General features: G+C 36.3%; 3 protein-coding genes across 3 annotated transcripts; all 3 read left to right on the top strand.

The window, feature by feature from the left end:
- The first annotated feature begins 11,575 nt into the window (after window positions 1-11,575).
- On the top strand, window positions 11,576-26,893 carry LOC144432790 (uncharacterized). The gene is made up of 12 exons (XM_078121069.1): window positions 11,576-11,635; window positions 12,025-12,098; window positions 16,700-16,730; window positions 17,560-17,706; window positions 18,160-18,291; window positions 21,047-21,157; window positions 22,989-23,263; window positions 23,932-24,062; window positions 24,541-24,795; window positions 25,355-25,541; window positions 26,165-26,265; window positions 26,660-26,893. The coding sequence occupies exons 2-12, from the start codon at window positions 12,045-12,047 to the stop codon at window positions 26,673-26,675; spliced, it is 1,440 nt and encodes a 479-aa protein (XP_077977195.1). The 5' UTR covers window positions 11,576-11,635; window positions 12,025-12,044; the 3' UTR covers window positions 26,676-26,893.
- Window positions 26,894-35,777: 8,884 nt separating this feature from the next.
- LOC144433058 (2-Hydroxyacid oxidase 1-like) lies at window positions 35,778-49,900 on the top strand. The gene is made up of 10 exons (XM_078121370.1): window positions 35,778-35,869; window positions 37,857-37,992; window positions 40,580-40,764; window positions 43,014-43,160; window positions 43,781-43,932; window positions 45,426-45,730; window positions 46,392-46,571; window positions 47,224-47,382; window positions 48,523-48,592; window positions 49,800-49,900. Exons 3-10 carry the CDS (start codon window positions 40,667-40,669, stop codon window positions 49,898-49,900), a joined length of 1,212 nt encoding a protein of 403 aa, XP_077977496.1. The 5' UTR covers window positions 35,778-35,869; window positions 37,857-37,992; window positions 40,580-40,666.
- Window positions 49,901-60,471: 10,571 nt separating this feature from the next.
- Window positions 60,472-63,855, top strand: LOC144433057 (prostaglandin E2 receptor EP2 subtype-like). Its single transcript, XM_078121369.1, has 2 exons — window positions 60,472-61,266; window positions 63,703-63,855. Exons 1-2 carry the CDS (start codon window positions 60,472-60,474, stop codon window positions 63,853-63,855), a joined length of 948 nt encoding a protein of 315 aa, XP_077977495.1.
- The last annotated feature ends 8,234 nt before the right edge of the window (window positions 63,856-72,089 follow it).

Below are 72,089 nucleotides of genomic sequence, written 5' to 3'. Positions count from 1 at the left end.
CTAAACCCACTCAAAAACCCTGTAATTGCAGACAGAAAGACACCTGCCCTCTGAACGGCGAATGCCAAACGGAAAACATCGTATACCAAGCCACCGTCCACGGAAAACAAACTAAAGTATATATCGGTCTAACAGAGAACAACTTCAAACAGAGATACGCCAACCACAAACAGTCATTCAAACATGAAAAACACGAAAACAGCACAGAACTATCAAAACACATTTGGAAACTGAAAAGAAACAATGAGCCTTTTTCCGTATCCTGGTCCATCAACAAGAAAGCCCAAGCATACACCAATAAAACAAAACGATGCAACCTGTGTTTAACCGAAAAACTAACTATTATTAAAGCAGACAAAAGCTCCACACTAAACAAAAGAACTGAGTTGATATCCAAATGCCGACACGAGAATAAGTTTTATTTGTCCAACTTCAATAGAGCATCTATCACCTAAACTATTAAACCCGTTAACTAACGGAACATCAAAGCCCAACATGGAACAACCCGCCAACACTTACTTGTCCGCACCCAATAACCCACACAATAACAACCAACACCTCCACACATACAACACCTACCCACCGACACAGACAATAGTGATGGTATTTCTATTGTCTACACTCTATATATACAGCACACCCAGAGAGTAGGCCTCAGAGTGTCTGATGATCGCAATATGCGTGAAACTCCGAGTTACACCCAAGAAAGAGTTCCAGTACTACCAAAACTATTACGCTCTGCCACTGCGGTATAGAGCACTGTCTTATAGCAGATTGATACTCACCGAGTTATATATATATATATATATATATATATATATATATATATATATATATATATATATATATATATATATATATATATATATATATATATATATATTAAACGGTATGTTGAATAACTTTTGCATACTCCCAGTTAAACTATATAGGAATAGAGACTCAAGTACAAATATTTTTGATCATCGAACCATTCCTATATATGGCAAAATCACCAATGTGTCAATAAATTAGTGTAGGAGGGCACTGTTGTTACACAAGTAACAGGCACCTCAAAATGCTCCTATTGCTCCGGGATTTCTGTTCAAAGAACATTGTTAGTTTGTAGTTAAATGGTATTGGCAATATAGATAAAGGTGTACTTTGGGCTTTGACGGATTTGGAGAAGTTAATTTGACTTCTGCTTAGAGAACTTGGTACAATCATTTTTGAATTGTTGTGCACAACGTGTAGTAAAACAAGATGGCGACTGCTAACCCAAGCAAGTCAACTCATAAAGGAAGTACCACTTCAAGTGTCAACAACACAGACAAACATATAATACCCTCCAAGGATAGAAATGACCACATCCACTGTGGGAGCTATAACCTAATGGTATTGGATAGTCACTCTGAAATTAACTGTGACCTTTGTAATTTCTGGTTTCATTGCTCATGACAGCAAATATCAAAGCAAGTATTCGAATCTATATCCAAATGAGGGGAAGCAAGCACAGTATATTGGTATTCTAAAACATGTTTTTCAACTGCTGGAAATATACTTAAGATGGTGGCAAACCTTCAAATGAATCAAACTAAGCTGGAATCACAGGTCCAAGGAATCAATGATCGTTTGAATGGACGTGATAATAAACTACAGCAGAAACGTGAAGTAAGTTATATTAAAGATATACATGAAGAACTCACAGAATTAGGAAACCCTAGTATTCAAGAGACTACGAGCAAATCAAATGAGAAAATTACTATAGAAAAGACTGTGAAATAAATGAACGAAAGAAGAGTCAAAGAACCCAGCATTATTATTTTTAATATACCAGGACCCAAGACAAACTTGCGAGAAGAGAGAATGAAGGAGAACATGGAATGGTAAAAAAACTATGTAATGAAGTATGTGATTTAGATGTTAACCCCCAAGAAGACAGACTTGGAGAAAGGAAGGAAGAGTGCACGCCCATGTTTGTGTCTTTTAGTGACACTGAAACAAAAAATAGTTTTTTGAGAAATCTGCCTAACCTGCGAGGAGATGAACTACCATTTAGTGAGTTTACAGTTTCCCATGACATTTCACAGACAGAGAGAGAAGAGTACAAGAAACTCCACGCTGAAGCCAAATAAAAGGAAGAGGTTTCGCAGGGGAAGTAGATGTTCAGAGTGGGAGGACCTCCGTGGGCAAGAAAGATAGTGAGATAGAAGGAGTAAGAACAGTAAATCAAGAACTTTATACAATGTACTTACAGAAATACGGACAGCTTGCTAAACAAATGGGATGAATTCAAGCTGATAGTCCAAGTCCACAAGCCAAAGAGTATTGGTATAACAGAAGTGAGACCAAAACACTCAATATTTCTAATAAATGTAGCTGAAATGACTTTAGAAGATTATGATATTTTTCACTGTAATTTAAATGATAGAAATGGAAGAGGAATTATACTGTACATACGTAAATCTCTGCGATCAAGCTCATATGCCGTGAACATTTATTGTCAAGAATCGGTATGGGCAGAAGTACAACTGAACTTGAAGGATAAACTACTTGGATGGATGCATCTGTAGAAGTCCAAGCACAACTATGGAAAGCATTTGCAAAACTGAGACAACTAATAGTAGAAACTACAAAACATAGACATAGCCACCTGTTGATTATGGGAGATTTCAACTAATAGTAACCAGATATAAACTGGAGGGACTGGAGTACTAAATCTGACCACAAATAATGAAGAATTTAGATTTATAGCATGCCTAAGAGATGGTTATCTTCACCAGCATATTGCAAACCCTACAATGAACCGTATCAATAATGCACACAGCATGCTGGATCTAATTCTCACAAATGAGCAAGCCATGATTCAGGCATTAAACTACCATAGTCCTATTGGCAAAAGTGACCATTCAGTTATCCATTTTTAGTTTAAGTGCTTCACTGACATCACTACAAAATATGGAGGTACCACCAATTTGGAAACAAACAAGGACGAATATCAACCATCTACAAACTTTGAAAGGAAATAGGAAATTAGCCAGTAAATATAGACCAGTGAGTCTTACCAGCATTGTATGCAAACGTATGTAACAGATGATCACAGATCATATCACACAGCACTTCAAAAAACTTCCAAAATATATATAGAGCCTTTCAGAACAGTATAAATCCGTATACTGGAACTACATTAAATAGCACAACGTACTAGGTATCCTGCCCAGTTCAATCATGGACAGTGCCCTCTATGGCAGAAATGAAAAACTTTCAACATGATAAACAGTACTTATTATAAGAGGGCGCTCTTCATAGTGCAGGGCGTCTTTTGTAGTGGCTCCACAGTATTGACTTTCTTTTGTTAATTTTTGCGATCTGAAGCAGCATACAAGCATATATCGTTATGAGATGTGAAACTTGTAATACCAAAAAGGGAGTGAAAATGTGTCAGGGCGATTTAATGTGCTGTAGTAACTGCAACACGAAGCGTTCCGGAAAACCTACAACTCAAAGTGTTACTGCATTGGACAAGATGGCGGCTAACAGTACTGACAGTCCCGTATCTAGAGTCAGTGACGACGAGAGGCTTCAACACCTGTTACAGACGATCATCATACAGCTATCCAAAATACAAACTGACCTACAAGACGTCAAAGAACAACAAACCCAGTTGAATAATTGAATGGCTTTTTCAAAGTCAAATATGAAGAATGAAAAATCGTATAGACACTGTGGAACGTGATAACACACAACTAAGACAACAAAACGCACAACTGAGTCAACATATCAATACGGTAGAAGACGATCTGAACAATTTAAATCAATGCAACTGGAGAATAAACCTGGAAGTAAGTTGTGTCCCTGAGACAGAAGGTGAAGATGTGACCAGAACGGTATTCAGAATATTCAAGAAGATAAACACGAACATTAAACATGTTAAAGAAAGTGATGTCGACATTGCTCACCGCATTGGACCACAAGACAGGCATAACAACACTGCCGCATCAGCCATGTCAACACGAACAAGACCTAGACCGATCATAGTAAAATTTACAACCAGGAAGGCAAGGAACAGCGTGTGCGACAATAGGAAAAAAGTAAAAAATACAACTGCTATACATTTTGGTATGGATAGCCTATCAAAACTATACATCAACGAAAATCTACTACCAGCCATGCGCAAACTACTGTACAAGGTAAATATAAGAAGGAAAGATACTCGCTACAAGTACATGTGGACAAATAATGGGAAGATTTATGTTAAGAAGGACGACACGTCAAGAATACTTATCATTTCTAGAGAAGATGACTTATCAAGAATTGTTTAATATAGAACTGTGAAGGTACTATGAATTTCACACTCCGACTACCTCAGAACTTACCTCAAAGCTTTTCCTTATGGAACAGTAAGACCTTTTGTGGGTGCCTCATGTGCGTTGTATAAGTACAACAACAACAACAACAACAAGTAGTTACGTACCCAAACTATGAACAATAACAATGATACTTCTTTGCTTTTTAATGTAGACCACTCCTCCCTATCACCATACAATTTTGATGAGTGTTATGATTCTATATCAAATAGTTCTTTATGTGTATCCCATGTCAATATCAGGTCATTACATTAAAATATTGATAGTTTAAAACTAATGTGTGAAGACATTATTAAGTCTAAATTTGTTATTATTGGTATATCTGTGGTTTGGGATACCAGTAATTTGAATATTTGTAATATACATGTTTATACATTTGAATGTAAATCACTTGATGTGGGTAGGGGTGGTGGGGTAGGGGCATATATACACTCATCTCTCACATACAACTTACAAAATGTTGTCAATACTCACGCAGAGTCCCTCTGATTGGAAGTAAAAACATGAGTAACTAAAACAATAATGGGTACCATATACAGGAAGCCAAACGCTGATATTAATGAATTTCATAATAGTTTACTAAGTGTATTAAGTGATTGTAGGCTTGATAAAACCCGTTGTATTTTAATGGGTAATTTTAATTAATATAAACGCTATAAATAATTCACTTCAGGTTGAATCACTACTTGCATCTTTAGAATGTTTAGATTATATCAGCTGATATCTACACCAACCAGAGTGACAAGTACTTCTCAAACATTTATAGATCATATCTACACTAATATTTGTTCATACAAAATTCATGCAGGTACTCTGTTAAGTGATATTTCATACCACTACCCTATTTTGCCCGTTTTGAAGATTACCCAATCAAATTATCATACAAACATAAAATTACCTTTAAAAATTATAATCATTATGATTATTCTCACTATCATAATGACCTACTAAGTGCTCCATGGGATTCTATATATAACAGTACAGATGTGGATACTGCCTACGAGAGATTCCATTCTATATTCAGTGATATATGTAATAGGCATGCACCTCTTACCACTAAGATAGTCAATAATAAGAAGTAAACAAACCTTGGATCGCTATAGCAATCAAGACATCAATAAAGACTAAGCACAACTTTATTCCAAGATGATCAGCTCGAATTGTAATAGAAATATTGCCTCTAAATACAAACAGTAAAGAAATGTTTTGGTCTCTGTTATTAGGAAAGCAAAACAGCTATTGATATTGTAACAGCTTTCAATAGGTATTTTGTAAATATAGGACCAGATCTAGCTCGTAAAATTGGTTCCACAAAACCAAATTTTCAGCGAATACTTACCACAGCCCTCTAAAAATTCATTTTTTATGAGTCCCACACAACGGAACATGAAGTGAAAGCATTTATCACTAACCTAAATGCTAAAAAGACTAGTGGTCATGATGACTGTCCAGCTAGATTACTTATTGACGAAGCATCTGTTATAGCTAAACCACTTGCCTACATTGTTAATTTATCATTTATGTCTGGTGTTTTTCCCAAAGTATTTGAATTAGCCAAAGTATCCCCTATTTATAAGAAAGGCGCTACTGATGACCCTGGTAATTATAGACCTATCTCAATTCTGCCCCTTTTAAATAAAGTCATAGAGCAAATTGTCAACACTCGACTAACTAGTTTTTTGGAAAATCAGAATAGTCTTTATGAACACCAAAGTTGTAACATGGTGTAATACAAACAAACTCACAATTAACCATCCCAAAACAAATTACATTGTCTTTCGAACAAACAAAAGAAAAGTTGTTCTTTGTGGAAATCTACACATCAACAATAAGGAAATTAATGAACTTGATGAAACTTGCTTTATTGGTGTTACCTTAGACAGAAATCTTAACTGGTCCAAACATGCATACAAAGTGAACTCTATTGTGAGGAAAAAAGTTGGCATTATCGATCTTTCGACGGAGTCAGTTTATACCACAAAGTATTATCTTGTTAATTTACAAAACTTTCATACAACCACATGTTACTTATGGCCTTGAGGTCTGGGGCTCTACATACAGATCACATCTGACTTGTATCCTCACTTTCAAAAAATAGCAGCCAGACCTATAATCTACAGTGATCGTACAGTAGGCTCCAATCAACTATTTAATCAATTTCACCTAAATATATTTAACCAACACATACTTCAGATTTGCACTTTTAAGTACGACTTACTCAACAGTAACTTGCCACATCATTTCACACAATATTGTTCATTTCCCACTCACTATTATAATACACGTCACAAAATTATGGGCAATATTTGAATCCCAAGGATAAACACTGAAATAGGTAAATTTGTAATGTCATGCACAGGAGCTATACACTGGAACAACTTACCTCTTAATTTTAGGTCCAAATCATCAAGGAATGTTTATCATAACTCGTCACCTGATATACTGCACCTCATGTGAATACACTGCAACTCATGTTGATTTACAATATATATCTTTTCATAGATATTTAATTTTGTCACTGCCCTCTTTACATTTTATTTACAGTCTCTAAGGAAACAGACTTGATTAGAAAGTACCTATTCTTCTGGTCTCCTTTTACCTACCTCAAAACATGTATTTTTTTATTTTGTGAAATTTGATAAATAGGTACTAAAGGAAACTATGACCAGTGTTTTCAATGGCCACACACACAGTGTTTCATCAATATTGTAATTAGTCGATTATTAAAAAAACTCCTTTTTAGCCCTGATCCACCACTTACATTTTCCCAGACTTTGATTTATTGTTCAGTATAAATTTCTGAGCAAGATGCACTAAAAATAATTTATGTTACAATTAGTTCAAGGTTAGCCCAAAATTTCGCTAGATTGACTGGACTATAAAGGAGAATGAAGTAAACAGAATTTCAATACAATAGATTTGATCTTGAATATCCAAAATATATTTCATTATACACCAGACATATTTGAATTATTCATATTTATGGTATGTCGGTTTCTATTATTTCGTAAGATAATTATATGCTACAATATATACATATTTGCAGAATAGACAAGACTCGCTAACCTATTTTAATTTAATATTTGAAACGTAAAGAAAACGGTCATGTAAATCATGTACACAACCGAACTATAAGGTATACTTCCCCTTGTATACATTTAAGTATGAGATTCAAACTAATTAAGTTGTACATGTGTTGATGGTATAGGACTAAATAACGTCATTTTATTAAACGTATCCTTCGTTCCAATTGCCAAAGAACAACTAAGTTGACATATCAAAAGTTGTCATGGATACCCCAACGTTTCTGATCCAACTGGTTAATCAATATATCTGCCCATTACATCTGCATATATTAACCTTATTTAATGCTTTAGTTAAAATACTACAGTAACAACAGGAAATAAGGGAACAGTAGAATTTATGTCAGGGTATGGCCTTGAGGAGAAAATGGAATGGGGGTGCAAACAAAGTAGCGATGCGGAGTTTGGGGAGGAGATGCACAAAATCAGAGATCTGATTTCTGATATAAATACAGAAATAAATAACTCCTCCATACTAAAACTACCCTTTAAAGAAAGTGAAAATGAAATGCTTGTTGCCATCGATACCACAACGTTTGTGAACCAACTGGTAATTCGGTTCTTTTGTTGGCATGTAATAGAGCCATACGATGTGAGCATGATATAAACAACAATTGAAACAGTAGTGTCTTTGTTTTGGCACACACATTTGTCATCTCTTCCCTATGGTGTAACACCATACATCATTATAGTAGGGAGAAACAGTAGAGAAAACACCTGTACGTATGAATAGCAATAATGCATACACCGTAATACTATTGATAAGCGCGCCTGACGTACTGAAAGCAAAATTGATTTATTGAAGACATATGGTTTCCCCCCCCCCCCACCCAGATCAAAGGGAAAAGATCTGCTAGCTATGCAAACTTGCAAACCAAAATGCTATGTATTTATCGTCAGACAATACCCATTCCACATGATAAGTCATGAGTGAAATGGTAATCATGACAAAATTCTCATTGGTCTAGACGTGCTAAACTTTAGGAAAAAAATAATAATTCCCAACAGGCCTACACTATTTGGGTATTTCACTAAGTTTCATAACACGCAGTGTAGTATATAATCATTATATTTCCAGCTTCAAGCATTTTTATATGGGAGTCTCCGCACATTTCATTATGTGCTTTGTCACGTTTAAAAAGTACAACTAGTAAAGTTTCGTCCAAATTATACCAGTATATTGAAATTTGTTAAGAAATTGTTTAAGAATGGTAAAACAAAGTACACTTTGAAATGGATATGAAATGTAGGTATACATTGGCACCAGAACCTGAATATATGTTAAATTTCAATTGCGACTCCATCCAGTATGGGGACGATCTCACGATATGAAGTCAAGGGCAACATCACTAAATTTATCTTTAAACGATGAATAGTGTATACAGTGGTAAGTTCATTTGTGAATGGACTGATTTTAGAATCCATTTTGTGGTCTGTCCCCGGATCTGCCTCACTGTGTCTACATTTTAGATAGGGCCAAGAACGATGATGTACGCTTATGCTGAGCAACTCTAAAAAGGTAATGGTTTTGAGGAAACATCAGACATTTCTAGGATTTTGGATATCTTCCCCCAGCTAGGAAAAATGGTAGTTTTCGGCATGGAAGACTTTGTGTTGTGCAGGCGGTCGGATTCGGCTGCCATAATGGCTGCAGATGACAGCGATCAAAATTGAGTATACTATTCTCTTTCACGGCTGCTTAGAGTCAAGCTATCTGTGTATAATCAGTATTTTAGATGTGTTAGCTTGTTGTCTTGACCAATCAAATCTCTCGATTTGCACCATCAATATACTGATATAATAAGTATACATAGGCATACATGGGTTTTCAAGTTTTAACTGATGTAAATTAATTTTTGTGTTGAGTACTCGAATAAAGTTATCAATCATAAATATTAAAATCTTTGACAATGTGTTTATGTATTCTTTATTCACTGTATGTGTTCCATTTTAGGTTGATTCTCTGCCGTCCATCCGTCAATTATTCTACTTTCATATTCTCCTCTATAACTACATTGTAAATTGACATGACATTTGGTGTGTAGGTGGCATTTGATGAGCAGATATGTTTGTTCAATACACTTGATTGGACTATTGTTATGCAAATTAGGGGTAAAAGTAGAGTTTTTGATAATGCTTTTAAAATCTTCTACAAGACTACTGGGCTAATTGAGTTGAACTTTGTTGTGTAGGTGTCTTGGGATGAGCAGATATATAAGTTTGTTCAACACAAATTGACTGGGTCATTATTATGCAAATTAGAGGTCAAAATAGAGTTTTTGGTACTATTGATGACTATATAATGTAAAAGTACAATATTTTAGCAACTTTCTGTGTGAAATGTACACTATAGTGTGTGTGCGTCATCATATGAAACCACTAACCACTTTCCACTTTACTACTTTGCTAAACCCAAACTGCATATTGGAAAAGCTGAACAACAGAACCATTTCTACACATTAGAACAAAAGAACAAAAAAACAGCGAAGCTATTCTGACCAAGGTCGCTTGTTTTAAACTAAGATTATGTTACTGACGTTTCTGTAAATATTCATAAGAGGGACATTCCTTATTTCCTTTCCACCCACAAACTGAGGGATTGGGAGTTATAGAGCCCCAAAAAGACACATCGTATCTCAGACCACTTTAATTTAGCGACTTTAGTGGTCTGAGATTATATGAAGTTACTTCCTCTGTCAGTTGAGCTATTTTTGCAAAGTTCCTGATTAGTACGCACATGACAATTCTCAGAAATTGAACATTGTCGAATGTAATTTTAACAATACGAACTCAAGTTTCAATATGACATATTTTTCTTGATCCGCTTTAAGCTTTGAGGATGTGTGGCATAACAATTTGTTTTTGTGTGTGATGTGAGTTAAATCGTACTACATGAAATGAAGCAAACATACTTGAAGAGTGCGTTGTATTATATATTGTATACATGTACCACATCTGTGTTGCTTGTTCTATATTTTGTGATGGGGTCCAATCATAATTCCATGGTTCAGTGTTATGATTTTGGCAACTTGGTAACATTTTTCCAGCAAGACAAATTTCCCACAATGATGGCAATTAAAACAATGCACGTACATTGTAACATTTTCAGATACTGGTTCCACAATATTCAGGTATATAGTTAATGTTGTACCATTTTTATGAGGGACTTTTTTGGGCTATGTTGCGTAATTGGAATATTATGCGTTGATTGTTCTACACTTCTAGGTGTGCCTAACAACTCTATTAAGTTCAGTCATAAATTAAAAGTTTGTTGGCCCAAAGCAATAGTATATTTACATAATTAAACCACCCAACTTACAGATTGGACACTTCCTGTACTCCATACATGTCTATTGTGTAGCCATGGGAACATTTATTATGTAGTATCAAAAAGTATACACTTTGTATAGTCTACTAGATGACTCTAAAGCTAAAGCTCCAAGCCAAACTAGAACCCATATTTAGAATTCAGTGTGTATTCAACCACAGTATTCCAGGTCTCTTTATATTCTATGGATTTTACAGAGATTCTCCTTTATTCTAGCAGTATCCACTACCATGTATTCTATATGATACTGGCGGAGATGGAACACGTTATACTGTGTTAAATTACCCCAAAGTTTAGGCATTATAAACAAAATACCACCTACAGCAACATTTTGGAGCAAACAAATTCATGATATCAATTCGGTAAAGAAATATGTGAAATGTCAAATGAAGAAACAGAGATAAAACATTGAATAGTTATGTAGGCAGAAGCAATCATGCAACTGAAATATCATTACAGTGAGAAATAAGGGAATACGTGTTGCTATCGATACCACCAAATTTGTGAACAGACTGGCCATTCTGCTTGTCTGTATATAATTTTGTAACGTGCAATGTATTCATTCAATTTGAGTATAATACACACAGACATTAATGCAAAAGTCTTTGTTTAGGGTGTGTCAAATATGATTTATCGTTACGTGTTACTCTATTTTTACGTTCTATGCATTTTGTCGATCACGATTTTTTTTCCCGAGAGCCAGAGAACAGATGATGCCATTAACAATATGGTAGGTTTTATTTTTATTATGCTAAACAAAAATGAACTTTAATAAAAAGGCCTCCGTTGTATCTGACTAATTCATCGTCTGCTGCTTCTTGAGTGAGTGAACACCGAAGAGCGTACGCGTGCTACCGTTTTTAATTCTTCCATAACAGGTAGGTTGTTTGTAATATTTACCAAATCTCGAAATATTGAAACTGAGTACAATTTGTCAATCAGAGTGGTAAATCATACAAATGAGGATACAGATTTTCCAATAGATCTATCTGTATTTCAATTCCTGTATTCTTATACTTATAATACCTTTGAGATGACTAGATTTCTGTGCAACATGCATATTTTAAAGCACTTCGAGAAATAGAACTTTTCCCAGTAATGCAAACTGTCCTTTGAAAGAAGTAAATTAATATGAAGGTTTCACATTATCATGTTAAGAATTAATAACTATATGTATATGCACCTCAATCCAAAGAGTCTATGTCAAATTCTGATTATCGTTCATCCTCGTTAGAATATCATCAAGTCTGCATTGATTACATTTCAGACACCGACTCCGAAAGAGACATGTTTAAAGAGGTTGTTCTACTCTCTGTCGCCTTGGCGGTAGCTTCCTTAAAGGTATGACTACTACTTTTTTTTAACTGATTTATTGATTTGCAGCCACATCACATCACTTCTCTCCGGTGCGTCGTCGTCACACGCTTCGACTATGTCTTTCTCAGCATAATATTGTAGCAATGCACGTTTCCTTTCAGTATTGGTATTCGCCATCGCCACGATTAGGTTTCGAATTCTTCAACCCATTCTAGCCAACGCGTTCCGATTGAACCAACATCAGCTCTCACTCGAAATACTTCGAATGGTGGGAACGAAATAGATTGTGCAGCCATCGTAGATTTCTGTTGTCCTAACTTTTTATACATGTATATCGATGAACTCCTTTGTTTGGTTTCCCTCTATCCTCTTAGCCAGTGTAAAGTGTTTTACGTGGACGTGTATATATGTGTGTGAGTGGGTTGATAGAGGTAGACACAGGAGACAGTGTTTGTTATTTGAATGCTTACTACGGTATGATACTTTATTCACATATGTACAGATGGATATAAGGATCAGTTACACTTTGATGAGGAAGTGGTATGTGGATGTTTAAGTCATTAGGACCACTTGGTGGTTGAATGTTTAGTTGTGGATGCTACATACATGAACGTCAGAGAAAGTGATAACACGTGTAAATTTCTTGTGTAGTAAATATATTGGTTCCAAGAAAGAGGTGTAGGTATTGCCAAAGATTTTGACACAGTAGTTTCTGTGTGGAAGAATAAGCAAGGTGTACAGTAACAGAAGAATAGATTTCGGAATAAAGCGTCGGAGTAGTGAGATTAGTCCGACCTTTGGAGCAATAGATTTCACAACGTGTTGGCTGTGGGACTTCATCTCCAAGATACGTTGTCGAGGAGACGTTTATCAATTCACTTCCATCGATTCCCAAACTGCCCCCCCCCCCCCACGCTCACAGGTTTAAGGGGTGTTTTAAAGACTATGTAATTAGTTTTTTCAACATTGACCGTTAGGTTGTTCGCTCGACACCAGTCACAAACCTTCTGAAAATCTACATTTTATGTGGGTAAGGTTAATCTCGTTTCCTTCGATAAATGAATAAGTTTGTGTCATCTGCGAAAGACAGAAACTAGAAGGAGTTGGTAGAATTTGCTATGTCGCTGATGAATATTAAGAAAAGAATGGGGTCAAGAATCGATCTTTGTGGGACGCCACATTGAATGTGTTTATAAGGGGATGATATTTTTGTCAATGGTAACGGTTTGCTGATGGTTTTTGAACCAATGTAGTTGAATGCCTCATGCCATAATGCTCTAATTTATGAATTAAGATGTCGTTGTTTATGGTATCAAATACCTTTTTAAGGTCAATGAAAATTCCGAAAGTGATGAATCCATTGTCTATTTGTTCACTTATATCAGAGACCAGATCTGCAAGGGCCAATTTTGTGTTATGTTTTTTTGCGGAATCCACATGGCGTATCTAGAAGAATATATTTGGTTCAACATAATTGATAAACTGATTATTTACAACTGACGCTGTCATTTTAATGAATGTAGAAAGAATTGAAACGGTTCTATAGTTGCTAACGTTGTCAGCTGGACCTTTTTTTAATAAATTGGCTATTTTTAAAGAAACTGGTAATATCCCTTGGCTAAGTGATGAACAATTGACGATGTGTGCACGAGGACGAGCGATGATATGGGCAGCAGGTGTGAAAAGTCTCGGGTGAATTTTGTCGTAGCCAATAACTTTACGTCGGTCTAAAGCCTTTATATTTCATTTAAATATCTTGTTGAGAGACAAGGTGGAAGAAGAAAGTGTTGCGATAGTTACCGTCGAGATATTGTGTGAAATTGGTGACTGATGTAATATTTGATGCAAGGATTGGACCAATGAAAAAGTTGTTAAATTCGTTTGCTATATCGGAACTTTCTGTTAGGGACCATTGTTGAGCGTCGTTAGGATCAGTTTGCGTGGGCAGTTTGTTAGTCGATTTGTTCAGTACTTCGTTGATCGTTGATCATCTGATATATATATATATATATATATATATATATATATATATATATATATATATATATATATATATATATATATATATATATATATATATATATATATATATATATATATATATATATATATATATATATATATATATATATATATATGTACATAGAGTTTCATTCTTCTTTCGCCAAGTAGAGTTCCCAATCACCTTGGAGAGCATATCATGCATAAAATGAAAGAAGACGAGTATGATATTACATTATGAATTTACGCTATGGACCGTTTTACCAGGATGATCTTCAGGCGTAATATTGCAGTCGCTAACTTTCCATGCTGCTTTATGTCTCAGGCTATATATGTATATGTATATGTATATGTATATGTATACGTATGTATGTATGTATGTATGTATGTGTAACCAGATGATATAAACAAAAGTATTGGCAGCTTTACCATGAGGGCGCTATGACTCGCCCTAACTAAGGAACCCTGGGACTTGACCTTGGACAGTGGTCAGTTGTAACTTGTAGCTAGAACTTGTTGGAAGCACGCATGAAGCAAAGGAGACGCAAAGAATGGTAGGAGATAGAGAAGTTCGAGAAAAACGGAGAGAGAATTGAAGACGGAGAGAGAATTGAAGCTGAGGAGAAGGAGAAGAAAGGCACGTTGCTGAAGTACTGAGCTGAATTTAATTTTAGAGAGTAACTTGACCGTCTTACTCAACTATGCTGAAAGAAGACAAACAGCAAAATGTATGAAGTTGTAAGCTGATGAGGACCATTCGTTGGCGTGGGCGTGTACAGTGTTCAGTAACTCATTCATTTGCCCGTGTTTTGGACGTTTCTATTTATGCCTCAGTACTACGAAAGCAGTATTTGTAGACCCTGGTCTGTAGAAGAAGTGTGCCTGAGAGCCGAGGAGGAAGAAAAGAATGTCAGGAGAGAGAGAATTGGAACTGAGAAGAAAAGACGTGTTGCTGAAACTACTGAGCTGAATTATGAAGTTGAATGGTACAGAGAGCTACTCGTCTGCAAGTACATGTATTTCTAAGCGTGTGGAGTGCACAGTGTTCAGTAAAATACTTATTTTGCCTGTAAATCTAATGATGTCGTCACTGTCCATTGAATGATTTATTAGTTTGTATTTGATTCCTGACACAGCTGATCTGAACTATGAATTAATTATACTGTCACTGAATACATTAATTCCATTGTATAATTAATTAGTTTGTATTTGATTCCTGACACAGTTGATCTGAACTATGAATTAATTTTACTGTCATTGAATACATTAATTCCATTGAATAATTAATTAGTTTGTATTTGATTCCTGACACAGTTGATCTGAACTATGAATTAATTATACTGTCATTGAATACATTAATTCCATTGTATAATTAATTAGTTTGTATTTGATTCCTGACACAGTTGATCTGAACTATGAATTAATTATACTGTCATTGAATACATTAATTCCATTGAATAATTAATTAGTTTGTATTTGATTCCTGACACAGTTGATCTGAACTATGAATTAATTATATTGTCACTGAATATATTAATACCATTGAATAATTGATTAACTTTATTGACTTTTTGTATGTGATCCTTAAGATAATTTACCTGTCGTTGAATAAGCTTCCAAGTATAATACTTTCCTGATTTCTGAGTTGAATCGTACAAGTTACTGACTTTAAATTATTAGGATACATTGATACTTAACCTCTGATTTGAGTACCTTGATTGGTGAATGAATACTTTAGAACAATAATAGAATCTAGATTGAATTTATAGAGGGTTACGTGGCAATATCCCGAGTTTCCTACAACTACTAAGTATTTCATTGAAGCATTACATGTTGAATTGAGATTTTGAGAAGCCGGTATCCTAACTCGACGAAACTCAGAATTCATTGGAAGTTAAATGGATTAGACGTTAGAATTTATTGTATTTAACTGAAATATTTCAATATTGAACTATTTACATACTTGGCATAAACCACTAATCCTTCGAAGCATACTGTCCAGTTGAATTACGATTAATTGATGACACATATTGGATTATTTAGATGTTTGATTATGTCATTGTATGTATTGAGTATCGTTTGTATGTATTCGTATCGCTTGTGCAGTTTGTAAATATAGTTGTGAACATTGCAAACTCAGACTGTGTGTGGTTGTTGTTTCTTCATAACTGTACACTTAACACTTGCATCCCAAACAAAGCCAACGGCGACACCTCAGGCCCAAATATAAATTATTATATGCAACTGGTACTTGTTCATAGCTGGGCAACAGGAAATTGGTTACATATGTATGTATGTATGTATGTATGTATGTATGTATGTATGTATGTATGTATGTATGTATGTATTGTGCATTTCTTCTTGTTCAAGTCCCTTTCTCAACACATCAATAAGTAAATGGGTGGGGTTTTTTTTAATGCTTGAAGAAGTAAACTTAACGTCGCTGTTACCTAAGTCATAACAGGACAGGTTCTGATAATTAATACAACTATTGTAACTGTCCATCAACTGTATAATGTTTAATAATAAAGTGTAACTGTTTGCATACAGCTTAATGACTAGTTCGTTGTCATGTATTTGTGAATTTTAAACAAGTAATGTTTCTTCTTCTTTTACATGGTAAGGACTCTCCTATCAAAGAAAGGCAAGAAGTTGGTATGTTACGCAATATCTTTATAAATATAAACATCACTAAGTCTTTATAGTGAACAAAACATTGGATTGTTATATATACCACTAGGAAACCAGTCACTGGAGGTTATACAAGCAATGGGCACTTTGTTAATATATTTCCTCATGCTTTTTGTGAGTGACCAAATTTGATCAAAAAAGGAAATGTTTCATTCTAATCCAGCTGTTTGTAAATGTCAATTTATTTACTTCTAAAAATATCTAGGAGGAGATATTTCACTTTATAGGTCGTAAAAAAGAACATTCTATAAAATCCTCAATTGGAACATTGAAAAAATGAACTTTTTTGTCAGATATAGTAACTTACACGCATTTCCATAATATCCAAAAAAAAGTATTGATTCATCATTTGGTAAATGTAATTGTGTATGGTATGATAAAGCCAGCTACATATATTTTTTGGGTCCGTGCCCAAAACTCAGCCCCCCCCCCTCCCCCAATGAATTACGATTTCCACTCCACTTATTACTATACCAGACCTTTACAATGTCTTGTTTTCGATATTTTATACTTTTAATATATATTGTTAGTTGTCTCTCCAACAAAACAATACCTTTACAGCTAAGGCAGCTTTATTTATTAGGGATGAAAATTCTGCATGTGTTTTTGTGGGTTTTTTTTGTGTGTGTGTGTGTGTGTGTGTGTGTGTGTGTGTGTGTGTGTGTGTGTGTGTGTGTGTGTTTTGTTTGTTTATTTAGTTTTAAATCTGGTTAGTTTTAGTTTCAGCTTTGGTACATATTTCCTTACATGTCATGTAAGGTTTTTCATTTGAGTATTGTTATATGTTCCTTAGGATGTGAATTTCGATGTTTCACCGGCGAGTGTTTTCCTCAGGCTAGGGTGTGCGATGGTAACAATAACTGTCCTAATGGTGAAGATGAACACGATATAGTGTGCCTTAATATCCCACCTTTTTATGACTATCCGGAAGACGCTAATGGTAAGGAATAAACTGTCGGCATTACAAGTTGCTAGTAGTACAGTTGTTTTGTTAATTCTTGCTTTATTCTTTGTTCTGTGTTTTAACCAACACCATTTCAATGCTTCTTCTTCCACAAGAAGTGTAATCTAAAACTTATGCTGCAGTAGATATATTTAATTATTTCCCATGTTTTTATTCCATAAACCAGTGCTTGTTTTATTTCCAAACCCACATATCCCCTCAAATTGTGTTTTCACTTACGACAACTAATTCTAATATTGTAGTTAGAATGACATTTGTTTATTTCAAAAATAAACACTTCAAATATGGAAATAAATAACTGTTATTGCAATGTGACCGTGATTGAAACCCTTCACATTCGATGAAAACACATTTTCCATATAGTTTATATTTCACATACACAACAGATTTGTAATTGTTCATTTCATTTCTATTCTGTTTTCCTTTCAGAATGTGTATACACGTGTACCTACTTCAGCGGTGAAGTCGGCTGCATTGGGAACGCTCAAACGTGCAACCTATTCCCAGATTGTAAAGATTGGAGCGATGAATTAGACCCAGCACACGGATGTATTGACGTTGGTACGAGCACCCTCATTTATCAAGTCAAATTTATGCTACACTTTATTAGTATTTAACCATCTAACCACCCTATTCGTTCTGGAGTAAATACAATATGTCACTCCTGACTTTGTACACCCAGTATAAGTAATTAACATATATAATTATGTAATCACTATAAACATCTACGTGTAAGGCGACGTCCCTTTAAATATTAGCACTTAACATTTTAGAAATAGTATTGTAAAGAAAATCAACCAATGACGCTGTAGCTCAACTATTCAGTTTGTCAGAGTGTTTATAGGATGTTTAACCACATGCTAATCCAACCCTGGTTGTTACTTTGTAAATTTCAATGTTATTTCATTGTTGATATTTGCGGTAACTTAACCGCTGGGTGATTAACCATTTAAAATAAATGTTTATGTACCTAACTACTTCTGCCGCTATAATTGCCGTACATACCATCATTGCAATGTTGCTATAATGGTTTGGTCTTGTTATTTAGTATTAGATCCATCATTTTTGGATGTTTATCCACTTCCCTACCCATCCTCTAAGTATTGTTATCTTTGCAATATACACTATCATTTGACTTTTGGTGAGAGCGTCGCTATGCATTTTGAATGGTATCGGTACAAATATATTAGTATTTGGTTGTTGCTAAGGGCATGGTCATGTTTTTTCTGGCCAGTTGTGCCAATATTTCTTGAAAAAATATCTTCAGAGTAACATACCTAGAGACACTCCAACAACTTCCAGACCCATTCACTTTTACAGTTTTCGAGATATAACTTCTTGATAAAAACGTTCACATTTGTACATCTAATTTATACATCACAGAAGGGGTCATCATGTCCTGAATATTGTACTGTATCGACATATCCCTTAAAATATTCCCATGACAATTCAGCCAAATCTGTCCATTATGTATGGAATTAAAGATATTTGGATCGAAAAGACACATCTTTAGCTCCCAACAGACGTTCATTGGAACTATGTTGGATCACATGTGTTTGTGTCAGTGCATGCGTTCTATATATCGTTTATGCGTGTCCACACGTATCTCAAACATGCCATTTTGAAAAATGTCAGGTGCTATAGTCAACATACGCATACACATGATAACTATGAAATGGTGGCCCTTTTCACATTTTTCCCATTGACATCGCATGATGACACGAATGCCATCATGAGCTGTTTAACAATTTCAAAATGTAATTTATTTGTTTTAAAGGCAAAGGTTACAAGCAAATAGTGCTTTTTTTCAGCACCAATCTGCCTACTAATACCACAAAAGTTGCCTGCGTGATAACATCACAATGAAAAGTTGAGAACTACATTGCGAAAGATTGCCATCAGTCCTTTTCCGGTAATAAGCCCAAAACTTTAATGTATACGTCATTTGTAAATGGTCAAATTTAAACACTTTCTATTTTGGACACTACATGTTACTGACACTACACTGTGAATCACCACATCTCAACAGATTCCAGTTTCTATTATACACTAGGTATGACCACCTAAAGTTCTGTAACATACTGGTGACATTACTCTACATGCAATATTAATGCCCCTATACCAATGTTACGGGGCCAAATTTATGTGACATATGAAACTCATTTAAAGCTTACATTTACGTTAGCTTTTCAAAGCTTGGAAATATTACCTCAAAGGCTATGAATAACCTAAACATTGCCATAATAGAAGAAAAAACTGCAGATCTGCCAGGGGGGAAACCCCAAGGACTCCCTCATCCCAAGATAGAGGTCACTCATACATTCAACCAACAATAAGATGCACCAACATCCGTTTTACTGTGCTAGTGGTATTAACATTTTGTTTAATATTTTCATCCAATTCTAATTTGAGATGATATTGTCTTTTAAAGATGTGAAATGTTTGCCAAGATAGTCTAAAATTGCCTTAAACTCTAAATCTCCCCTACCAATGATACTACCAATAGACTGCTGACCTTTACTACGTGTATGATGATGCCATTTAACTTTTTAAGAACATATTTCCACCCTATGTAAGTTATAAAGAATAGTTTCTGATACTTGATGGTGTTGTCTTGTAAAGCATGGATTAAGTTATTGCTTGAAAGGGTCTGAATAGCCTAAATATTGGTTCCAGTCTCAAGCTCTTCCCCTCTTACTGTCAGGATGCTGTCAAACTATTTTTAAAAAGTATTTCAACCCTATGTAGTTGCTATTAACATGTTGGTGTTGTCTTGTAAAGCTTGGAAATTATTGTCTGAAAGGGTCTGAATAGTCTAAAATTGACTTTTCAGAGTTAACAAACCTCCTGGGCTTCTAGGGGGAGACCCCTACGACCCTCATAAGAGATGTAGATATTCCTTTCTCAAGCTTTCCCCCTACTTTTTCAGTCAAGATGCTATTAAACTCCTTTTAGAATATATTTAACCTCTGTTGTCAATAATTGTAATTATGATAGTGCTCTCCTGGGATCTTATAAAGTAGATGCAAGACAGTCAAGCAGTCCACATCGAGTCACGATATAAAACTGTCATGTGAACATTATATATGGGGGTCATCCTGTTTTAGAATTAAGTGAAAGGCGGGGGTCAGCCTGTTCTTGGTTTTACAGACAGGGGGGTCGGTGCCTTTTTGTCCAGAATCCAGCCCCCCCCCCCCCCCAGGCTGGAGAAACTGACCGGTCCCTTGTATATATATGTCATGATTGGGTAGTATATATTCTGACACTGCGTTCTGTCACCGGGAAATTTATTTTCCTTTATGTTTTTCATGAACAGCTGGTGATTGCAGGTGTGCCAATTGTGCAGGCTGCTACTGTATTTATGCAATTGATAAATACTCTTGCGAGTGTAGTGATGGTTATCATGGCGATGGCTTTCTTTGTGTTCGTAAGTATATCGTTTCTTATCGCAGACCAAGAACTTCTCATTATATGCAACAGGTACTTTCCGTTTGTATAATCAAAATTGGGACATTAAACGTCTTAACTGACATTCCAAATATTGTATAAGGACCAATGATACAGACTCTAGTTGTCGTAATTAGGATAATCCATATATGACATTTTATAGATTGATCTTTCTAACACTACAAAGCTACAAGCATGAATACCCATCGTAGTGTTGTGTTGTGTTGTGTTTGAGAGGAATGGAAACTAAATGTAGTATTTTGTGTTTGGAGACGTACGTTTGTTTGTTTGTTTGTTTGTTTGTTTGTTTGTTTGTTTGTTCGTTCGTTCGTTTGGTTCATTGTTTGCGCATATGCTATGACTCATGTTTTCAAAACTGCAAACCTAATGGAGTAGACACCCATTGTCGTGAATGGACAACGATCACACAATAAACTTAGTAGTTTCTGTTTTAATGTACGTTTACCGGTAATATAACTTATACCCCAGTGTCAGGTTTGATAGCTATAAGTGACAATACCAGGGTCAGTGAAATCAAAAAAAGTGCACAGTCAAGTTAGAGTGGCTATTTTTTATTCTATCTATGTTTCTCATGACAAAATTATGACAAGCCGTACTGACTGATAAGCATAATAAATCATGTTCTGTCTGTAGTGTTTTTTGTTTTGTTTTGGTGTTCCTGACTACTTTTAACCATTTATTTATAGTAAAAGGTTTAATATATTGTTTTCGTCTACTCTGATTTTTTGAAAGATAAATATATAAAATTGAAAAGGAAAACATGTTAATTATGTTTTTAAAATACGCTTTTGAAGTTTATGAAAATTATTTTAGGTTTTTTTTTTTGATTTTTGAAAGGTTTCTTTGGAACACTCAATTGCCATATCAGGTGCGAAAGAAGTAACTCGAAACACCGACGTACGGTCGTTGTAGGCCTAGGCCTACTTGCAAGCACGTTTTGAATTGACATAATGCGTGGGTGACAATATACCCTTAATATAATTAAGTTATGTCATGTCATGTATTTCAACATATCGAAAATTACATTTTTATGTTTTAACATATTCATACAATTGACATTTATGGCTTTTGAATGAGTATGTATGTATGTATGTATGTATGTATGTATGTGTATGTATGTGTGTATGTATGTATGTATGTATGTGTGTATACATGTATGTATGTACGTGCGTACGTGTGTACGTACGTACGTACGTATGTATGTACAAAATGTATGTATGTATGTATGTATATATGTATGTATGTATGAGTACGTGCGTACGTATGTACGTATGTATGTATGTATGTATGTATGTATGCATGTACGTACGTACGTGTGTACGTACGTACGTACAAGCAGGCAGGGAGGAAGGCAGGTAGGTAGGTAGGTATAGGTAAGTTGGTACGTAGTGCGTGAGCATGTACGTACATGGGTGGTTGGTTGGTTGGTTGGTTGGTTGGTTGGATCATGGATGAGTGGTTGGGTCATGGGTGAATGGATGGGTAGGTAGATAAGTAGGTGGTAGTCAGGTAATTAGGTAAGTAGAGAGAGTGGCAGATAGGTAGGTTGTATATCATGTATTCATCATTAATCTGTGTTGTAAATGTTTGCTTTTATATCGTCAGTGTTTGTTCACAATCTCGCTTTCCTATCTCAGTCTCTCTACATGTAATATCTGCTCAGTAATTCACTTTAAAATGAAAACAAATGCAAAGTAAACATATCATTGGGCAGTCTTTCCTATCTTACAATCCTAGCTTCATTATTACCAACCGTTCTTTGTATGATAAGCTGTTCCCTATCTTTCTAGCCCCACCAGCCACTCAAGCAACCATCACCACTCAGCCGAACGGTCAGCCAACCTCCATCCAGCCAAGCACATCTCAACCAGCGTCCAACGAGATTCACTGTGAGGCCGATGAAATGTTTGTAGCTGTTTCCATGGAATGGATGGCCACTGAGTTGCACATTGGAGAGACAGATGCAACTGAATTCCACCTTAATGATCCATCCTGTGAGGGAACTATGGGCGATGGTGTATTTGTGTTTAGAACCATGTTTTACAACTGTTTGACTACGTCCTTGGTAAGTGGTCATAGGCCAAGCACCGTTTTTTAAACATTCTAAAAGTGTCATTATCTGTATGTAACACAACAATGTGACATTACATTCTGAAATTCTGAAACAAGAGTTATAAAATAAAATGGATGGATGGATGGATGGATGGATGGATGGATGGAAGGATGGCTTGGTTACTGGGTGGATTGGTAGGTGGGTTGGTGCACTGATGGATGTATGTATGGATGGATGGATGGATGGATGGATGGATGGGTGGGTGGGTGGGTATGCAGAAATATGGATGGATGGATGGATGGATGGATGGATGTATATGACAAGAGCAGAAAAACCCCAAATATATTTGATATCGGTATATGTAATTATTTTCTTATCATGGGCCAAGCACCGTTTTAAACATTCTAAAATTGTCAATATCTGTAACCAAACAATATAACATTACATTCCGAATGTCAAATTACAGTCATATTCTGAAGAAAAAAAGACTTATAAAATAAAATGGATAGATGGATAGATAGATGGTTGGCTTGTTGGGTGAATGGATTCGTGGATGGGTGAGTGGGAGGATGGATGGATGGAGTGATGTATAGATGGTTGGATGGATGGATTTGACACGGGTAGAATAAACAGAAATATTTGATATAGTGATGTACATGTCATTATTTTCTTATATTAAGGAGTTACAAGATGGCAACGTCAGCTACAGTAACATGGTCTTCTCTGCAGGAAATAGAGAAATTATTGAAATGACATGTTTGTATCCAGTGGAATACGATGTTGCACCCATTCACATCGTTGCCAATCCATGGTAAGTGACAAATGTTTATAATATATATTCCCTATAACAATTTTTTTTAGCTTTAGATGCATGGCAACATATTCTAGTGTAAATAAAAGAAATGTTAGCCTTTGCCATCAGAAAATAGGTATATCGTTTTCCTGGAGTGGCATTCCCTTTAATAGCTCCTGTGTCTGACTCTACCTATGGTCATATGGTATTGGCCAATACAACTTTGAACTTGCAATTCAAATAGAGTATGTTCAGATACAATGGGCAATATGATTATCTATATGATAATTAGTCTAAAATATCCGATCAGCTAACGATAAGCTATATTAAATTAGTTGTAGTTCTAAACAATGTATCACGATTCTTCATGACTTTTTTTGACACATTTTTCTTTACAAAACATATTTGCTATAATGTGCCATTCAAGATATTCAAACTTGCAGAGTTACAATTGCCCCTTGGACTAAAAGAAGTCTGTTACTTGTTCATCTTTCAGTCATAGATTTGTTCACTTCTTGGGATTTGGCACATACACGGTTGAAGCAACACTCTACAGCGACGATAGTTTCACTGATACCTTAGACCCTGCTACTGAGTTCCCCATTGTAATATGTGAAGACACTTTCATATACTTTGGTATCGCTGTTAAAAGCAATGACTATAATCTGGAACTATTAGTGCAGAACTGTTTCATGTCGGACAATGCAGATCCTGGGCTTAGTTCAGTGTCATATGGTATTCTTACTGATGGGTAGGTCTAATGTCACTTCAATTAAATTATTTGTAATTATTTTTACCTCCAACCAACCAACCAACCAACCAACCAACCTACCTACCTACCTACCTACCTACCTACCTACCTAGCCAGCTAGCTAGCTAGCTATTTATCTATTTATTTATTTATTCATTCATTTAGTTATTTAGTTATTAATGCTTGATTACTTATGTGTGTTTGTAATTTGTATATTTATTTGTTTGTTTGTTTGTTTGTTTTTGTTTGTTTGTTAGTTGTTCATTTGAGTTAATTGTTTATTGCATGTAGCTATGATGCTATGGGCCTTCCATGTGTAGGGCGAATGACAAATTATACGTTTAGACCTTTAAGAAAAAGTCTTATGGTTTTTATATTAGTTTGCGACAGAAATGATGACGATTTCGTTGTTGTTGTTGTTGTTGTTGTTGTTGTTGTTGATGATGATGATGATGCTGATGGTGATGATGTTGATGAATTTGTTGTTGCTATTACATTGATACTACCCCCTTCTTGTAATACACAAATACTAAAATGTCTATATATGTTTGTTTTTTAGCTGCCTAAGTGATGGTGTGGCTGGTTATGAGCAAGCCTCTGGAAATGCGTTGGAGAAACTGTTTTGTGTGAATATCTGGGATATTCTTCAGGGAGTCTTTGTGTCCATTCCGGATGATATTGACCTGTACCTACATTGCTCTGTTAGAATATGCATAATAGATGATGTGGGAACTCCCTGTGACCTGGTATGTACTAAAATAACTACAGAAAAGAACCTAAACATTTCTTTCATATATATTCATGTATATATATATATATATATATATATATATATATATATATATATATATATATATATATATATATATATATATATATATATATATATATATATATATATTCAATATAGTCCAATTAATAATATTGGCAATTGACAATAGCTATATTAATATTCTCAACTGCCATTTAAAAGTGATAGATCACTAACAGATCAACTTTCTGTTCTGTGGTATAATATTACCTTGTAAGTCGTGCAAGTCACAGCAGATGTGTTTTGTTCACAGATTTGCGATTATCTGTTACAGCCGATTATCATTCTTTTATATAATATGTAAATACGTACTTATTGCCAGCAGACTTTATTTCGAATTTACGTACTTTTAAAGCTTTCGTCCTGATATTGTATTTACCAAGAATTTGCATATTTCAATACCATATCGATTGGTATGCGCAATTAAGTATACTTCATACATTAAACTATTACAAATATTTAAAGCCTGACAACCTATATTTAAGGGATAACTACAAAGAGTTACATAAACCAAGTCATTAAAGGGTTATAAATCTCTTCCCATTCACTCTTTTATAGGCATGTGTGAATGGACTCAAAAGAGAACTTGGTGAAATAACTACTGGATCTAGTCATTCCTTCATAACCCATGGTCCGTTTACTTCCCCTCAAGGGGAAAGGTGTGTTTGACAGCTTGTTCTTTTTTTACCACATAGAATATTATTATGCCCGATATTACCACTCTGTTGCTACTAATAAGCACGGCGGACAAATACAATCTTTCAACACTAAACAAGGAGTTTGTATTCTGGTCATTCTACATCACAACAACTACGTCATCAGTTGTGTGGTACTTGAAATATGAGTAAACGTCCTCAGTGGCAATTAGTTCACTTATACCTCTCTTAACTCAAGCTTTGACGTATATACCCATATTGTTCTGCGAATAAACCGTCATGATAAAGAGGTTTTGTAAATAATCATCTTCGACTTGTAACGACAGGTTCACACTGCCGCTATTATTTTCATAATATTATAATCATACCCAGAACATTTCATTTCTATTTTTTCTAGATGCACCAATAAGTGAACATTCAGAAGACCAGAACCAGAAAATCTACCCAGGCCACGTTCAAACGATTTGAAGACATTATCTGCGAATTATTAGTTGAATTATATTGGTGGTGGTTATTTATTAATTAATTAAACATCAATCTATAAAAATTGATTATGTAATTTATATTGTCATATTGTTAGTTTAATTAAGTCTATGATTTTGGTTTTCGGTATTAATAAAATTATCATCATTAAAAGCAAAATTAAGTTGTGATTACCCATTAATTTGAAGATCGTAAATGTTGTGTGATACTGTTTGACTTTCCATAAATACTTTCCTATAATGACATCTGCAACTGTTAGATCTGCAAATAAATAAATAAATGCATCAAATGAAATATATATACACTTAAAAGTAATTAATGAGATCTTAAATAAAAGCAGCAACAAAATGACTTCACCAAAACAAATTAGTGTAGATCACAAGATCATTTCAGGGAAACTAGATATCGCAGAAACATTCAACGACTTTTTCACCGACATTGGCCCAAAACTTGCCTCAAAAATCACCCCAACGGCAAATTTTAATCATTATCTAAATGATAATTATTATGACTCGCTCTTCTTGCACCCAGTTGTGTACAGTGATATTGTGGAAAAGATAAAACGCATGGATCCCAGAAAAGCTATGGGATATGACAACATTCATCCTAAACTAATAATTGATGCAGCCCATATCATTTCCCACCCACTAACACACATAATTAACTGCTCACTTTCCCAAGGTATATTCCCTGACGCCCTCAAATTTGCCAAAATCACCCCAATTTATAAGACAGGATCGACCCTTGATGTTAGCAATTACAGGCCCATCTCAATTTTACCAGCCCTTAGCAAACTATTTGAATTAATCGTTAAAGACCAATTAGTATCATTTCTAGATAAATTTGACATTCTTCTCAGTACTCAATACGGTTTCCGAAAAAAGTTTAATACGAAAATTGCCCTTGCTGACCTCATATCTGATATTACTGACAAAATGGACCAGGGCTTCGTCACCTTTGGCATTTTTATCGACCTCAAAAAAGCATTCGATACAATTGACCATCATATTCTTATCCAAAAGTTATATTATTACGGCATTAGAGGTGTTCCGCTCCTTTGGTGTCAAAATTACCTTAAAAATAGACAACAGGTCGTTAGCATAAATGGTATCAACTCCAATCCAAAACAAATTAAGTGTGGGGTACCCCAAGGATCAATACTTGGACCAATCCTCTTCCTCATATATATTAACGACATTAACAAATCTACTGACGCCTTCAATTTTCGTTTATTTGCAGATGACACTAACCTATTCAAATTCATGAAAACTAATAATATCAATCTTAATGTTATAAATGATCATTTAAAAAAAGTTAACGACTGGTGCAATGCTAACAAATTAACAATAACGTTGACAAAACTAACTATATGATTATCAAAACTCCCCAGAGGATATCTCACATCGAGGGAACCCTAAGTATTAGCGACACACCAATTAAGTGTGTATCATCGGCCACATATCTAGGTATTTCCATCGACCCAGCTCTCACCTGGAAATCTCACATCGAAAAAGTAACCCGAACTATAAGTCCCAAAATCGGAATCATCTCTTGTATTCGCCATTATGTCCCAAGATCCACCCTTGTTTTACTTTACAACACTTTAATCCTCCCCCATCTTAGTTACTGTCTTGAAATTTGGGGTAACACCTATCGTACATTACTCGAACCACTTATAATCTTGCAAAAGAAACTAGCTCGACTTATCACTTTCTCTGATTATCAAACACATTCTGCGCCCCTTTTCAATCAACTCCGAATATTAGATCTAGATATCCATTAACTGTGTAAATTCCAAACATGCATGTTTGTCTATGACTTACAAAATAACCGCTATGCTCATAATATTAACCACTACATTACTAACCGTCTATCCCATAGCTACCCTACCAGATCAGCCCTCAATTGTAACATTCCCATTCCAAAAGTTAATCTTACAATTTGTCAAAAGAATTTCAAATATGCATTACCCAAACATTGGAACTCCCTACCAAACAAACTTAAGAATATACACAAGCGACATGAATTTAAAAAATGTATAAAGACACACCTTTTTTCTTGATTCTAATTTGTACTGTAAATATGTAAATATCTTTTTCTGTACATGTGCTATAATAGATTTGTGAATATGTATGTGTGTATTGATTATTACTATATTATTTGTTATTATTAATTATTTATCATAAGTACGCCGTGTATCTTTACCTTCTATATTTTGACAGGATAAGGACCATGGACTAGATTAGTTTCTAGTAAACTATTTCCATGGTCCTCACCAGAGCATTTTCTTTTATTGTATTTGTATTTCCTCTCTGTAATGTTATTACCTTATGTTTCCGGTGAAAATAAATTCAATTCAATTCAAACTTACATCTTATAATAATATACGATCTCATAATCAATAGTCTTTTTAACCGGTGGCAGCGATAGGATCTTGCAAAAATAGCAAAATAACTCAAATTTATAAATGAAAATGAGTTAAGGTAAAATGTGAACCTTCCCTTTCCAGTTTCTAAAATATGGCCCTCCCCCGAGGGCCGATATGTGACCCAACCCCTAAATCCCCCCCCCCGGTCCTCTCCCTAGTTGCCAGTGGCCAATGGAGTCAATGGCGTTGGTCATGTGACTGACACTAGTAGAAAAAATAGTACAGTTTACGACACTTTCCGTACTATAGTTCAGATTGAGTTCAATTCTGTACTTTTATGCTGATGAGGTGGACGTTTCTGTACTTTCCCATTAGCGCCTGTCTAATCGGATTATACTCGATCTGAAAAATAGTTCAGATTGCGAGTCGGAAGTGATTTGAATACATTTGCATTTAGTTCAGAATATATTCATGAGTTCACCCCCATAACCGGGCAGTAAACAAATGAATATTCAAATCTACCGTGCTTGCAATCAATACGTACATAAACGCTATACGTGTAGCTAGTGTATTCGATACATATGTATGTATATAAGCAGGCTTATGATATGAACTACATGGTTAGGACGTACGTAGATTGTAATATCACAGGGCTCATTTTGAAATAAATGTTCGTAGTACGCCTTTTCATTATGCACTACATACCGCCACCACTAAACGTGTTTCCCATTTCTACGCGTTTGATGCATAGTAATACAGATTTAGATGACATGACAATCGTTTCCAATAATAGTTTAAAATTGGGCCACAAATATTGCTAGTGTATGGAGCTTCTTAACAAACCTGACCGGCCAATAGCGTCAACAAACTCACAGTAGAGACGTGCTGACAGATTTGAGTCTGTGGACATTATTTCTAGCTAAGTAAAATTGAGTGACTATTGGGAATATTATATGGCATCCATGTCGTCCATGTCGTCTATAGTTTCTGACTGACCGTGTTATGTACAACGTAACGCTGAACGAAATACGGTCCATCAGGAATTAACTAGACTAACCTCTATGGGAATAGTATTCTTGTCCATGTGTCGTTTATAGAACAATTAAGTGTTAGGGTGTGATCTTCACAGTAATAAACAAGCCTTTAGAAGAACAACAGGTATTCACGCCTCAAATATCTTGGGCATCATCCAAATTACGATCATGAGCACCAAAGTAAAGGAAATACTTAATGACGTTCGGCATGCAGAACCCCCCCCCCCCCGGGCCCGTACCTATGGGTACATGCCCGGCATCCATGTAACTGTTATATCACTCTACGTGACGATTCTGAGGGCCCTCATCTCTTATTCTCTTGTTTTATTTCAATTATACTCATAACTCCTGTTTTTATAGTATAACTGTACAATTGGCTTCGATCAGTGCATTCCAGATTTTCATGAGTCATGAGTGCACATTGCACAGATATCTGCAGAATACTTAAAAGGATTATGGGTAATGTATGCATATGCGGGAAAAACAAACTGCTGTAAGGAGCATAGTCTCGCTGCCAGACTCGAGACTATCGTCCCTAATCTGTTTACCGAGCGGCGCAGCCGCGAGAATAGAGGGGGACTGGTCCCGCTCTTCTCGCGGCTGCGCCGCTCGGTAAACAGATTAGGGACGATAGTCTCGAGTCTGGCAGCGAGACTATAAGGAGCACTGACTTTGCCCTCATATCTTCATCCCATTTTGCACTGAAGAAGTTTCACATGGCTCTCATATTTCATATATACTCTTTCTAAATATATGGTGATGCAACATGAGTAAAAATAACTGGGGTTAACTAAGTTTGGTAGTCAATATAGCAGGTTTACCATCAAACTGACGCAAAATTTGTTTCAAATTTGTCTAGTAAAAACCGTTGGCCCAGTTGTCGATTAGGCTTACAAGTTACACAAAGCATGATAAGACACTGTGAATGGTGCAAATAAACAACGTGCGAAATGCCAAATACCAAATGCAAACAATACAAGCGAACAAAAGGGCCTGTATGCACTCTAATAGCCCGATATTTTGCCTAAAATCAGGCTCACATGTGCGAACGGTGTGTTTTTGACGTACCTAGTAGGCAGTGATGTAGATAATAGCCGGTTACCGGTCACAACGCCCAGCTATAACTTATAAGTATAACAGTTGTGGGACCGGCTTAGGAAAGTACTCAAACCTGACGATCATTGAACAAATTCTAAGGTTGGAAAATTAAATATGAGTTGCCCGGGAGTTCTAATAGCAAGTAAAATACCCAAAGTGTAAACAAAAAGATAAATTAATTCATAATTATTTGGAAAACATTAGACGATTACGCAGTAAAACAAGACTGGCCACGCTATCGCTAGCGAAAGCCTTCGAACTAGTTTCATAACGACCGGACGTTGAAGGAAGCGCGAAGCGAAGTGTGAGGTCAATGTGACGTCTCATGATGATGTATGATGCATCAACATGACGTTTACGTAGAGTTGCACTAAATGTTTTCTAAACTTCAGTGGAAAGAATTTTTGTCGATCAGACACTGACTATGTTTAAATTCTTAAAACATCTGAGAAAACTGAAGAGGGGAAGCAAAATGTGACACTGACAGACAAGCCAGACGTACGGCACATGTACAGAAGGCGAGGCACACCCTCTGATGCAAACTGGACAATTATCGTGCGTGTCACGTATAAGGCATCAGATGTAATACATGTAGCTAACCAAATATTCTTGTACTGCAGTCTTTCTTGTAACAGGTATTGGAAATTGTCAGAAACCTGATGATTTTATGACTGAATAAGTTTCGATACGGAGACGAGAGAGAGGGGGAGACGGGAGAGAGAGAGAGAGAGAGAGAGAGAGAGAGAGAGAGAGAGAGAGAGAGAGAGAGAGAGAGAGAGAGAGAGAGAGAGAGAGAGAGAGAGAGACCTACATGGAAATGCTTGTAAATACTTTTTGCAAGTAGTAGTAGCTCAGACCACTCTAGTATTTTAGTGGTCTGAGGTAGTAGTAAGAGTTTTTGCTAACGTTTACATGCTAGCGTAGTTGTACATGTACGTATACATGTCAGTTCGTATGTACATGTACATTAAATGTAGCTCTCATCATATCATACACTGTACATGTGTGTAACCCTTTTCTTTTGCACCCTCCCCCTCCGCCTTCATGTGGTCAAACACAGACAACTAACTAACTAAATAGTGTTACTGTTAGTTTTCTGTGGGTCAAACAATTAGTGTACACGCCTTGAATCACATGCAGGCGAGATAGATTTGAATATTCATTTGTTTACTGCCCGGTTATGGGGGTGAACTCATGAATATATTCTGAACTAAATGCAAATGTATTCAAATCACTTCCGACTCGCAATCTGAACTATTTTTCAGATCGAGTATAATCCGATTAGACAGGCGCTAATGGGAAAGTACAGAAACGTCCACCTCATCAGCATAAAAGTACAGAATTGAACTCAATCTGAACTATAGTACGGAAAGTGTCGTAAACTGTACTATTTTTTCTACTAGTGTGATAGAGGTATTTACATGTATGAAGTCAGTGTAATAGAGGGTGTTGGTGGAAGCAGTTATGCTCTACCGGTGTCATCTTCTAGACTTATAACAATCAATGGCAAAGTTGTTGAGGATGGGAGCTTGCTAAGATCGGTACACAATTAAAGCTATTTTAGGAAAGGGGCATGACCCGATTCTGGTATGTAGGTCTATATCATTGAGTGGCATGGAGTCTCTCCGTTTTTGCGTGTATGACTGTCTGACTGTCTGTCTCTCTGTCCGATCGTTCATTCGTTAGTCCGTCCTTCCGTCCGTCTGACTGTCTGTCTGTCTGTCTGCCTGCCTGATCAATGTCTCATGATCACTACTACTCGAATACTACTGCATATCTTAAGCATACTGGTTTCTCACATTACAAAAGGATTATTCAACACTGTATCATTGAAAACTCTTTTGAGAATTTCATCCATGTTGTGTATCTTTTTCATCAAATTTCAGCACTTTCTACAGTATATCTTTGTTTTCGTTCACAATGTTTGATTTCGTTATCTTAGTATCACCTTCAAAAATCCATCCAAGTTCATCCAAGAAACCACAACACCCAAAATATTGGAAATCTCGGATATATGTAAAGGTTAACGTTGATGTGTGTAAACAAACAATTCAACGTAGTTTCTATTATATATAACTATACTTCTGACCGTGACGTCACTGAAGTATAGTAAATTTATGAAATGTATGAATTTCATATACTGTACTTCGATGCCAAACCCTCGGAATATAATGGACTGTGTATATAATGATAAATATGGGATTAGTTTATCAGGCATATAATAATATCTGAGTCGAAATAATCGACGTGCTGCGATAATTAGCAGAAAGCTTTGGCGTACCGGTAGCCGCTCGATTTAATCACGCCTGGTGTGTATAAAGAGCGCCACCAACAACGAACCGTTGTCATTATAATACCACTTTTGATACATGATTCGCTAGCTATTCGCCCTATGAGGATCTGAGGGCGGTATTAAAGGCTGGCATTTAAATGTCATTGCAAATGGACATCGCAATTAAAAAGATATACAGGTTTAGTTGAATTGAATGTATATGAAAAGTGCCTATAATGACTAGCTGTTGAATGGAAATCACTATAGCAACAAGAACATGTCTCTTCTATCACCTAAATAAACTAATTTTTCATCACAATAAGCTTAATACCGCCCTCAGATCCTCATAGGGCGAATAGCTAGCGAATCATGTATCAAAAGTGGTATTATAATGACAACGCCACCAACAATGATGAGTCAATTGATCAATATCACACAAAATAGGTTATATTGCACCACAAAAACTGATCATTTAATTGGTCAATCATTCACCGAAATAATAAACCAATCAATCGATCGATCAATCGATCGATCGATCAATCGATCGATCGATCGATCAATCACATGCTCGCTGACCCCAATGATCATCCCTGTATCTGGTATGCTTTCACTAACTAATATACACCCTGCTATTCTAGATGAGTTGATCCTATTTGGTCAGACTTGGCCCTCCTGTGTGGTTTCAGCCATTTTTGTGTAACCCCTCCCCCCCCCCTTCTAGCTTAGTATTTGTTGAGTGAACAACCCCCAACCCCGCCCCGCTGCGATCCCTTCGACCCCTCGCCGGCCATAAATAATGACGGATCCCTTCGTAAAGATGTTATAACATAAATATTGAACCCTATATGAAGTCCATTTGTATCAGAATGCAATATGCCAAAGGCATTAAGTGGCATGAGTGACGGTGGCAAAAGTCTGGTCAGTAACACGTATGTAAGGGAGCGTTCAGTTATTACAAAGGGGATGGGGGAATTAGGGGGTGAAATTTGAGGGGGTCCACTATATAAGGGTCATATTTTAGAAAGTGGAAGTTAAATAAGGGAGGGTCACATTTTACTTTCACTCATTTTATAATTACAACTTTGCATTATTTTGTGATTTTGGCATGATTCAAACACTGCCACCACTTCCAAATTCTACTGCTAGCACCGTCCCGCCACTATTGCCACCATTGTAAAGTAATATCATAGCATATCAGTGAAATGCAGTGAACTGTTAGTTGTGGGGTGAGGTGAGTGGGTCTCACAGTATTAAAGAGGGATAGCATGCCAAGGATAATGTGGTGCAGTGGAGATGTTGACCTCGGTCCTACTGCTGGTATATGCCACCACTGCCACCATTGTAAAGTAATATCATTGCATATCAGTGAATTAACTGTTAGGTATGGTGTGAGGAGAGGAGTGGGTCTCATGGTAGCATGCCAAGATATTTGGGATAATGTGGAGTGGAGATGATGACCTCGGTCCTTATGTTGTCAGTTGTGCGCTCATCTAGTCTTTTGAAGTTTTGGCTTTCAGTTCAGCCAATGACATCCCAAACTCTAGTACAAACACAAACTCTCTGTGGTGGCAATAATGGGAAACAAACACCTTCAGAAACTGTGACTGTGGTGTGATCTTACTACAGAAAAATTCCCGGTCTCTAGTGGGATTCGAACCCTGGACAAGTCGCGTTACGATTACTATATACGATCGTGTCCACCCACGATAGTGATCATAGAGAACATTGACAGGTATAGGAACTAGAATAATCCAGGACCTCCTGACTACTAATCTTGAGCTCTAACAATTACGCCATGGGAGACGCTGTTAAAAATGTTGCATCCATTGAAATAGTCGAGCAGGGGGAGGGTCATATTTTAGAAAAGGAATTTATGGAAGGTCACTTTTTAGCACAGCGAACTAGGAGGAGGGACACATTTTATGCCACAGACCGAGCTTGATCCCCCCCCCACTGTAAGTACTGAATACTCCCTAAACAGCGTTTCACACTTGGGTCGTAGTCTAAGGTCGCCAATCCATACAGATATGAGTGTTTGTTGACTCAGTAAAGGTGATATTATCTTATACGAGTTTTTATTAACTGTGTTTAGTGCATAATAAATTTGCTAACTCGTTTTTTTTGTCTACCTGAAATAAAAAGTAAACATGTTAATTAGTAAACTGACCTTGCAGTGTGACAATTGAGTAGACACTGCGATGTCTAGTGTCCTCGCACTCTGCTATTATTATGTGTAAGTGTCATTCGTAAGAGTGTAGAATTGTGTAGACACCGTTTTGGATCATTTCACTTGACTTCACAAAGGTGCACGACTCGCCAGGTCTGTAGTTAGTTATTCGGTTCGTCGTATCGGTAAGTTGCATTTATTATTTTACAACGTGCATGATTGACCCAGGGCAGTGATGTTGGTGTATATAGTAAGAGTACATGTCATATATTACAAAGTATCCAACTTTCAGATGTACAGTGATTGCTACCTTATACATAGACATAATAATAACAACGACGTCGTAAACATCTTTCACATACTAGCTATAGGGTGCATGGAGGTGCCACGGTGGTGCATTGACCCAAATTCTGTGGACGTACGTACGCGTGTTAACCATTTACTCCTTTGAGAGGGCTACAAGTTCTGAGGTGACATTTAGGGCGAATGCTTGACATTCCAACAGACGGTTGTAAATTACGTCAGTCCTACGCAAATACATGTATGTGTTTTGTATTCAGTCTGAAAAAAACGCTTTAAAAAGGGGATAAACAAACACACTAAAAGACCTGGTATAAAGAGTAGATGTCAACGTTATTAAGTGGACTAAACAAGACCGAAAGTACTGTTGCTAAGTACAGCTTACAAATAAATAGTCCCGATTCACTGATATAGTGTCACCAATATTTTCAACTGCGTCGTATTGTGTGTGTGCATGTACACTCTACGTAGTCGTGTGGTCTAATATAGGGGATATTTAACGGTACAGTTCGAAGCTGTGGTCACGAGAAAACAAAAGCAAACTTCAAAGACACGAGTCGAGAAATCGACCTGTAACTTCAAGTAAAGTTAGTCCCTACATAGGTGCATGCATAGTAACTGTTGTAGAAAGAATTGCTATAAACAAAGTTAACTAGTGACACAGCTTAGGCAAACTCTTATGGTTAACGTTGGCAGCGATACACTGAAAATGAACGGGTAGTGATAGACTTTGGACGAAACCGAGGCTCGAAACTACGTACTGCATGACGCATTAAACTGATCATTTCAATCGTATTCACCTCAATAACGCCATCGTCATAACCACACGTTTAAAGACATGTTTGTCAAAAGGTGTTATCGATAATGGTACAGCACCCGGGTGGAGGGGGGGGGGGGTTGTTCCCAAATTTTCAGACGGGGGTTAAATCAGGTGTGCGGCCCAAGTTCAAAACATCTACCCAATCGTAAAATCCAAAACAGACCTAACTGTAACAACTGTAGCGGTTCCGCTCCGTCTTGATCCTCCGCTAGAACCACAGTGCCCCCCCCCCCCCTCCAACGGTACTTCCGGGAAGGGGTAATCGTCCGTGGGTGGGTGAAGTTATGATGGGGGCCTAGGGAGTGCTCAAACCTCTGGCAACCCAGTGTTGTCTTACCGATTGACATGCCACTGGGTTTTTATTGTTAGTGTTTGTTTATTATTTGTTTGTTTGTTTGTTTGTTTGTTTGTTTGTTTGGTGTGTGTATGTTTGTTTGGGGGAAGCGTTAAATGGGAGACCAGCGGAGAACTTCTCCCATCGTGTTCTAACGCCTCTCTATACAGCGTTCCCAGCTCAGCCTGTACACGACTTTTAAAATGCGTTAATAGAACATTAACAAGGTGTTCCAAGGTCATCAGCTTATGCGTACAGACGAATTCAGTATCAGAAACTATATTAGGTTTCCGATATCATCTATTTAGTGTTATCTATCATCTATCCAGATAAGTGGTTAACTTAAAAATAGACACTGGTATATTTATATTCTGCACCGTTTTTAGCTCGGTTAAATATTTCTGTATTGGCTATGGATACAATTGAACGATGGGGTGCTCTATAAAGATGAAAGCTTATAAAACGCAGTAGTGTAGAATTGTTACGTGCAAAATGAAATGTTGGTCTTATAGGATCTTACTAAGTAAAGAGAATTCGAAAACTCCACAGAGGGCTTAGTGCCCCATATTAAGATAACACGACGCTCAATGGAGTTATGCTCGGAACGTTAATATATGTTTGCTTTGGTCGGTCCGTGGTACCACGTGCGTATAATTACTACATGGTAGATTGACAGGAATAAAACTTACGGGACATTTACCATCTCATATACTTACAGCATTGCCGGTGTTCCACACAGAGTTATTGCACACCTTCTAGAGTTACGGTGCAGGAAACAGAAATATTATCCAGTATATAGGTACAAGTTCATCCGTCACGCTGATATAAACCAATAATATTGTGTACGTTTGTGGGTAAGTACTTCACGCAATCAATATCTAACGTTCTTTTAAGTTGTAAAAAATGTCCGACTTCATATCTATGTACAAGTACTGGTGTTGTATATACTTGCTGTGTCGTGTGCTGTAAACATGGATGCATTACAGAGAGATGCCATATTAGATGGACCTCGAATGGACGTTAAGTTCGAACATAAACTGCGCTTTTTTTAGTTGTGTAATTTTTAATTGGTATTAAAATAATTAATTTCGACGACCACAACGGATAAGATTTGATGTTACGACAGAGAACAACACTACAGCCGATTTTACCTAACCTCATCGAAACAGCCACGGTGTGTCAAGATTGTATTTTTGTTATGCTACTTCATTCAATACTGATAGGAAAATACTTCAGACATGTCGATTCTAACTCCCTGGTTGTAACTTTACAAATGTTCACTAAATACAAGTAATTGTAGCGAATTGTTACCACTGGAGACCGGTGAAAATGTATATAATGTAGTCAATGTACTTTATGTACGATGCGATGGATAGTAACAGTGTATCGATCATTGTATTTATTTTCATTTGTGAACAGTCGACAAGTCTGAAAGTGTAGTCCTTATCTTTCGATACTGCATGAACCAAGGTAAAAAGAAAATACGTTTGTGAGACGCACTGTTTTGGCGAGGCGGGGTAAACTTGGCTGTATCAGATATTACTATAAACATTGTTGTTGATATTTACATATCGGAATTATAGATCGCAGAAAAAAGCAGTGAGATTCCCCCTGTATATACTAGTAAACTATTCGCGGTAAACGACATTGTATGACGTTGACACTTTTATTAAATTTGAAATAGGGTGGGCGTTGTGAACACCTGGTCCAGTTATATTCTGCGAAATGTAAATAAGTAAAAAGTTGGTAAAATTTGCAGCCACTTCGCGAACATATAATATATCATCTCTACAGAGAGATTAACGGTACCATTCCACTAAAATATCCCTCTTTAAACTGTTAGTACAACTGAACCAAAATAATGTAAATGGTTTCGAAATAAAGTACTTGGTGCCCTTAAGTTCAGCTTACGTCTACAACAACCTGTTATATATCGCACTAAAGTTAGATAAACTAAGTTATTTCTCTTACAAGCCTATCCTGAAAAACATATTAGAATCTCCTGCAACTGTTAACATGATGATTAACGATTCCAGGTGAGTTAGAAATATCAATTATATATTAGCATTGTTTGCAACCCTGGACGATGATCAATAATCGTTATTAAGAACTAACGATATGCTCGGGAACATCACCCGTGACTCACATTTGTCCCTGACCGCGTAGTAATTGAATAAAGTTAATTTACTGCAAGTAGAAATACTTCAATATGTCTAGTAGTTGGAAAACACATTATTTTGTTTTATATGCATGCCCTCCTTTTAATTCGCGAGGTGTTCTCAGTATTTCGTAAAGATATAAATATATGGTAGCAATGGGGCTATCTAGTCCTGCTTCGTGTACGGTACTCGAATCTGACATTGTCCCTGGAAGGAGAGGCACATTTGTCAGAATCGAGTCCCCACTTACTCCGTGTGCAAGGACTATGGGCTTTCATATTATCTATGCATTGATTGACACGACGCTTGTTATTGTGTGTCGTACGGTTATAATACTTCAGGCAAGTAGTCCTTACCAAAGTAGGAATGTTAAAGTTGGAATCACTTGTACGCATGCGTAGACCTACTGAAAGGGTCACTGAACAGGTAGACGAACTTTCAAACTATTTCGATACAAACAACAAATTAACTGACTACGGAATGTTCGACCTGAATTGCACTCGAGCCGTAAAACTGTCTATATTCGTCAACGTGTTGGTCACGCGACTTGCGTGCATAGTAATTTGTACATTTGCCTAATCTGCACATTGCCTAGTTAGTACATTTTACCTAGTTTGTACATTACCTAATGTGTACATTACCTAATGTGTGTATTAACTAATTTGTACATTACCTAGTGTGTACATTACCTATAGTGTGTACATAACCTAATATGTACATTACTTAATTTGTACATTGCCTGTGTACATTATTTAGTGTGCACATTACCTAATGTGTACATTACCTAGTTTGTACGTTACCCAGTGTGTACATTACCTAATTTGTATATTGCCTAATGTGTACATTACTTAGTGTGTACATTAACTAATGTGTACATTACCTAGTTTGCACATTTCCTAGTGTGTACATTACCTAGTTTATACATTGCCAAGTTTATACATTGCTAAGTTTATACATTACCCTATTTGTACATTACCTAGTTTATACATTACCCAATTTGTACATTACCTAATTTGTACATTACTTTATGTATGCACTGGTATCATGCATGTCTTGTTCTTGCATTCCTCCTATAATGTTTTCGTTACGGTAAGATTTTATTATGCTGTTTGTGTTGTTATTTGTTTATTTATTAAGTTGACATATGTATATCAAGTGTATTTTCTTGTGTTTTGATATAATTATGTAAATACTTTATCCTCTTTGACTTTACTACTCCCGATTATTTTATCTCAATATCCCCCCAAAAAAATTGTTTTCGTAAATTCGTTATATTTTTCAGTATGAAACAATCCTCGTCAACATGATGGTGTTTTAAATAAGAACTGTGATAACTGACAAGGGCGCCATCTAGTGGTAATAAATTGCAATGAATATTATACTGTGTATAGGTGTGACTGTTACTCTGGTTCTGGCCATTCATTTGGCCATCAAATGGAAGAAGAAACAGATGATGTCCAAGATGATGTGAGTAAAATAAACATTCTAGTTTTGCTTGTAACTGTCACGCTTTAAAACGTTGCAGGTGATATTCAGCTAGCTACACGCTAGCAAGTTCCACTCGTACCAAGATCACTCGAGCACCCTGCCAGGAATAGCTGAACAGACATAGATTTATAACGGTTCGCCAGTTACCACTCCAAACGAGAATGGTCTCCTTTTGACTGGCCTTTATTGTCCCATCTCTTACTTTAAGAAAGTGTTTACATTTATATCATTAAACAATTATGTCGTAATATATCTTCTATGCGATTGGAGGTAAGGAAGCGATGAAGGCGTCGATCGGGTCTCATGAACTAAAAATGATATCGTCAACTAGCTAAATTGTAACTTGTAGTACACTCAGACAACATGTTCTCATTAATGTTTTCTCTGACACTTTACACTCGTCACGTAACTGATCACAATACGTCAATACCCGCTATAGTTCTCTCGTCATTCAACTGATAAGAGCCAATGCTAAAACTATTTGAATAGTACCTCAATCTTAGTGAATTTAAATCTTACTTTAGAAAAGAGGACGACTTTTTTCAATATTAATCCGTGCCATAACTAGGCTATCACGTGTAACAAGTCGGTGTAGACTATCGTACGGGGGTGGGGTGGACTAATACCATTGTCACATGACCATAGAAGATCTTGAAGGGCGGATAAACATGTGACTAGTTAAACTACGCTTTTGTATTTATACACATGCGGAAGTTCAGTGACTGCATCTAGCACGAATCAAATTCACAGAAGCCAACTCGCCGGACACTCCAATCATGTAGCAAATATGTAGTGGCATACAGTGGGCGTACTTTCTCGTGTTTGGCCCCGTCATTGGAATACACTTCTACTATTTAATGGCAAAACCCTGTCTTCAGCCAATGTCTTCAGATAGAACTGAAAGACCTATATAGTCTCCAGAATCTCCTTAATGTACAGCGCCTCTGAACTTTACGTCGTATTGAATTTTTTTATAAATTGAATGATTGGTAGTTTTTTTTATTCGCAATGAACATGACCCGTTTATCTGTGTTTTACTTCGCTGTCTCACTAACCGTGCTTGTAATACTAGTAACGGCGGCAAAGGAATAATTTAAGTGATGCCCAATGGTAGTTTATTATAATATCAGCATGTAAACCTGTCTGTAGATATTTACATAATATTAGCTATAAATAATATCGGTCATGGGCTCATCTCAACGAGGATACATTTACATAATGACTTAATAATTTGAATAGTAGGCTGACGAACGTTATCATTGACCAATCTGTTGGAGTGCATTTTTTTTTCAAACCAATAAGTTTGAGGGTACAACTTCCAAACCACATTAATCGCTTGCCGTTGCTAGAAATACAAGTGGTTTGTGTGAAAGTGTAACAAAATCAAGCAGATCGAGATGTAGTGTAAACAGCCTATATGAATGGTACTTTTTTTGAAGTGCTAATATTGAAATAACATGATATATGCGTTGTAATGTCAAAATACCACAAAATAGCATAGGTAATTTGTAATGTCTTAACTTTACAATCCTTGTATTTCCAACTAATATTTCGAAAATCCCAACAGCTGTAGTTGAAACTACGTATTCCCGACTCATTGTATCATATTTGCTGTATGATCAGTTGACGATCAACATCATCAGCGCCCTCACGGGTTTAAAATTTGTTAATGGAGAAAACGTCGAGACTGAATATTCATACTGTTTGCACAGTGTTGTCTAGGTAGTATATATTTTACCAGCAGCGACTATTACTTGACTGGCAAGTCACCTGATTATGAGAACTGAACCTTTTCTGGTAAAAAGTTTAAATAAACTATGATCCATTAATTATGGGAAAACCTAGTGAAAATTTAGCCAATCGTTAAGTGGTCAATTTGCCCCGTGAACCTCTGTATGTGAAGATTTTAGAAGATCTGGTTCTTGTTCTTCTTTATGGCCATCTCCTTTTGTTCGAATACTTATTTACATGTGCTCTCCCTCTGTCTCCCCCTCCCTCCATGCCCCCCCCCTCCCTCTCTGTCTGTCTGTCTGTCTGTCTCTCTCTCTCTCTCTCTCTCTCTCTCTCTCGCTCTCTCTGTCTATGTCTCTGTCGCTTTGTTTCTATGTCTCTATCTCATACACGCACACTTTACCGAAAACTTCGTCATTCTACCCCACACTTCCCATTATGACCTGGCTCAACGTCCTGTCTAACAATACAACATCTTCATCAAATTTAACTCCAAGGGCCCGTCACATGAAAACTGGATTATTCACGTTGAACGAGTATGAAGAGCATGCTAGGAGACGATTGCCCAAACATAAATTTGACTACTTTACCGATGGAGCTGGTAACCAAAGTACGCAAAGAGAAAATACGACGGCATTTAACAGGTAAGATACTCGTAGTTAGTGCTCCGTTGTCGTCGTATAGGCATTCGTCGCGTCACGATCACTGTATAAGCTCTTATTACCCAAATTCAATCTCAAACCAATACATTGAATTTGGTGTATTTGCATGATTCAGAGTTCACTTTGGGAAAAGATATTTTCTAAGTCATGCAAATTTCTGCTCCGAAACAGTTTCCACCGCCACCGTACCGCTCCCCCACCCCTTCCAAGTGTACAATAATACCGTACATAAAAAATATCAACAGATTTTGGCATAGTATATATTCACTTGAGGTGCGCGTGTATGTATAAATCAGACTGGTCATACGTTTACAAATAAATGAACGTGGAGAGGATCAATCAAATAGCCCCATGATCATGAATTGATTTGTTTGAGATAAAATGCCTTGATTTATAGTATTAATGGAAAAATCCATTTCATCCCATTTCTTTCTGACCGCGAAAATTGCTTATAATCTTTACTTGAGTCCCAGACCATATGGTTTGGCATGGCTTATCAATATCTGTTGATAATCTATCAAGCGAAAATAATGCCTGAAACTCACATATGCGTACATTTGATACCTATATTTAAATAATAGAGCTGTTTCTTATATGTACAGATACCGTCTTCGACAAAGAGTCTTGTCAAATATCAAGTCTCCGGACTTATCTACTACTCTCCTGGGCCACACAGTAGATATGCCGATTGGTATCAGTCCAGTGTTGAGAAAAGGTTGGGCATGTAGTCAAGGCGATCTATGTTCAGCACGAGGTAAGGTCGTAATATATATATATATATATATATATATATATATATATATATATATATATATATATATATATATATATATATATATATATATATATATTCACCTTTAGTGTTACAAGTGCCGTAATCTAATCTGCAATCTGCTTACTCAATACAACAATGTTACCTTGAAAAGGAGAATAAAATCAAGAGATAGACAAATCAATTTTTATTAACCAGATCTGAGATACAGTATGCTCATAAGGTTGTTTACACACCGGATGGCAGAGCAGGGGCGGCCCTTTTTATGTTTACGCTTCTCATGTCCGAGCATATTATCCCATATATTTCTTCAATCCAGCGAAATAATTAAACAACTCGACGCTATGTACGGCAATATCACAACGTCACTGATGGTAAGGTGGTGATTCGCAAAAACGAAAATTATCGTCCAGAAATTCAAAAATTGAAAGCGTCACCGACCCATCCTGTTTAAACTTTTCAATTTTTCAGTCAGAAATTTGGAAATGAAGCACATATCCATTAGGTATACTTAAGCCATTTGAACGGACTGGTGCCGAAGGGCCCAGTAACAAATATGCCATTTTCAAATTGATAAAAAAAACTGAGGGAACACAAAACACACTTTTAACACTGGGCCCTCAGTACGACCATGGCTGAGGAATTGTTTTTTCAATATTTTATTGAAATTGGCAATGTGTTATTGAGACGTTAACAAGAAATATGTTATTTTTGAGAAAATGGCAAAGAGAATTATTTTCTTTTTCATTTATTTAAATAGTATAACATAATTCGACTCTTGATTTAAGAATACACAGGGAACCTTGCACATCCTAGTGCTGGGAAGAAGAGCACAGTTATGTACCAGTTGTGTGCCTCACAGCCCTGGTACAAGGTTGTGAAAAATGTGCCTGATGTCCATAGCTGTATACTGCACACCTAGCACACAGTTGTGCACATACACGTAACAGCTATGGTGGAATAATACCCTCTAGCAACCCTTTTGTTCATATCTGACTAGCATTGTTCACATAGCTGGTATATGGCTGTGGGAAATACCTATGTTACAGCTATGCTAACATAGCTGTTACATGGCTGTGGGAAAAAAGCTCTTGTACATGAATGTTGTAAAATCCTATTCTGCATTGCTATTTTTCACATCTATGTTACATTGACGTTGGCATACACATCTGTCAAATCTGGGTATTTTACACATAGTGTGTTGGCCAGAGCTGTTACAGGGATATTGTGCACACAGCTGGTAGAGTCCCCATGGCTCCACCGAGCTGGTACAGCTGTGTGCACAACCCTGTCCTAGGTATGTGAATGTTACAGGGTGTTCAAGGTTCCCTGTGTAACCGCCGGCCTTTGGTGTGACTAGATCAGCTAGAGGTGCAGCTGATTTTTTTACGATAAGCTGTGTTAGTTTCTTTTAACACCAACCACTTCATTTTGATTGTATTTCTATTAATTTTGAATACATTTCGTTCCTGTAGCTGCGGGAGAACACAAAATATGTGACATAGTACCCATGTACTCCGAAAGCAGTATGGAGAAAATAGCCGAAACTAACCCACACGGACTTAAGTGGCTTCAAGTCTACATATGCAAAGATAGAAGTAAGCTGGAGGCGCTGATCAGACGCGCAGAGGATGCTGGATACAGAGCTTTAGTCGTAACTGTTGATTGTCACTGGAAACGATTTGTGCATTCTGATTGGAAGAATATGATATTTAAATATCTAATGAAAACGAGACAAGGAAACTTTGAAGGTGAAAGTTTCGTAAAAGCATACTCCCAGGTTAGTGTACACAAAATAGTGCCCACCGTAGTCATCGTACTTGTAACTAGCTCATGGGTAACTGCGAACATGCATTTTCTACAGAAATCGTAATACCTTATACACTTTACTGGGCATACATACGGTTACAACAATTAGATATGAGATCCTTATCAATGCCGACCTCAGTCATCCCCACGGAGTGACACAATAGCAACACATATATAGTCTAGTACTAAGACATACACAGAGCGACTGAACTGATTTCATTCAAATGTCTACTATAAGCAATTAGACCAAGTGTAGTTCCTGACGACTGTGTTCCGATTTTACAGTATGTTATCTTCACACATTATGTCCTTACTATCACACATAATTATGTGCTTCCCCTACAGCGTTCACATAGATGTGATGACGTTGTCGCGTCCCCAGGTGATTTTAGTCTCAGCAGACTGTACTGGTACGGTTCACAGCTGTACCAAATGAATATTAATGAGCGATGACGACAGCCTGTTAACTCTCTCCATGCCTCCTCTCTCTCTCTCTCTCTCTCTCTCTCTCTCTCTCTCTCTCTCTCTCTCTCTCTCTCTCTCTCTCTCTCTCTCTCTCTCTCTCTCTCTCTCTCTCTCTCTCTCTCTCTCTCTCTCTCTCATTTTGGTCTTGATTTGTACTCTCCTCACAGAATGTTGCAGAGCAAGCGAGTTGGGACGATATCAAACATGTGACTGAGAAGACGACACTACCAGTTATTTTGAAGGGTATCCTGACAGCTGAGGATGCACACTTGGCTGTAAAGTATGGTGCTAAGGCCATCCTTGTGTCTAACCATGGAGGAAGAATGATGGAGTCTTTGCAACCAACCGTATGTATTCAATTCAAACACATATTACCTCGGACGTGCTGCCACATTTGTATAATTTTTTGTTTGCTGTTAACGTTAATAAAATGAGATCCTCTACTTTTTCCTACGCCAAAGGCTATGCAGCTCTGACCCCCCCCCCCCGTCTTAAATACATAAACATTGGATAAAAGCATATACCCTTAATCCTTGTTGTCTTAAGCTTGCTAAGGTAACATCTAGTAAACCATTGTAAATCTCACCTCAGAACGTATTATAGACAAATGTGAGTGGTCTATTTCCCAAGGTTGTGTATAGCGCCGCTAATGACCGAACTATTATTAATGAGTCTGCGAGCAGTCAGTCGAAAATATATCTATAGAAATGAATAACATATTAATATATAGAAATATATCTAGAGGCCAAGCCGACTACTCTAAAAGCATTCGACTATCACGACTCTACACGTTCAAGTTCACATTTAGACGACGTTAAGTTCTATGGCTATGAAACTAGGCAACATGGCTACCCTCAGTGAAATGAGTATACCGTTAACTTTTCGTTAACAAACGAATGAATGATGTTATCACATATATGTAGATAATATTAAACATATTGTAAACAAGATAATAGTAAGCTTATCTATGTGAGATTCTAATTGTCTTTTTCTCCTCAGCTCGAATCGTTGCCTGAAATCGTAGAAGCTGTGGGTGATAAAGTTGAGGTGTATATGGATAGTGGTATACGTAGTGGTACTGATGCTATTAAAGCCCTGGCACTAGGTGCTAAAGCATGTTTTGTTGGACGACCAATTTTGTATGGACTCACCTACAAGGTATATTACAGCTGTTTTCCGTAGACCGAGTCAAAACTATTAAATGAACTATCAAGATCAGTGAGCCTGACAATAAGGTTTCAGGCTGAGATAGACATCAAAATGATAACACACAAACATCACTGACACCGTGTGGGCTCTGTATTTAGTTAATGATATAAACAGTAACAGCATGCATACTACTACACAAGGTATAATCTGTTGAAGTTGAAACAAAATCCATGGCCAGTGAAAGTTGGTAGAATCTGACAGTTTACAGCTGATTTGACAAAATATAGAACGAAAATCATTGAAAAAACAAATACAGGATAACTGCTTACATTTTTAGGTAATATCGGAAGAGTATGTGTCTACACTTTAATATATTCTACAAACTTTCACTGACTGGTGACCAAGGATTGTGTTTGAACTTCAAATGATTTGTACCCTGTGTCTCAGTGTGCATGCTATTACTGTTTATATCATTAACTAAATACAGAGCCCACATATTGTAAGTGATGTGTCTGTGCTATTTTTATGGTGTCCATCTCAATATGAAACCTAGTGATCAGGCTCACCGATCTTGATAGTGTATTCATTGCTTTTGACTCGGTCTAGGGAAAACAGCTGTAATATGTTATTCAACTATATATGGCATTAATTCATCCACTTCTCTAACCCCTCCCCCCTCCTCCCCACTTAACAATCTGTTACAGACCACATCCCTCCAACCACATATTCCTTTCTTTAAAGACACACACACACACAGAGACATCCATTCAACCATCATCCAACCAACCATCCTCCCTCCCGTCCATGACACCATCCATCTATCCATCCCTGGACCCATCCATCCATCCCTCCACCTTCCATCCCTCCATCCATCCCTTCCCTCCCTCCGTCCCTCCATCCATCCATCCATCTACCCATCCATCCCTCCATTCATACCTCCACCCATCTGTCCCTCCATCTATCCGATCCCCTCTTTCTCCCTCGCCTAATCTTTATTGATCCGTACACATTGATACGGTCAATTTCCTGGGAATTCAATAAGAATTATAATATTTAATAAAGTGTCACTTTATAAATCTCAACCAAAATCTTAGTTTAAAAAACATGCTTCAAATGTGATAACATTTTCTATTACTATCATTATACTAGGGAGAAGATGGTGCTAAACAAGTCCTCACACTATTACGAGAAGATCTAGAACGAGTTATGCAGTGCACAGGTGAGTAGTCACTACATACTGGCTTTATATTCATAACACTACATAACGATTTGAAATTGATACAAGTCTGGTATGGGGCAATTATCAAATTTGGTAAATAAGAGGCGGGGTGGGGGGTCTGAGGCTGAAGTATAAGAATTTAGTTGTTTTTTTTATCTTACATTGAACTACTGACCATGTCCATGAATATCATTATACATATCACTAAATGTACAATACACGACTGCCGCTATTCTTAGCACGGAGAAACCAATCATATGTATATGATATATGTGAATCATTACAGTGGCCAGCCAATTTCCTTTATTTGTCCTTTCTCGTCGTAAGACATACATACATACATACATACATACATACATACATACATACATACATACATACATACATATATGTATAAGTACATACATACATACATATACATACATACATACATACATACATACATACATACATACATACGAACTTACATACATACATACATACATACATACATACATGCATACATACATGCATACATGCATACATACATACATACATACATACATACATACATACATACATACATACATACATACATGCATGCATGCATGTATGCATACATACATCCATACATACACACACACATACATACATACATGCATACATGCATACATGCATACATACATACATACATACATACATACATACATACATACATACATACACATACATACATGCATACATGCATACATACATACATGCATACATACATACATACATACATACATACATACATATATACATACATACATACATACATACATAATAAATACATACATACATACATACATACATACATACATACATACATACATACATACATACATACATACATACATACATGCATACATGCATAATACATGCATACATACATACATACATACATACATACATACATACATACATACTTATGGTAAAATGTTACAATTACTATATTACAAGTTCAGTAATAATACTCTTCCTTAAACTGTGATAAGACACTGTAAGATATACAGCTGAAATATTGGTATCCACACTAGCAATTACTTTGATTATATTTTCACGCACTCGCTACATGCTTTCAAATGTAAAATGGTGAGAACTCTTGTAGAAGTTGTATAAACAACAGCATTTCACCTTTTTTTGGAAGGCGTTATTTTCAGTTTTTTCAATCTTCGATCTCTTATAGGATGTTCGAGCGTCGCAGATATCAACCGATCCATCCTTAAGGACGTTCATCAGCAACGTTACCAGGGAAACCTTGAACGCAAATGCAAAGAATTACAATAAATATCTGAAGAAGATAATGTTCAAGTTAAATAGCCAGCATTACATCTTTCGGGAAACGTCGATTTCAAAAGTATTTTTTTTTGTGTGTGTGATTTTCTTTTCTCTCAATTTTATCTTTATTTGTGTGTTTGTCTGTGTCTGTATGTACATTTAATACATTTTTTTATATTTTCCATCAAATTTCACAAACAATGATTAGACTACTTGCATATATATACTATATGTTAATTGATACCAAAATAATATAGACTGTGTAGTTTATTCCGATTCAAAACCCCTTTCTCTTTCTGTCTTTGGTTGTGCGAATCATTACCTGTCTCCTCCCTGTACTTGACCAAAGGCTGTTGTTTCGAAGGCACGGCCGTCACCAAATCTGTATCACATCGTTGATGCTACAATTGTACTGGACATGCGTCATAGCGGAAACCCGAACACAATGTCAAACTCAAGTCTGTGTTTTTTTAGTAATAGAAAATTTGATCTTCCTTCTTGACGACGATTTTCAACGCCATTAACTTCACTGTAAATTGTCGCCATGGAAACAGATACTAAACCAACTTCATTACCTTCAAGATTTAGATTGCCGACATTTGCTATTAATTTTGAATGTCATATGTGGAATTTAAAGAGTCACGCACACACACACACACACATATACATACATACATACATACATACATGCATACATACATACATACATACATACATACATAAAAACATACATACATACATACGCACGCACGCACGCGCACACACACACACACACACACACACACACATACATACATACATACATACATACATACATACATACATACATACATATTTTATTACCAACGATCACAGTGTATCAGATATGTCTATTTCAGGAATTTGTAAGGTTTCTGGTGATGAGAAAGTATTGAGGTTGAAGGAAGAGGAAATCATTGTCCGTCTTAGAAGGCTGGAACCCCTTGGAATTAATAGATCATTTCAAGTCTAATCGTTTTTTTTTTAATTTCAGGCGTGTTCTATTGGGTTCTATTTGGTGCGTGTGAATATTAGAACTTTTCACACGTATAACCGTTAATCACGCGCGGTTGTCGTTCTGTTCCATAACATTCAGATATGTTCGGGTGTTTACCTAACATGTCTGAAGCTCGCCGATAATAGCTTGATAAAGAATTTTTTTATTCGAAACGTCGGATTTTACATCTATTTATACGGACTAACTTATGGCATATGCATTTCTTTACATACATACATACATACATACATACATACATACATACATACATACATACATACATGCATGCATGCATGCATGCATGCGTGCATACATACATACATACATATATACATACATACATATACATCCAACCGAACAATCAACAATACTTCTTTCATTTCCTTCCATCTTCCAGAATTGACTATAATTAAATGAACAACGATTTTTCCCCCACATATGTTGTATTATGTTGCATTTATTGAACAAACATATTCATGTTTGCTATGTTTTAATATCCATGTGACATGAACGCATATAGTTGTAAGCAAACACATTGTTTGTTTGTTTTCATTTCAAAGTAATTTCTCAGTTATTGCTTCAGTATTGTTGTATTTCTGCTTGTACATGATTGCTTTGAATGTATCAGATGAGAAGCTTGTTCATATTAGAATATGGGTATAAGTACCCGAATGCCATAACTTTCTGTAGTCACCATAATTCATGTATTTGTTTTTTTTTTTGCTGTATTGATATATCCCTACTTCTACAGTCGAGTTTATCTAAACTCGTCGAAAGATTGTGAGTCACAAATGGACTGTTTATCTTGGTCCATACATTTTTGGTAGATACAGCTAAAATGATTTGGGTTTGATGTTTCACTGATGGGACATTACGTTTTTGACACACACACACACACAAAGATAGACATATTTCAACTCTAGACTAACATATTAACAGAGACACGCCGAACGTAGCAGGATCCTTTGCCCAATCACATTGAAAACTGATAAGCAATGTTATTCTTTCATAATGCAATAAAACAGGCTTCTAATGAAACCGAACCTGATCATTTTAATGGCTCCAATTATTGATTTTCTAACTGATAATCAACATGACTATCAACCTGACTACTTCTACATCCTCACTGTGCATAGCGTCTATGTAATTGTTTCCTTTGCATATGAAATTGTCCGAGTGTGTGTGTAAAAAATATCATGTTCCATGAGTGAAACACAAAACCAACATCATTTTAGCTGTACAGACACACCGACTCTATATACGAATGAAAACAAAATACAGGTAATTCGAACGAAATTTGGTAGACATCTTCCTTAGTGTAATGGCAAGAAACGAATAGGTTTTGGTAAACATACCTTGAATATTAATGGTTTTGCGTAATTAATGGTTTTTGGTAATTAGGCTATATATCAAGAATGCATGCTTCAAATTTGATATTATTTATTACATACATTTGCAATACCTAAGCGCATCTGTCTTGAAATTATTATCGATGTAGCTTTCAGTTTTAATAAGATATTGGCATTTTTCGGTAATTACACGTGGTGTGACGATGCAATTTTTTTTTTAATTGTTCATGATGACTTCTGCAGTTGCCTTCCCTGAAGTGGCAATTAATGTAGGGAGAGTTATTTTTGTTTTCCCTTGAATCTGGAGTCTGCATTGGCTGGACAAACATGAGAAAAAAGAAGATCAAGGCGGGGTATTTAAGTGATGCAAACTCACCAGAAAAGGACTTTTTTCTTGGCCTTAAAAACGCCTTCTTTACCATGATCGATGAGATCTATGCTACAACTTTCTATAAAAGCTTCCCATTATTACATGTGTGGTTGGCCGTACGATCGCATCTGCAGGCAATCATACTGGAGATTTCGCCTACATAACTTCATACCATCTCTTCACTATTTCAAAATTGAAAATCTTGTTTTTACTTTTTTTGATAGTCGCGCGTATTTCTGTTTCTGAAAGCATGCATGAGGAGATCGTCGGTCAAACCAGGTCAGCTTCAACGTCCAGGTGACATCACCAGCTTTCTACTGAAAATTCGTGCTGGAGAATTCGCCAAGATAAATCTATACCATCTCTTCTTTGATCAAAATTAAAATTCTTCTCTCTTTTTTTAAATATAAATCTTTCGATACTAAGGGCGAGTTTACTGCCAGAACGCGTGCATTTATTCCTATTAACATGTTATCACATCAATGCAATGAGATAAGTAAATGTTGTTACTGTGTAGCAATGTTGGGCAGTGTACTCGTCACTACTCAGTGGTTTAATTGGGTCAAATTTTCCCCAATTTTCCGAGACATTGATTGGCTTTGTTCATAAACCGTTCAAAGTATTCGGGTTGCTTGTATAAAAGGTACGTATTTCGATCGATATGTTTCTGCCCAGATCTGAATTTTATATTTTGAGAAACCAAACGAACTTGAGAGCCATGGAAATTCACCTCATTGTGGCGTGCATCGCGAAATTCTTGAACTGCATGTTACATAAAGGGTATTGCCGCCCTAAACGAGTTGTATAGAATCAAAGTATAGACCGGTATCATGCTTACCATAAAGTATGTAAACTTTCTGCATACTAGCGATGTTACGACGGTTTGAATTGTGTTTATTATTTGCTGTGGAAACTAGTGTACATATCGCACGTATGTAGGGGATCAGGGAAGGCGGTATGAAGTCGAGTCAAGCTTTCTTGTACTGAGAATAGGTAACGGACATTTGAACAATTTTTACGACAACTAACTTTTACTGAGACTTCAAAAATCACAGATATAGAGCATAAATTTATTATGTTTTACTGAGACTTCAAAAATCACAGATATAGAGCATAAATTTATTATGTTCAAACGCTACCAATAGCAATCCATATATTTGTTCTGTATGCATGGGTAAATGTATGTATGTCTGTATGCGTATCCCTGTAAATTTGAATAATTTCATTTCAAAAAGCCATTACACCTCTTCCACTACGTTTAATAGATTGATATCACAAAGTCATTTCAGATTTCTTATAGTTTGGCACACCTTTTTGCCAATTCAGGGGTATATAATGTACTAATAGCCTACTATAACAAAGTTGTTGCATTCCAGCAATTATTATGTGTAGGAACAAAAAACTTAATATCAACCTTATGGAAGGCATTCAGTTTAAATCTGGTTGATACTTGTTTTTATTATTCCATGGATATTCTAATTGTTTTATCAGTAAAGGAGGAGAAAGAAATTACCACAAATGTGTCAATTTCAATTAATCAAAGGAATTCACATTCCAGATAAGATTGCTGGTAACTCCCTTTGATAACAGCTCTTCTTTTTTATTAGTTTGATTTTAATAATGGACGATTGTTAACGATATTAAGATTAATGTTCAACCTGCACTAGCTGCAACTGGGACATTTTATTTCATCAAGCAACCAAATATAATCACTACAAATTGGTCAATCACTTTGTGCCTTTGCTTTGTTAATAAGTGGTCGATTTTATCCGCAGATAGCATCAGTAGTGAGTAGTATATGATAGGATGGGTTTGTGCCATTTATACAATTCGTGGTATTTGGGTATGAGTATTTAGGTTTCAAACTTCCTAAAGGTTTTGTTCCATAGGTGATGCAGAACAAGGGATACACACTCACAGATACACCAGGTTGCTGCATCACTTATAGCACATACCTATAATTACCTCCCAATGTATTCTAATGGCTCTACCCGGCCAATTATTTTCCCTATCAAGAACCGGCACACTTACCCCCAAATAAGGTCACTTACGGGAATTTTAAATTACTTTCTCTCTGGTTGCTGTGCGCGATGTGAAAATCTAGGTGGGGTCGGGTAACCGGAACCACACAACTTTTTTTTAAGGGTTGAGGACCAATGGGTAGCAAATGTTACTAGATACAGTTTATGACCTGTATCTGCAGCTAATTTAGATCTCCTATTTCCCATTCAGGATCAACGGAATTTGAACATTAATATACACGATGCCGTTGCTATAATAAAATAAATAAACTAGAGTAAGGTTACAAAGAGGAACTGGATGTCCGAAATATTTTTTTTTGGAAATAATAATCTCTTTAATGATAATAAATTTTTTTTTAAACGTACTACACTGCGTCTCAGTGATCTTTACAATACTCAACCAGATTTAAACTGAATACCTCCCGTTAGGGAATCACTAATAACTCATTAAACTAAAAAAACTATGGTAACATGCTTTGTTTTTTGGACAAGCGTGCTTTCTTATGTTAATGTATGTGCCAAATTATACGGAATTTGAAGAGCGCATGATACTGCTTAATTACTGAATATCGTTCATTATTCTAAGTACTCATTAAAGGTAAAAGTTGTATCAACAAACTTCATAGGACAGGTGCGTATTATTATGGTTGATATATGTACCATATTATACGAAATTTGATACAACCTAGTTACCTAAAATCATTAAGTATGCAAATTATTCATTAAAACTGTAAGGTACAGAACTAACCCTATAGGACATACACAATTTGTTATGGTTAATGTATGTACTGAATTGTATTGAAATTGAAGTATGCAGTCGTAAGATATAGCCTAATTACCAAGAATCGTTTACTATGCAAATTATTCATTAACACTGAAAGGTACATCAACAAGCTTTACAGGACATATGCGATTGTTATGGTTAATGTGTGCACTGAATTATATTGAAATTGAAGTATGTATTCTTAAGATATAGCCTAATTACCGAAAATAATTAATTATGCAAATTATTCATTAACACTGTAAGGTACATCAACACATTTTATAGGACAAATGTATGTTGTTATGTTTAACGAATGTACTAAATCATATTGAAATTGAAGTATGCAGTCTTAAGATATTGCTTAATTATTTGATTTCATTAATATGCAAATTTCTCTAATTAAACATTAACAGATCTGGCTCAAAACCTAATCAGGTCTAGCCATTACACCAAAGATTACATATTCCAAATTTCATTACAATTGAGCCAGCCGATTTTTAAGAAAATGATGACACAGACAGACAGACAGACAGACAGACAGACAGACAGACAGACAGACAGACAGACAGACAGACACACACACAGACAGACAGACATTCCCCTTTTAATACCTCCCGTACCCTTACGGGCGGTAAAAATGGCAACGACAACGTGAAATTACGTCCCAAACAGATGTAAACTGAGCGCCTCCCGTAAGGGAACCACCAGTTATTAAAATTAACCTAAAAAAAACCTATGGTATAAACAAATTTGTGTTGCTGAGGAGAACTATGAACTTGGTATACAACATGATAATTTTTATTTCTGAACGATGTGTACGTGTGAACCATGGTTAACCTCAAATGAATCTTCGAAGTGCATGTAGTGAACTGTAAGTTCATGTAACGTGTTCGATCCCGTAAAGAAGCTGAAAAAAAAGGTTTCAGTTTGAGTGAGATGAAATGGTGACATGAGTCCAGCGATGTGGTGTATTTATTTATCGCTTCGCCCGTGTAGGAAGATGCTTCACCGGAACGACCCTCAACGAAGGGAAGGAAGGGACGACTCACTCCGTATGCAAGCAGGACTAGGGTTAGAGTGAGTATGTTCGATTTTATGCCAAGTAAGGCTTAATTTAGCTGAAAACCCACTCAACTTTGCAATTCAGATGTTAATCGCTTCTATTTGCGTTTACATTGTAGGAATTGTAGGATTTGGTTCACGCCGAATTCAATGTCACAAACACAGAAGAAGAAGCCCCAAAATCACAGCAAACGCTACCTACAATATATACAGTCGACATGATTGAATCATGGTCGCATGGACGCCATCTTGTCATATTACACTTCATGCATATGCATTTGTCTTCATTGCATTCTTTCACGGAATTGAACTTTGTAAAGGTATAACTCAATTGAAATGTAGACACTAGAGCCAAAGGGAAGATCTAAAAATATATAGTGTTTGTATACTCACCAAATGTTTCGGATTTGGTGTGCTCGAACAGACTAGACGCAATATCGTAAAACCATTGACAGCGACCGGCCGCTGAGGGCAGCCTTCCGAGTTTACTCAAATTAATATAGCATAATTATGTTAATTCATATTGTCTTATTAAAGTACATGAACACATTTTATAGGACAAATGTATTTTCTTATGTTTGATGAATATACTAATTTTTATTGAAATTGAAGTATGGAGTCTTCAGATATTGCTTAATTATTTGATTTCATTAATATGCAAATTTCTCTAATCAAACACTAACCGATCTGCTCAAAACCTAATCAGATCTAGCTATTACTCTAAAGATTATATATTCCAAATTTCATTACAATTGAGCCAGCCGATGTTTAGAAAATGATGACACAGACACACACACGGACAGACAGACAGACAGACAGACAGACACACAGACACACAGACAGACATTCCCCTTTTGATACCTCCCGTACCCTTACGGGAGGTAAAAATGATACAATTATAGTTTTCGTTGCTCGAAAATCACGCATGGTAATGTTGCCTAAAAGGTGAGTTTTAAGATTGCGTTTAAAAGCCTGATTCAAGTGTAGTACCAAGAGAATATTAAAAGGAAGCTGAGTAAACATAGTTGGAGCCGTAATTGAAAATGCACGGAAACAATAATTTTATTGTTAATTTCATTAATTTGACCCGATTGTTCTGCGTGCATGGGTAAATGTATATCTGTAAGTGTATCTCTGTAAATTTGAATAATTTCATATCAAAAACCATTACTCCTGTTTCAATACATACTGAGATTGATATAAGAAAGTCCTTTCAGATTTCCTATAGTTTACCACACGTTTTTGCCAATTGAGGGGTATATGACGTATGGTAACTATAACAACGATTTTCGCATTCCAGCAATTATTATGTGTAGGAACAAAAAAAACAAGACTGTCTTTACTGAAGGCATTCAGTTTAAATCTGGTCTGGCAATAAAGATATGCTTATTAAAGACTATGGTTGCAGTGAGGAGCTAAATAGAGAGAGAGAGAGAGAGAGAGAGAGAGAGAGAGAGAGAGAGAGAGAGAGAGAGAGAGAGAGAGAGAGAGAGAGAGAGAGAGAGAGAGAGAGATGGAGAGAGAGAGAGAGAGAGAGAGAGAGAGCTCCTCCGTCATAAATCTCTATACAAACTAAGTAGGAAGTCGAACGTTCGGACAGATGGAGGAACAAACAGAGAGGCAGACAGACAGACAGACAGACAGACAGATCGACTGAGGCGGATGAAGGATGCAAAAGCCAGACAGACAGACAGACAGACAGACAGACAGACAGACAGACAGACAGACAGACAGACAGACATACAGACAGACAGACAGATCGACTGAGGCGGATGAAGGATGCAAAAGCCAGACAGACAGACAGACAGACAGGCAGACAGACAGACAGACAGACAGACAGACAGACAGACAGACAGACAGACAGACAGACAGACAGACAGACAGACAGACAGATCGACTGAGGCGGATGAAGGATGCAAAAGCCAGACAGACAGACAGACAGACAGACAGACAGACAGACTGACATAGTGGCAGAGACACAGAGAGTAGACAGACTGACATAGTGGCAGAGACACAGAGAGTAGAACTTATAAAAACTGATCGACTGATGAGACGGATGGAGGATGCAAAACCCAATATCAAATAAAGACTTCCTCTGTACGCATGCATTTGATCTAATGAGTGATCCAAAAGTCAAGAAAGAAAGAACCAGTGGCACATTGATGCTCACTGTGGAGATGTCACGAAACTGAAGCTTTATTACATTTCATTATCATAAAACTAAACGAGACAGGTTTACGAAAGATTCTGACCGCCTGGGGATACTCAAAGTCTTCATATAGTGAGTGTATGATAGAAACAACACAGTACTGGCTTCAACTGGAACATGTGTTGTTTGCTTATATCCCTTCTTATATAACTACTTATGGTAAAAAAAATAATAATAATCCCTGCATGCGTTTCATAGAAGTGGATATGTTTATAATTTGGGTTACATAAAACTACATTCTTCACTCCTACATATTACAGTTTTGATTTTTAGAAAAACAATCTAACACAAGCTAGTCATGGTCACGTGACATTTCACTATTTAGTGGATTACTTACAGGAACTAATGAAGGTAATGCACTTACAAGCATTTCTGAAGTAAATTCGGGAAATTCAAATGCGGTCGCAGGCAGTACACAGAAGTACCCGCTGAAAAACTACCTTGTTCGGTATTATCAAACAGAACATTACCTTTCACCCATATACATCTGGTTATTTTCTTTTTTAAATTCAAATTGTAAGCGGTGGTCTTTCCTCGTCCCCACTCACCATGAAAAAGACTACTTATTACAAGGTGAGGGAGGACTAGGCAGGGTCACCGGTTGAGGGCGCACAGTAGAACAAACTCATAAATAATTAATAAGGTGGTCACAGTAAAGCTGGTTTATTAAAACCAACAAAAGATCACTTAAAATTGGTTTCGAAAAAAAACTCCAGAATTTCAAATCATTACTTTATTACATGGCACCTTGTAGGGAAAAGACATTTTTTTTTTAAAAAGGTAAAAAAAAAAATTAAAAAAAAATTTTTGTAAAAAGAATTTCAAAAAATAAACAAAAAACAGCAGCTATCATTTAAGAAATATGGCCAATTCGAAGCGCCTGTGCTCTAATCACTGACACGGGGGAGACGGATGTAAAAAACATGTTTTTGAAATATTTGAAAAGGTAATGTTGTAGAGAATGGAAATTGAAAGCGAACCACTTTTTAGCTCATCAATGGACATGGAAGCTCTATGCCATAAGCACCACCTCCCTCCCGCCCCTTATTACTGAAGGCTCCCTTATTTGGCTTCAGAGGATGGTTATATGCTATAGCTACTTCATATCATATCGTAATGATATCAGAGATCGTTTTTAACGCATGTGTGTTACCACAATATCACCCCTGGTTTGAAAATAGCTTCGTCCAAAACTACGGATGTACTTGCAGGTTGATGTTTCGTCACTATACTAACACTAACAGTCGAGTATACACGGTGCAAATGATATAGTCGGCATATCGTAGATGTTACGGAGCCTCATTGCTATCTTTACACACTAATGTACAAAAGCAATGCACCAAACCCTGCTGTCTTTTTACATTGCACGAAGCACTGCATCTACTTTCGAAACGAGGTTACTGAAACATGTCTTTAGCATAATACATAATCTTACGATTGACAAGATAACCTTATGCAAATCCTTTTCTCGGCATTCGGTTATTGGCGGGAAAAGTGTCAAAAAAGAAACAACAACCAATAGTAAACTTGCGTACATGTGTGTACGTACGTAGTCTGTCCAGAATCAACTCGGACTGGGAATAGACCTTGAAGCAACATGTGTTCAACGGGATGCAAAACCGGTACAAATCGTTTGACAACGTCAATGTGATCATCATAGCGCAGGAAAGACGGCAAGCAAAATCTACCAATTTTGAAGCGAGTCCCCAGTTTAAACTTCGATACATGGAATCACTTACTAGCAACCCGAATCATTCGGACATCTTTAATTCGACTGAAAGGCCAGACATCATGGGAGAAGAACGCCCAAACAGTTTACCGCTTGATATGAGAATACAGAGTATACTTATACTGTTGATCGGTCTCTTCGCAAACATCATGATCGTGTATCTATTGTCCAACTATACTTTGCCGTCCTCCTTCATGCCGCTGTTTTTCCTTAAAGTCCTAGCTTGGGTAGACTTGACGTCATTGATACTGTTTTTACTACGTGCAATCCTAAGTTCAGTCATCAAGAAGCTAAATTTTACCTTTTATTGTAACTTGAATGTTTTCACCAACGGTTTCCTCCCATACATATCGGGATTTATAGCGATGTTAATGTCGATCGAACGTTTCTTAGCATTCAAGTACCCATTCTTTTATCATCGCAACGTCAACCGAAAGGTTGCTATCGCCTCTGTTGTCATCGTCATTTTGTTGGTAACTATAATCACTGGTTTGCCGTTTCTCGGGATCGGTTCATACCATGGTTTTGAAAATGGTGAAGGTTTCTGTAAGTATTACTGGGTACCGGAAGCAAGTGTTGGAGAATCGATACACTTTGTCGTCTATATATTGTGTGGTCTAGCTATACTGATTATCACTGTCTGCTGCAATATTGCGGTAATACACGAACTTTATGTGATGCAAAACAGAGTGTACCAACTACCACAACCAACAGGGAGTAATCATAACAACGCAGAACAAAGCAACCAGGAGAGTCAATACCATCAAATGCCATTGGACCATTTACGTCAGATAAGATTTGGCAAAATGATGGTTGTCATAGCAATAATATTCACGATATGTTGGTTGCCTTGGCTGGTAAGTAAGATTTTAGCCCCTATAGTCAAGTGGATTAACGTCTGTTTTAAAGATTATTGTTACACACCGGATAAAAACACAAAATTTGGCATGAGTGTTTCTAAGGACCTACTTATTGATTTTAACTTGAATATTTACGTAAATTTGCATACATCAGTAAAATTAGACATGGCCACGAACACCCTTGAGAAATCCCATGTTCCTTGGAAATAAGGAACCAAATTTGATATTCACGTTCTTCGGCACCTACTCTTGACTTTTGTCTCGGCGTCCTGTTGATTATTTGATTACATTTGCAAAAAATAGTGATTTCCAAAATGGCCGCAATCAACCTGGAACAATTCTATGTTACAGAAAAATAATTTACTTAAAGACACCAAATTTGGAATGAGTGTTCCCTAGGACCTAATCACAGACTTAGCCATTTGAAAACATACACAAATTTGCATAAAACAGAAAAATAAGGTCACTACCAAACACATATTTCTGTGAAATAGCTTAATTTGCAAAATTCCATACTGAATTAAGAGCACAAAGTGTTTCGTTTGATGTATTTCTTGATAATGACCAAGAAAAGAACCCTAAATATTAACATAAATGTGCTTAAATCAACAAATAGAAATTAAGCATGATTCATGCCAAAATCAGTGCCTTTCAGTAAGTTATTTTGCTGAAACATATGATTTTCCATGGTTGATGGAGGCCATTTTGAATTTTACTGATTTATGCAAATGTATGCAAATATTCAAGAGGATCCTAAGCTAAAATCAATAAGTCGGTCCTTAGGAACATTGATACCTAATTTGGTGCTTTGAAGGTGTAATACGTAGTCACTCCGTTCAAGTATATTACCACATGTAAGATTTCTTTTAAGACCTTGACCTTTGACTTTGAAAGTCTTCTTCAAGATCAAATAGCCAAATTTTGGTCCTCTTCATAACCTTTTGAATGAAACATTTCAAGTGATATTTTAATCATGACTTGGGTTTGACTATGTGAGGCATATGATGCAAGTCAGTTACTGCCGTGACCTTGCCCTGTATAGCAAAATGGCAGCCATATTTGTGATAAGCAAATAATATAATATAGAAATAATAATAATTTTTTGGAGTACCAGCTTATACACCAAAACACAAAAAAGCACAAACAGACTCATTACAATACACAAACAATCCATCAAAAATCTTTCCCAAAATTTAATGTTATAAAATCCCAACATCTGATAATGATTGTTGTAATTAAAATATGTTCACTCTCTCTGAGTCTAAAAGCAAATTTAGAGTGTAGCGTGCGCTTCTTGCTCTCGAAAATCATGATATAACTATGTACAAACGTGTTAAAATACTCACATGCCAAGTTATGTCAGACTAAATGCATTGTTGTATGCGACGTGAACATCGTTGAAACATTTTTTATAGACACTCCAAATATGAGACCAATAATACACTTGAAATAAAGTGCATTTAACAGAATACGAGCAGTTCCAAAAAGTAATACGTGAGTTGGCCTTCTCATAAAATAATCTGATTTTACGGCTGATCTGATATCGTCGTTGCCACCACCCTCGATTGAAAATAACACCTAAATACGAAAGGCTATTTACAAATGACAGCACGGTATTGTTGAGCTTTTCCTGGGGAATGTTCGAATATTAAATCTAGGTTGCATAACAGACAGGCATTTAGTCTTTTAAGGATTAAAAATAATGTCATGCTGCATGCCATATTTAAAGCAACATGTTTTGAGAAGACTATTGAGACTATAAACTGAGCGAACTACTTAGATTACCATAAAAAGACTTTACTGATAGGAAAACGCTCAGTCGAAATGAAGCCCCATTTGATACAAAATTTGTGGTGCCGACACCAATAAAGTAGAATTCTGACAATGAAAATAGGTACACCTCTATCCAGCAATTTATGAAATAGGGTAAATTCAATATTTGATTTCAATATTTGATTACATTACTTTGAATGATATGTCATTAGACTTTCTCAAGGACACGAAATTCAGACCACAAGATTCTAAGAGTATAATTAAGTCTGTACGACGACAGTCTACATTTCATACAAAACTAGAATTCATATTGATTATTCATCAATGTTATTGGGAATATTCATTAGGGCATGACAACTCCTCCTCAAGCCTTACTATGGTTTGCATTTATTATTTGGTCATACACATGCATTTTGTAAATTTGGACATAAATAAAAATATTAGGGAGTTTACACTTAGAACAGAAGCAAAGAAGCAAAGGGGGCACTTGCTAGGAGACGAATGCTAAGTGCCTTGCATGCTAGGGTCCTAGTGTAGACTTTGGCTTGAACATGAATCCGTATGATGTCTGCTAGCTAATTCCCTAAAGTCCAAGTGATTCTGAGTACAAAGTTGAGATGTGAGAGTGATTCTAGTATAGTTACCTGATCTACCAGTTAGGTGTGGAAATCAGAGAGTAACATTGATGAAGAATTAACGTTAACAAAGGGGGTCGATCCATTTGTTACACTGGTGTTGACCCCCAAAAATGTTATATTGTTGGAGGAACCGGACTTGGACAAGGACCTTTGTGTGCGTAATGAAACACGTTAAACTGTACGTAAAATTACTGACAACCTTTAAGAAGAAAAACACAACGCTGTTGGATAAGTAAAGAATAACGCTATAATCTAGAAACAATGATGTAGATCTGGCTGTGTACGAGAGAAAAAAGCATATAAAAATAAAATGCGGAGATGATGTTACATGATGGGAATTCTACTCAAACGAGAACTGGTAATACCATATTGTAGTGACGGAATAGGAAACAAATATCCACTGATTAACATGTACATTGTCTAATTATTGGTATTTTAACAATTTTCAGCGAATGGTTCGTGGTTGTCTGATCGAAAATGTATACTCCAGTTACAACTACTATAGTTTTAACATCATGGTGACAGATCCAAAACCTAGCTTTTGCTCAAGATTTACAACACTACCTACAGATAATATTCACCACTAATTAACATATCCAACCATGTCTTTTTTATAAGTAATTAAACAATTTTCAGTGAATGTATCTTGTCTTATTTGAACTGTTTAAAAATATAATTTTATACTGAGGCTTATTCCCAGCCCTGTACCTTTTGACTAAAAAGCTAAATATTACATAGAAAACGAGAAGCTCTGCTTCAACGTACTCAGAACACTACTGCCAGAATAGTCACTCGGTCAAAGAAATTCACTCATATCACACCCACTCTCCGTGACCTACATTGTTTGCCTGTCCACTTCAAGATTGAATTTAAGATCCTTCTCCTGACTTACAAAGCTCAAAACAATAAAGCCCCAGGATATATCTCAGAATCGATCGAGGAATATAAACCACAACGCCCCCGTCGATCAGCTAAAAAAAAAAACCTGTTAGTCCAGCGTACATTTAACAACAAAACCTATGGCGGTCGCGCCTTTACAATCTGTGCTCCAAAGCTTTGGAATGACCTACCACAGGATATACGCCAGTCCACAAGCCTGGAAATCTTCAAAAAAACGACTGAAACATCACATGTTTATGCGAGCATTCTGTGTAAATTGAACACCATCTAGCGCCTTTGAACAATTTGACTTTTTGGAATTTGGCGCTATATAAATTTTTATGATGATGATGATGATGATGATGATGATGATGATGATGATGATGATGATGATGAAGAAGAAGAAGAAGAAGACCGTGGATTCTTTCAAAAAAGCAGACATAGCAGACTGAAATTTAAAAGGCTATGCTCATTCATAGTCTACTTTTATAATACGATTCATCTAATTGGAACTTGCAATCCAGACTGAGCATGCTCAGACTCAAAGGACTATGAGGTATGATTCATTCGACTCAATATTTTTTTGTTTTTAATCATGATGATTTTCTGTCCATTTTGAAACACGTGTTTTACTGTAAATGAAATAGAAGCACACGTGACATATAGCGTTGGGTTCTAGATTGAGGAATTATTCCATCATTCCTTCTCTTTTTTAAAGATATATTACGGATTCACCTACGGGATATGGCTGGCTAACCGTATTCATTTAAGATCACGGATTTCGTTTTTCGTGCCTAGAATACTTCTGTCAGGGAAGAACAATTTCCTGTAAAAAGAAGACTAACTATAGATTCCTGTTTAAAAGGAGACTTACTATAGATTCCTATCAAAAACCAATCACTAAAATGGCAAGATAACAACAAGAGAAATTACATACATGTAGCAAACCCAAATTTAACTTCCGGCAAAAAAAACTTGGACATATTAATGAGTCATTATCCCAAACGTTGAAAGTAAAAATGCAACATTTTGTACAATACAACGGTGTACAATAACCACAAATAATGTTTGCCCTTTACAAAGCGTTTGAGAATTTCATGGATAAAGCGTTTTATTTCAAACGAAATTAAACATCAATGGAATTTACTTGTGTTACCGTAACGATTGAAAATATCGTATATTTAGGAATTGGGTCTAAACTTACACAATTTTGGCGAGTTTGTACAAGGTGTGATTGAAGCGTCAGCAAGTTTTAATATGACATGATACATTAAATTTAGAATCGTATGATTTCACTGTTGTCCAAGACTATAAATAATAAGAATAGAAGATTCCAGTGATTATGGTGATTATTTCCGGCTATCGGACCAAGAACGATCCTGGTGTATTAGAGACATGCACGAGCGTTTGTGTGGTGAGATACGACTGACTCGACTTACTTCCATTTGACTACTAATTTACTAACTTACTTACGTACCATGCGTACATGTACTTACTTGCTTACTTACTTAATTACGTGCATACCTACCTACTTGCTTGCTTAAGTATCGTACGTATATGTAGTTACTTGCTTGCTTACTTACTTATTTACTTAAGTTTGGTTTTATGCAATAGCGCTCTGTAAACTATTAGACTTTACCTTGGAAACCTATTATCGCCAGGATGCCACCTCTAAGCTGTCGACCTGCCATTGATAGAATGCATTGATATTTTTAGCTCCGCTGTCAGCGAAAGCTGAAAGCGTAGCTTTAGGTATAGGTTGTATAGAGTATAGAGTGTATAGGTGAATCATAGGTGTCCGTCAAACTTTTATATTTTCACTATCTTCTCTGAAAGTAACGGCCAGAATACTTCGATATTTGGTGTGCATGTTCCCTAGGGGGGGAGGCTATTCAGATTTGTTCATGCCAAGTTGATCTGTGCCATTTTCAATTTTTTATGATTTTTTTTCCAAAAATGACATTTTCATCAACTCCTCATAAACTTCAAGTCAGATTGCTTTGAGGGTAGCTTACTTAGATTTGTTAATTTAGTCAGCACGTCTTCTCTTCTATTTTTTATGATTTGTTTTTGAAATTTGAAAAAAAAATGAATATATTAATGAGCATTATGACCGACGCCATATTGGAAATCAGTCCACGAGACTTTAGGTAAAGTGCAACTTTTCAAAAGACACTATTGACGTCAAACAAGCAATGTAATATGTGCTATAGTCTTAATTCTACGCATTGTGCGCCCAAATGACAAATATTTGTTCGAAAAAGGTTTGTAAACTTCAAATCCAATTCACACACCACCCCTCCTACAGAATGGTTCATTCCAGTATATGATCATTGTGAGAAGTCTTCCATGCCTGAACTGAAGTGTTTTTGACAGAGTCAGTCGTCAATAAAAACGATAATACTCTTTTTAAAATTACCACATTTTGAAAGGGAAAGTACTTTGTGGTTCATTTATGGAGTTTTGTTTTTGTACGATCAATATTGGTGGCAAAATTACAGCGTCAAAATTGCCGATGTGGTAATGCACGACAATCCCAAGTACCCGGATGCACGAGGGACTAACCCAGAAGCAAGTCGTTGTCAGCCATACGTTACAGTGCAGTGGTAACATCGTCCGAGAAATCGCTGCGTTCAGTGTCATTATTCACAGAATTGTTGTTTTCGAGTGAAAACCCGTCTTGAATTGTATAACTCTAACAAATGAAGACATGTCAAGTTATATTTTGAAAGTTGTATCGCTAGTTTGAGACGATTTTCTCATGTACTATCGGGGAAGATTTTGTTGTTGTGATGAAAAGAAATTAAAAAAAAGATCACTTCAACCATTTCGTTGTGTTTTCTTTATGAAAGGTAATCGAACATGAACGAGTGTTACCACAGTGACTGTAACCAGGATGCTGTAACGTATGGCAAGGGTTAGACATACACGCTGGTCCGCTATCCCGCGAGTCTAGTAACTTTCTGTAAGGACCAGTAAAGGTTACTAAAATGCCCATTGCAGGTAGTCCGACGTTATAGTGACTTTTCGATAGGTATATTAGGGAGCTCAGAATTCAAACCACCAGCTATATGATGAATTCACGGTCATAGTAAAATTCATTTGATTTTTAATTTGCTATTTTGACCAACTCCGGTTGTCTATTCGCGATAAAATTACGATTAGTTTGGAAACGGGGTAGATTTTCTATGATTCTGTGTCATAAAAGAATGTGTTGTGTAGTTTTCGAAAATCACACCCGGTGGGAAAGTCGCCCAACGTTTCTGAGTTAATTATTCGGTAGGTTATTGACGAGCTCCCTTTGTAAAAACACTGTACAAATTGGATGTCAGTGTTCGCCCGGCCACGTTCAACGGAACTAAGTGAAGCTCAATCATAACAATGGTGGCTGTCAAAATCGAAGACGCAATTTGACCGTGTTGTTATTTCAGTGAGTTTATTCAGCAAGAAAACAACGTGTTCTATGTTTTTGTACTTCCTACATGATGTGATGATCGTTTTTTTTACCGGTACAACTTACAGCCTACAATGAAACTGCTAACTTAGTTAGTAACACTGACACGATTCCGTGTTCCGTGTTCCGTGAACATGTTTTGGGGCACATTTCTAAATATCTTCCCTTATGTGGATTACTTGGCTTGGTCGCGTTAACTTAAGACATTTAGAGAAAATGTTATCAGCACTTTGGATATAATATCAACAAAAAGATGACACAGGCATGCTCTGTAGAACAATTTAGAAATTAAAAGAATACAACGTGCAGACAACCAAAGGCATGAACCTCGTTTCATATTTTGCATCAATTCCAGCAATACATGTCATAACTCCAGTCACTAAAATCAGACTTTGTTCGATGCATGTAAAGTTTATCACTTACATATAATAAGTTTCTGAAAATCCTAAATAACAGGAAGTCTCTTCACGGGGAGATTAATCAAAGTGTGCTTTACTCTGTTGTTAATGCCCTGACTACTTCTGGTACATCAACAGTCACGCTTCCCATCTTCAATTTTCAATAAAGAGCACTCGTCATTGAGTACATTTGATTGTTTCTGTTGATTTTGAGATTTTTTTAAAGCCGGCAATGAGATAGCGCTTGGTGTATGAAGATGAAACAAAGATTGGCAGGTGTTGCAATCAGTCTACCAATTGATGTCTAGTTCTTATCTTTTTACATCCTCACTTTGCAGATGCGACAACTGTAGCTCCTTGAAGCCATAGTAACCAAAGAATAGAGTAGTGATGACTGCTAGAGATTCTAGATAATTGGTCTGTATATATAGTTTGTATCATTTCAGCAGATTCATGACTGAAATTGGGAATATCATGCACTTTGCAATATGAGTATGAAATTCAGGAGAGACACTACTTACGTAGGGGAAAAAATGGTTATAGAAAAAAAACACGGATTGCTGCTATGACAACAATGGCAGCCATTTTTCACTGTGCATAAGTAAATGTCTATTGAAACACATTGTATCTGTAGTTCTAAAAGCATATCGTTCAATCGAAAGAGACATTGAAATAAACTTAAGATGCGAGAAAGCAAGAACACATTGATGAGATGTGGCGCTATACAAATTCCTTTGATTAATTGATTGATTGATTGATCGATTGATTAGATGGTACATTGCTTATTTAAAACCTCCAGTAGAGGTATGCTATTTTTTGTCATATGGGTAGTTGCCTTTTTCTAATTTATATTTGTATACAACAACAACAAAAACAACAACAACAACAACAACAACAAAAACAACAACATCATCATCATCAATTCCAGATTTCACTATGTATCTGATATTATTGTAGGAATTAATGTTCTCGCATCAACGTAATCAAACGAAGTCATTTTCATGGCTAGATTGCGAGACAGAAACTTAAGATATTTCACTCAACCATTGCAATCTATAGGTGCCTCGTCAGTCTGTATATTACAGCACTAGTCTCGGAATTGTTTTATAAACAATAACTTTTTAACAAATAAATAATAAATAACAATAAAAACAAACATAACTACAACCAGTTACATTTTGATGACGTCATGAAATATTGTAAATGGAATCGAAAAAAAAAGTATATAGCTCGACGCCAAACAAACAAACAAAAGTATATATCGGTCTAACAGATAACAACTTCAAGTAGAGATACGCCAACCACAAACAGTCATTCAAACATGAAAAACACGAAAACAGCACAGAACTATCAAAACACATTTGGAAACTGAAAAGAAACAACGAGCCTTTTTCCGTATCCTGGTCCATCAACAAGACAGCCCAAGCATACAACAATAAAACAAAACGATGCAACCTGTGTTTAACCGAAAAACTAACCATTATTAAAGCAGACAAAAACTCCACACTAAACAAAAGAACTGAGTTGATATCCGAATGCCGACACGAGAATAAGTTTTATTTGTCCAACTTCAATAGAGCATCTATCACCTAAACTAAACCCGTTAACTAACGGAACATCAAAGCCCAACATGTAACACAATAACAACCAACACCTCCACACACACAACACCAACCCACCAACACAGACAATAGTGATATTTCTATTGTCTACACTCTATATAAACAGCACACCCAGAGAGTAGAAACCAGAGTTGTCTGATGATCGCACAATGCGTGAAACTCCGAGTTACAACCAAGAAAGAGTTCCAGTACTACCAAAACTATTACGCTCTGCCACTGCGGTATAGAGCACTGTCTTAGCAGATTGATACTCACCGAGTTATATATATATATATATATATATATATATATATATATATATATATATATATATATATATATATATATATATATATATATATATATATATATATATATATATATATATATAACTCGGTGAGTATCAATCTGCTAAGACAGATATATAATGTCAGTATATGTAAAATGTCTATGCTGGAATAACGGTTCTCAATACATACATGAGCGGTGTAAATAACACAGTTTCAAGCAAGATACACAGGAGCCGTTACACAGTATTTCACGCTGTTGCGATGATCAGAAGACCATCAAGACGATCATCCATCAAATCATCATTGTGTGTGTGTGTGTGTATATATATATATATATATATATATATATATATATATATATATATATATATATATATATATATATATAACTTGGTGAGAATTGTCTGATGATCGCACTATGCGTGAAACTCCGAGTTACAACCAAGAAAGAGTTCCAGTACTACCCAAAACTATATATATATATATATATATATATATATATATATATATATATATATATATATATATATATATATATATATATATATATATCACTCCCCTTCACCTTTTTAGTTTTGAGCAAACCGTATTTGTTATAATGGCGCTCTGTAAATGATATTATTACTATTACTATTATTATTATTTAGCTAAGCCCTTCTCTCGGTCACAAAGAACGTGACACTGTTTCCCTTATATATTTGCTGTTATCCGCTACTTGGAATATAAACTAACTGATTATTTGTGCATCTCAATGTTAAAGCAGATTTTCTAAATTCGTTTTATTGATAATCTGGTATATGGCTAAGACAACAAGCTAGCCAACCTGAAAGACGTGAAGTGTAGACAAGTATACGAACACAGTTGAACGGGGTAACTCGTCACGTGTTCATCACCCAAACGTAATGGCATTGTCCTTTTTTATGAGTATTCAATTTTCCTATTATTTGAGCTACAAATTAATTTATGTTTTGCTTGACGACTTGTTGTCAAGCTAGACGAAACTCGGGAAAGTGGTCTAAAGCTACTCGATACGAATACCTTGATTCAGTTTAGCCTTGTTTGCATCTCTTACGAATATCCTAAGGATAGAATGCAAAGAGAGCCTGATATAACATAGATATGGGGGGGGGGTTGCAAGTCTCTTCTGTACTATTACGGAATAGAAATTCGTGCCCCTGGGGTTTTCATTTGATGTATTCCACTTAAAAGTGCGCCTTTTTAAACGTATATTACCAATTCTTTTTTTCTTTCCGAAATCAAAGAATTGGAATTGCCGGATAGAAATAATCGACGGATACATTTTCGAAGATACATATAATGTTGCATGCATTTAGCCAACCTGGTGCAGCACTAGGGCTACGTTAATCATTACTACATACGTCACGATTTATTACATGCGTCACATAAGACAGTAGCTTCAATCAGTGTGTAGATGAAAGGGAAAACACAAAAGTAACTCTCTCTACATTGCCACTTCAATGAAGACAACTGCCGAACTAATGATGAACAAGCCTATGACATCTGCCCCAAATGAACACCAGTCCTGCTGTAAAGTACTAAATAAAAAGAACAATAACGGCAATAAATAGTAGATTGAGTAACATTTGTTGAAAATATCAAAAAACAATTACATCGTCGTACCACTTTAGTCAACAATTCCTGACTAAAAACAATTGTTTTCTTTTTTGTGGCGGAAATATGCCAATAACTTATTAAAAGTAAATGCTACATCAATAATATTTTCAGGAAAGGTGCGCTGTGGGATCGCAAATGCATGTACCACATTA

This window comes from Glandiceps talaboti, chromosome 3 (genome assembly GCF_964340395.1).
Source record: "Glandiceps talaboti chromosome 3, keGlaTala1.1, whole genome shotgun sequence".
Classification (NCBI taxonomy): Eukaryota; Metazoa; Hemichordata; class Enteropneusta; family Spengelidae; genus Glandiceps; species Glandiceps talaboti.
This window is presented reverse-complemented; position numbering and strand designations above follow the sequence as displayed.

What these genes read in the sequence shown, in the direction of transcription:
- LOC144433057 (XM_078121369.1), top strand. Translation starts at nt 60,472, where the DNA reads ATGGGAGAAGAACGCCCAAACAGTTTACCGCTTGATATGAGAATACAG. An exon ending in TATGTTGGTTGCCTTGGCTG is followed by an intron (nt 61,267 to 63,702) that starts GTAAGTAAGATT and finishes TCTACCAGTTAG; the next exon opens with GTGTGGAAATCAGAGAGTAA.
- LOC144432790 (XM_078121069.1), top strand. Translation starts at nt 12,045, where the DNA reads ATGTTTAAAGAGGTTGTTCTACTCTCTGTCGCCTTGGCGGTAGCTTCC. An exon ending in CACATCGTTGCCAATCCATG is followed by an intron (nt 24,063 to 24,540) that starts GTAAGTGACAAA and finishes TTCATCTTTCAG; the next exon opens with TCATAGATTTGTTCACTTCT. An exon ending in TATGGTATTCTTACTGATGG is followed by an intron (nt 24,796 to 25,354) that starts GTAGGTCTAATG and finishes TTTGTTTTTTAG; the next exon opens with CTGCCTAAGTGATGGTGTGG.
- LOC144433058 (XM_078121370.1), top strand. Translation starts at nt 40,667, where the DNA reads ATGAATATTATACTGTGTATAGGTGTGACTGTTACTCTGGTTCTGGCC. An exon ending in CAGATGATGTCCAAGATGAT is followed by an intron (nt 40,765 to 43,013) that starts GTGAGTAAAATA and finishes TTTAACTCCAAG; the next exon opens with GGCCCGTCACATGAAAACTG. An exon ending in AATACGACGGCATTTAACAG is followed by an intron (nt 43,161 to 43,780) that starts GTAAGATACTCG and finishes TTATATGTACAG; the next exon opens with ATACCGTCTTCGACAAAGAG.